Raw genomic sequence first — 63,508 nt, 5'->3', positions numbered from 1 at the left:
TTTCCAAAATCTGACAAAATTTTAGATTTCATTGAACGTAATCTATGACTGGTAAATTAATAAATCAGGGATTTCGTTAACACAAATTACCTTTACTAAATTATTTCATAGATAAAAAGATTTTCAAGGTTTAGAAGTTTTGATGGAACCTTTAGAAATTTATTACAAACGGGATTATCACATCGATGATTTTTATAGAGACCGTAAATTAAGATACGATCCATATGAGACTACTATAACACAGTGTTTAGTAGTTTCAGGATCCATGTAAACATACTGATCCTTTGAATAAATTCCTCCACTGGTTGGAGAACTACTGTATTTTTTCCACACTGCATTTATGAATTGAATGCTTCTTTTTTCTTCTTTTTGGCATGTGACTTCAACAAAGGTAACCATTTTTTTGACTGTCCATTTGGAGTTGATGTATAGACGTAACAAATGGATCTTTTGTTATGATAAAGAAGTGTCATTAACACCCTTATAAAATATCCATGTCAAATTGAGAGATTAGTTTACTACACGTACCGATGGTTATTACCGGGTTTGTACTAACGTACAACAAGACAGGTGCCACATGTGGAGCAGGATCTGCTTACCCTTCCGGAGCACCTGAGATCACCACCCAGCTTTTTGTGGAGTTCGTGTTGCTCAGTCTTTTGTTTCAATGCTGTGTTTTGTGTACTATTGTTTGTCTGTTGGTCTTTTTCTTTTTTAGCCATGGCATTGTCAGTTTATTTTCGACTTATGAGTTTGAATGTCCCTTTGATATCTTTCACCTCTCTTTTATAAATTTGCCAATGTTATAGGGCAAGAGAGCTGCAGGAACTTAATTATCTGGAGGTTACTCTTTTTTTGGTGTGGTTCTTGTTGCTCAATGTTTAGTTATCTGTGTAATGTTTTAGTTACTAGGTAAATTTTTTCTTCTTCTAACTATGATGTTGACCTGTTGTCAGTCCTTATCGGTATATATGATTTCCTTGAAAGTGTATGCATGAAATATCAAAGACTTTAAATGATTGCACAGTTGAATAGGACAACTACCAAGTTTAAGTTACATATCCTCTCACATAATACAAATTATTAAAGCACTTGGTTATTTAAATATTTTATTTATAAATAGCATTACTGGTAAATAATGTTCTGTAGTAGCAATTGCCATTGTGGCAAATTTAAAGAAACAAATCAATGCACATTTTTGGTCATTCAGTATGGTCAATATTCAAGACCAAAACTTTAGTTTATAACTGGTGAATACAGTATTGATGTATACATCATTAACAAAACAATTCAACATCACAGATGCTGACACAATAATAAAACATACAATATTTAAGCATAACAAGTGGGTTGTTTTTTTGGATAAAAAAGATGTATGTACATGTATAACAATATAATCTCAATAAGAGGTTTTCAGGAGTTGGCATAGGTAACATTCTGATGCATCCCCATGTATTGAGTATCAAAACAAAGATGTATTTTAGATCAAGAGTGAATCACTCACAACCATCAACATTCATTGTAAAAATTAATTATTAACCAATGGTGATTTTCAACTGAATCACATGGTTTGAACTGTGGATTCATGTTTATAATTCGTGGGATACCATTTTTTCCTGGGATACCAGTTTTCGTGGATTTCCTGAGTAAAGGTGAACTACAAGTTTCAATTGTCAACGAAGAAATTTTTTCTATACGTTTGTATTCAGATTTTGGCAAAACCCACGAAATCAAACATACACTTAAAAACAAAAAGTATAGGTACCCAGGAAAATAAATTAATCCACAGTGCTTAAATTAGACACCCTCAACACATCTAGTATGTAATAAAACATTATCAATTGGTCAAAATGAATTTTTATTGACTTAAGGAATTAATAATGATCTCTGCCAATGGGCTCTGTTAATATTGATTCCTTAAGTTTTTAAAAACACATACTGTTTTATATAAAAGACTATAGTTGTAAACTTCTATGTCATTTGGCCTTTGGTAGAGAGTTGTCTCATAGGTTATCATACCACATCTTCTTATTTTTATATCATTGTAAAATAGTAATAAACCTTTCTGCATTCACAAAAATTGAAAGAAAAGAAAAGTACATGAATCTACAGTCATAGTGATACACTAAATTAACGGTAAAAACATAAATATTAATACATACAAAGTCACAAGTCATACTTTTGATGATGTCCACAATAATTTTGCATATCAATAAAATATGATCAAATGATCATTTCTGTTACAATCAAATTGTACATAAATTCAACGTACTATCAAATTTAGGGATCATAGATTTATTCTTACGAGGAAGCTCCGAGCATGCTCGGAGGATGCTCAGAGCTTTTTCAGTAGGCTCTTCTCTGCAGTTTATGTGAAAATAATTATCATGATCCATTAAGATGTCAATCAAATCTACACCACTTCTATGATAAGGAAAGTTGAGCATTATAGAGGAAGCTCAATTAACACCTGTGTAAACAACTGATCTATTCAAATACATTTTGCATGACATTTTACAAATTATAGAAAAGATAAGAAATTCTTCAACAGTACTGTGTAATGCTTGGAAAGAAATCTCAAGTCTCCACAAAAAAGTGAAAGTCATTTAACAAAAAATATACAATTATTATATTTATTAATCATTTCTTTTTTTATAATAAAAAAGATTCTCAAATCTTATAATTAGATGATATGATTTAAATATAGTTTATATTATATAATATGCTACATAAAAGTTATCAAGACACAAACAACAGTCAGGGGGCGATACTAAACAAGTTATTTTTTTTAGTTACTTAATATATACTAATAGGTATTTTTTGTTTTTTTAAATTATTTGATATAAACTCAATAGTTATTTTAAATGTCAAAAGTGGACTAAATGTAGTTTTTAAGAATTTTTTCATCATTTCATTAAGTAAAATTAAGTATTTATCCAACTTGAGATGAGTATAGAGAGATTACTTTAAAAATAATGAAAAAATATTACTTTTATAAATTATTTTATACATCTTCGAAAAACTAAGCATACTTACAATTATTTAAGGAACATATGTAATTGTTTTTGATAAAGATTTCAAATTATAAATAACTTCAAGTCTTAATTAAATCACAAAGTTCCATCCATTTATATTTGTTCATCTCTAAGATTTTAAAGGAAAATGTTATTTTAATAGCCCCAAGAGACCAATCTATGACCAAGAAGTGTGGCATCAGAAAGGCAATTTATAGTGTTTCAGGAGGATTTAAATAGTTTTATACTGCATGGGGAAAATAACCAGATGTGAAAATTTGTTAAAGCTTGTAAAACCTGTATGAATGGACACCTATAGAAATAATATTAACAGAAGTTACTTATTCATGATATATAAGTAATATTTGAAACAACCTTGTTTTCAATATAACTTGTATAAGTAATTTTGAAAATTACTTGTTTAAGTAATGCCCCTAACTATTAAAACAATGATAATTTTTTTTTTTTTTTATAAAATAGCAAAGTTAGTTTTTTATAAAAAAAATTATGGCTACTCTAAGAAAAGTTGAGGAGGTAATACCACCATTGTTTTCCCTCTAGTACGTCTCACTTTAATTGTCATTTTTTTTTTAATTGTGTGGATTTGGTTTTATTTAAATAAAGAAATACTTGGCATAATTATATAAGTGAAGTTTTATCCTGACCTGTACTTGAATGAAAATCTAATATAAAATTGTTTCCCCCTATCAGTCTTTGTTTAATTGGTATTTTTCAAAAAATATGTGCAGAATTTATCTATGTTTTAAATAAAGAAATACTTGACATGAGTAAAGTTTTTTCTTGTCCTGTACTATAGTAATAAAACAACATAATTTTTCAGTGCATATAAGAAAGAAGACATCACCAGAATTAACCAACCAAATTCTATCCCCCTTTTTTTTTCTCTGTTTACAAGCTTTAGTAGCCATGTCCCCTAAACTTGCAAAAATATTTTATATAAAAAACTTTGCTATTTTATAAAAAAAAAATACCATTGTTTAGTTAAGGGCATTACTTAAACTAGTAATTTTCAAAATTACCTATACAAGTTATATTGAAAACAAGGTTGTTTCAAATATTACTTATATATCATGAATAAGTAACTTCTGTTAATATTATTTCTATAGGTGTCCATTCATACAGGTTTTACAAGCTTTAACAAATTTTCACATCTGGTTATTTTCCCCATGCAGTATAAAACTATTTAAACCCTCCTGAAACACTAATTGCCTTTCTGATGCCACACTTCTTGGTCATAGATTGGTCTCTTGGGGCTATTAAAATAAAATTTTCCTTCAAAATCTTAGAGATGAACAAATATAAATGGATGGAACCTTGTGATTTAATTAAGACTTGAAGTTATTTATAATTTGAAATATTTATCAAAAACAATTACATATGTTCCTTAAATAATTGTAAGTATGCTTAGTTTTTCGAAGATGTATAAGATAATAAATAAAAGTAATATTTTTGTCATTATTTTGAAAGTAATCTCTCTATACTCATATCAAGTTGGATAAATACTTAATTTTACTTAATGAAATGATGAAAAAATTCTTAAAAACTACATTTAGTCCACTTTTGACATTTAAAATAACAATTGAGATTATATCAAATAATTTAAAAAAACAAAAAATACCTATTAATAAAAGTAACTAAAAAAAATAACTCGTTTAGTATCGCCCCCTGACTGTTGTTTGTGTCTTGATAACTTTTATGTAGCATATTATATAATATAAACCCTATTTAAATCATATCATCTAATTATAAAATTTGAGAATTTTTTTTATTATAAAAAAAGAAATGATTATTTTAAAAATATAATAATTGTATATTTTTTGTTAAATGACTTTCACTTTTTGTGGAGACTTGAGATTTCTTTCCAAGCATTACACAGTACTGTTGAAGAATTTCTAATCTATTCTATAGTTTTGTAAAATTTCAAGCAAAATGTATTTGAATAGATTAGATGTTTACACAGGTGTTAATTGAGCTTCCTCTATAATGCTCAACTTTCCTTATTATAGAAGTGGTGTAGATTTGATTGACATCTTAATGGATCATGATAATTATTTTCACATAAACTGCAGAGAAGAGCCTACTGAAAAAGCTCTGAGCATCCTCCGAGCATGCTTGGAGCTTCCTCGTAAGAATAAATCTATGATCCCTTATGCCATTAACAATAAATTCCCTAATATAAGGACAATAAACATTTCTACATAAAATTTAACATGCCATCAACATTAAATTCCCTAATATAAAGGACAATAAACATTACTAAATAAAAATTTAATATACATTGTGCAATCAAAGATTTCCCATCAACATCAAATTCTGTAAAGAACAATAATATTACTACATTAAACTCCCCAAAGGACATAAACATTACTACATAATCAAAGACAAGAACCAGTTTCCTAAATTGAAACCAGGACATGAGAATGTGTTGATATTAAATAGTTTTATTGAGCTTTCAAACTATAGTTTAGGACAAATACATACTTTGCAGATAAATTGTTTTTAAGTACAATGCATACATTTGTTTTAATGCTACGAAAGATACTTGTTATGGCAAGTACCTTAATTTTGAGATTCCATGTCTGTAAAAATGTTAAAATAACTACTTGTCAAAAACAAATCATTTGTATATATACTGTAAATAATACTTTGTATTAATTTCATAATGTATTTTATCTTTATATCAAATTTGAAATTTAAAGACAAAAAAAGTGGATTTACTTTTTCCTCTTTCAGTATCATAATACATACACTACAATACAATTTTTTATTATTAATGTCTCACCTTTAACAAACAATTACAAAACATATTGATTAAAACAAATTACAAATATGTAAAAGCCATTCATATAGAATTATGAGATTAAAGCATTATTGTTTAAATTTTGTGAAATTTTCTGTGAATTAAAGGAACATTAATATATGTGTAACAGAACAAAGAGTCTTTTTCTGAAGATGTATTTTTTCTCTGTTTAAAAGAAACCGAGAATGGATTGGAACTTATACAAATTTAACTGGTGATGGATGGTTTAGAAAATCTTTCTCCATACAGTTCAGTACAGGAGGTATTTTCCGACTCAACATCCTGTCCATGTCAAGCCCTCTTAGTGATATATAACCAAAACCTCCTGTCCATGGACAGCCCTCTGACATCTAACCACTGGTTCTGTAAAAATATTAAAAAATAATCTGGACTACTTTTCAAAGGTTTTGTGATTTCAATTCTTATGATTGACAAAAGGTTCTACCAACTCTGAGCACACTCTCACCATGTTCATGTGTAAATGACTTTATTCACTTAAAATGTAGTGCATATTGATTTTTTGTCTTCCCTGATTGAAACTTGTTGAAGTGCAAACAAACAAATCTTATAAAGTTCAATATAATAGTTACACCATAATTTTGAAGAATTAGCTACACAACCACACGTATACGTGAAATGAATTGATGACATTCTGAAAATCATTATAATTTCATTGGTCATCATTCTGCCAAAAAAAGAACTGTCTGTCTCACAGCAAGTAATTTTCTGTCACATAATTATAGACATTTGCAACTAACAAGAGTTGTTCCTAAAAACATGTCCTGGAATATCAACAATTATTTCTTGTTATAATAAAACACATAGATGAACTTAAAAAGCAATGTTTATACTCATTCACTAAAATAAATGAAATTTTAAAGCCTGTGGCTTTGGAAGTCCTCTTTGTAGTTCTCAGTTTGCCATAGCATACCAATTTATATTTATAACAGTTCAATAGTTGTGCCTTTATTTCTTGTTCATGCAATAAATCATAAACCTTAATTAACGATAAAATGTAAAAGACTAAAAATTCAAATATAGAAGATCCAGGCACAAATATGAAGGTCTAGATAGGGTCCTTCAACTCTGTATTCTTTAATTTTTCAGCCATTTTCTCTATTCTATATAAGTTTTGCCTATTATTCTGCTTTCTTTATATTTTAGCACCCCTTTATTCTCTATTCTTTTTGGCCAATTTTTCTCTATTCTTTATTTTTTGGCCAATTTTTCAGTAGTATTGGTCCATTATTTTCTATTCTAAAAACCCAATCCAGACCCTCAAATATCTTACCACAAACAAGGTTATCCCTCTATACACAAACCATTTCCAAACAAAATTAATACTTCTAATATCAACTGATTAATACAAAACTTATATACATATACATATGAATGCATCTATGATAATCAATGTTTTTCTAATTTGCTTGACGGTTTTATATTGAGCAGAAATAAAAAAAAAGTTCAGAAATTTCTACATTTCATTGTTGGTCTGATTTAAAAAATGCAAAATTTTATTTTATTGATTTTGAAACAAATAAATTATTCAAATTTGTTTAAGATATTTCTTAATCAAACATTAGATATTTTGGGTTTTATGTAAATTTGATGTTAACTGCAAAAAAAGTAAGTTTATCTATCAGTAAAATATGGAAATATTAAAAAAATATTTACAAATTTTGCTCTGGATACTGTGAGAGGTTTAGCTAGCTTTAAAACCAGGTTTAATCCACCATTTTCTATGTAAGGAAATGTCTGTACCAAGCCAGGAATATGACAGTTGTTTTCTATTTGTTTGATGTGTTTGAGCTTTTGATTTTGCCATTTGATAAAGGACTCTCTGTTTTGAATTTTTGTAGTAGTTCTGTATTTTTGTTATTTTACTTTTCATCTTAAAAAAGCTTCTGTCCAAGTTTAGCAAAATTCCATAAAGGTTTGACAAAGTAATTGATGTCTGCAATAATTTAATCTTAGACTGTATCTTATTACAACTATTTTACAAATTTTGTTGTGGATACTGTTATTTTTTTATCATAAAAAAACTGGCGTCCAAGTTTAATAAAATTTCATAAAGGTTTGAAAAAAAAATATTGATGTAAACAAAAAATTGAACCACAGACTGAATCTAAATGTTTAACTGCTTACACTGGAATGCAGAATCCTGTCTCGAGTGCTGCCTCAACAAAAAACATGCTTATCCCTAACAAAACTAGAAGCAAAAGGAAAATAATTATGAACAAATTTCTTGCAAATATAATGATTTTTTTCTATGTCTTCAAGGCACAGAAAATAAAAATTTGTATATAGAATTGGTAAAGGAACATTTTTCCAATACTACACTAAAAAGACATACACATTAGCTCTGATTATGTGTTTGTGTTACGTGTTCGGTTCACTGAAGTCTGATTCGCTTAAGCTTGCTGAGCCATTCATTATTTCTTCCACATTAACTTCCCCATTTACAGGCTGGAGGACTAAACTATTTTTTAGTCTTTTTTCTATCTTGAATACATTCTCCTTTGTACCCTTGAATCTATCAATTCTGAAAATACAATAAAAAAAGGAGTAAATATATGAAAATATTTTAAGTATGAAAGTCATTACAATAGCTCACTATTAACCACACAATTACCAAAGTGACCTATTGTTTTCAGGGTGGTTATATGGGGTTAACCTTTATTTTGTGGGGAGATGAGGGCAATTGTCTGCCTTGTTCTGTGCTTCTTGAGTATACATATATTTATGTAAAACACCAACCTAACAACAGACAAAAATTTTCAGGACAAGCTACATTTATTCACTGTCTTAAAAAAGTCTAACCATGCATGGTCATGATTGTCAAGAACAGTAATGTAAAGAAAAATATGCAATCCACCATTTCCTACATAAGGAAATGCCTGTACCTAGTCAGGAATATGACAGTTTTTTTCCCATTCCTTTGATGTGTTTGAGCTTTTGACTTTGTCATTTGATAAGGGACTTTCCATTTTGAATTTTCCTTGGAGTTCGGTATTTTCGTTATTTTATCTTTTATGCAACATTAAAACTTGTCAGTTCTAAATAACTTTTTAATATCAAACTGTCATTAATTCACATTAATTAATAGGTTCTGATGTTGAATAACTCATCTTTGCATAATTAATAGATAATTGAATAATTAAGGATTTTGAGATTCCGTTATATTAGCATGATTAGGGACTCAAAGAGATAGGAAAAAGAAAAATGTTCATCTAGCAAAGTGAGAAAATTCCCTCTTAATAAAATTGTCCTCATTAAAATATATTTTTCCTTTCGAAAAAAACATAAATTAATAAAATTCACCAGTCCTGTGAGAAAAATACTTTTTGTTTTGCTGGTCCTAAAACATTATGCCTCTCTACTATTGTAGGTAGGACATAAAATATCTATCATTCAATTAAACACAATAGAAATTTTTTAATGTTTTAATGTTATCTGGGAATTACTGGTGAAAATTATAACAACACACTTTGTTACAAAAATAGATAATGAACTTGCAATGGTATTATAGATGCTGTTATGTGATAATATATATATCTATCTATTTCATGTACTAAAAGCTTGCATTATGTGACTAGGATATTTACAGGGCATTCTTTATAAACATACCAGGTAAAATTTTCATTCAGGTAAAATCAATTTAAGCGTCAATGAGTATTGTTCACCTGACTTTTGTAGAAATTGACATGTTAAGAATAAATGTGTCAAAGCTACAACAACAAATTATTCTAACCAAGTTTGGTTCAATATGTTCAAGCCATTAACTATTTGCAGAGGGGATCCATGATCAGAAGTAAAATAATTTGCAATTGTGATAGCCATCTCAGAATTCAAGACACTTTGGAAATATACTACCTTAGGATTATTCCTATCAAGACCAAGACCAAGGATGAAAAGTCAGTCATTAAAATCAGGCTAACCTGGCCTAGTTCAGAATTATTTAATTGAATTTTTTTGACAAATAAATGGGGAATGTGTCCATGGGACACAGATGATGCCCCCGCTTGCACATAACGTTATAAAGGGACATAACGCAAGAATGGTAAAAGTGACGCCACCCATATTTGTACATGATCTGAGTTTTGTGGTAATAAGCATTGTGTATAAGTTTCATAACATTTGGTTGAGGCAAACTTTAGTTAGAGAACTGAAAGGGCATAACTCTAGAACGGTAAAAGTGACACCACGAAAATCAAACTTGATCTGTGTTTATTGGGTAATAAGCATTATGCATAAGTTTCATTGGTTGAGGCAAACTAAAGTAAGAGAACTGAAACGAAAAATTCAGCAATTTTTCCATTTGTAAAGGGGCATAATTCTAGAATGGTAAAAATGACGCCACCAAAAGTCAAACTTGATCTGTGTTTTGTGGTATTTAAATAAGCATTGTGTATAAGTTTCATGACACTTGGTTTAGGCAAACTAAAGTTAGAGAATGGAAACGAAAAATTCAGCAATTTTTCCATTTGTAATGAGCATAACTCTAGAACAGTAAAAGTGACGCCACCAAAATTCAAATTTGATCTGTGTTTTGTGGTAATAAGCATTGTGTATAAGTTTCATAACATTTGCAGAGGCAAACTAAAGTTAGAGAACAGAAACGAAAAATTCAGCAATTTTTCCATTTGTAAAAGTGAATAACTCTAGAACAGTTAAAGTGACGCTACCAAAATTCAAATTTGATCTGTGGTTTGTGGTAATAAGCATTGTGTATAAGTTTCATAACATTTGGTTGAGGCAAACTAAAGTTAGAGAACGGAAACCATTTTTGGGACATACGGACGTACAAATGGACAAGGGTAAAACTTAATGCCCCCTCCGCTACGGCGGGTGTATAAAAAATGCATGCTGATTTTTACAGGTCACCAAAAGTTGGACTGCAGGTTTAAAGCTAGCCTTTTATTTTATATTTTTTATTTATATGAATGTATTTTGACTTTCCCTGTCATGCCTGTATCACATTAATCATTTCTTTGTTCTGAATTTGATCTTAAACTTGCTCCTGACTAATCTATATAATTCAAAGAAATATTTTTATGGCAAAAATGCAAGCAAATGTAATTTTATGAATAAGGGTCCAACTATTAGCATTAAAAAAGCATGGAATTAAGACATTGCAATCTCAGATTCTATAATCTATGGAATTTTTATTTTATATTTGTTAAAGTGTAGCCTCCACAAATCAAAACAAATAAGATTTTTTTTTGTAAATGAGGTTAAAAGTGTCACTTTTTATTCCTTGTGCTTAGGTGCACATTTGTTAAATTGATGCAAATCATCAAGTCATTTTTTTCTTCTAATAGACATCTTTAAATAGTTGGCTTGGAGTGTGTGTCATTTATGTCGAGTCTGCGACTTTTGTCGCAAAAGCGAGACATAGAGATCCTATGTTCCGTCGGCAGCAGCGGCGGCGTCCACAAATATTCACTCTGTGGTTAAAGTTTTCAAAATTTTAATAACTTTCTTAAACTATCCTGGATTTCTACCAAACTTGGACAGAAGCTTGTTTATGCTCATAAAATAGTATCCAGAAGTAAATTTTGTAAAAAAAAAAAAATCCTGTTTATCCGTATTTTACTTTATTATTATTATAAATGGACTTAGTTTTTCTGCCAGTTAACATTACATTCACTCTGTGGTTAAAGTTTTAAAAATTTTAATAACTTTCTTAAACTATCCTGGATTTGTACCAAACTTGGATAGAAGCTTGTTTATGATCAAAAGCTAGTATCTAGAAGGAAATTTTGTAAAAATTTATTTCCTGTTTTTCCGTATATTACTTATAAATGGACTTAGTTTTCTTCCAGTTAACATTACATACAGTCTGCAGTTAAAGTTTTTAAAACATTTATTAGATTCATAAACCATTTCATTAACTGTAAATCTATTATGTGCATTCCCCTATCACACTGAAAACATAGACAACAGCAAAAGTAGGTGAGACACTGGGTTCTGCAGAACCCTTAAGAATTTTTAGGATTCATTAACAGTTTTTTTTTTAATAAATTCATAATGAACATCCTTAAATTGATTGGTTTTAATCAGCCTAATGGTTTCAGAGAAGAAGATTTTTAAATGACAATAACTAATGTAAATGCAATAATTCACATTAGCACTCAGGGCCAGTTAAGCTAAACCTTTGGGCCAGGTGAGCTAAAAAAAACGATTTACATGTATTAATACAAGTTAAATAAAAAAAGTGCAAATAAGTCAATATACTCATAAATATATTAATATGCATAAACCAAATATGCAATAAAAAGCAAATAAATTAGTCAAATCATAAAAATCTAAGACAATTTGCACACAAGTTACCCAATTATTTGTTTATCATCACTAATGATCCACAATTCTGATAGGTCCTCATGCACCATCCATCTGTAATTGAAGTGTCATTATTAACTGATTAAAGCCTTACCTTACTGGAGCAGATACTAAGTAATGTTTACCACATGTGGAGCAGGATCTGCTAACCCTTCCAGAGCACTCTAAGATCATCCCTGGTTTTTGGTGAGGTTCGTGTTGCTCAGTCTTTAGTTTTCTATGTTGTGTTTTGTGTACTGTTGTTTGACTTTTCGTTGTTTTTTTTTGTTTTCTGCCATGGCATTGTCAGTTTGTTTTCAACTTATGAGTTTGAATATCCCTTTGGTATCTTTCACCAGTTTTTGGGCATGACAATTTTTTAAATTACAACAAGAATATGTATCTATAGGACACCATGCCATGATCACACATTCAAACTACCATGTTCAGTGAACTATAAAACCTGGTCCAAATCCTTATTTGGCATATATTTTTAAAAGTTCACATCATAATAAAAATATGTACTATATGTAATGTTACTTCATGGTAAACCTCCTCAAAAGTTTGAGAAGTAAAAAAAAAACAATGCAGGAGTTTTATCATACCAAAACTTACATCTGACATCTATATCATGCTAGAACAAAACACTTGCCACTGATAAAGCAGATGAAAATTAAGAGCACAAGAGTATATCCATGAGAAACAACATTTAGTTGAAACAAATAACAAAGGTATGAGATTATATTTGTCCAATCCTTATATTGTTAAACTGATTGATTCATATATGTATAATAACCAGCAGATAATATAACATGCACTTTCAAGATGATAACATGTTAATATCTTTAGAATAACTAATCGAAGAATTCAATTATAGAAAAATATTCAATGAGTGACCAAACAGCATCATCGATGTCTTAATCTTACCTGTCATAAATAATTCCATCTACACCTGACTGTCTCAGTTGATTTATCACATTAGAATCGTTGTTACCTTCTCCCCAACAAAACAAGACTTGTCCAGATTTCTTGATGTCTTTTATCAATTCAGGATGTTTCAGTATAAACTTTGAATCAATATCTATACCCTGCATAATCAAAGCACAAAAAATTAGAATTTATTTAAAAATAAGGAGATGTGGTTACATTGCTATTGAGACAACTATCAACAAGAAACGATAGAATGAAGATGTAATAAAAGAACAGAGTTCCAATGTTCCCCCGTTGCACATATTTTATCTATCCAAGGTACAAGGACAATAACTAAAAAAAGTACTTTTTTTTTGTTCTTTGATAATTTTTATCAATATCTTAGACAAGAGTGCACACGCTGAAATGTCTCGCCTTCTTTACTAATCATTGATATTATGTTGATAGTCCTAAATATAAAGCTTTATTACAACTGTCACATAAACTTAACATTAACCAAGTAAACTAAACATTGACCAATGAACCATGAAAATGAGGTCAAGGTCAGATGAACCATGCTAGGCAGGCATGTACAGCTAACAATTCTTCCATACAACAAATATGGTTGACTTATTGCTTATAGTTTAAAACAGACCAAAACACAAAAACTTAACACTGAGCAATGAACCTTGAAAATGAGGTCAAGGTAAAAAAAAACCTGCATGACTGGCAAATAGATCATAAAATATTTCCATACACCAAATATAGTTGAACTATTGCATATAGCAGTGTTCCAGCTAGCATGAAATGGAGGGGCGCCGCGCCCCGCCCCCGAAATTTTGCGCCCCTCTGCCTTTTTTAAGCGCCCCTGCGCCCCTCTGTGCCCTTTTGAAAAAAGTTTAGACAACGATCTTTTTTCCTCATATTGTCGCCATTTTGTTGAGTTCTCTATACACACACTTCATTAAGACAACAGATTAAAATTGTTAACACTTGTTACCTGTATATAATCACCTATTTGATTAGAGTCAATTACTTAATCAGGTGAAATTTACGACCCTGTCTAATCCCTTTGCCCTGAAGCACCAAACATCCAAGTTAAATGAATTGATTTTTTAACACCTGACGATGCAAAATAGAATTTATAAAATAAAAGTGAACGATGTTCATTTCTATTGTAATTGTTATTTATAAAATAACGTTCATTAAAAAAGAATCATTCCAATAGTATATTGTAAATCGTCAACACGCAAAATGCCGACGAAAAAAAGAAAAATTGACCAACTCGAAAATGACAAGAAGAAAATATCAAAGACATGCCAGTCTATTACATCTTTTTTTCAAGAATAATGACCATCAAAGGTTAAAAAATAATTTAATTCTTTACCTTTATGAAAAATCGAGAAGAAGAAAGGTTTTCTATCAGATATGGCAATTGTTCTTCTATTGTAAATTCCGCCAATTACGGAGCACTCGAAAGTCCTATTTTTATATCATTTTTCTTAAATTGAAATCCGTTTTGACTAACTTTAATATTGATATTATGAGATACGCTCAACATGAAATATACGGATATGCATGTTGAATTGATAATAAACTTTCAAAGTCGAATTAATTTATTATTGTGCCGATGACGGAGCTCTCGAAAGTCCGATTTTTGTATCAATTTTCTTATTGAAATCCGTTTTGACAAACTTATTGATATTATTAGATACGCTCAACATGAAATTTACGGAGATGCTTGTTGAATTGATAATAAACTTTCAAAGTTGAATTAACAAACTTATTTGTTGAATCAATCTATTTCTCAAGATCGAAATAAAGACAATTGTCTCATTGGCACTCTTATTTAAATTCACAACCAAACCTACACAATTTTCAATGTATGTAATAGTATAGAGTATTTAACTTAGCTACATGCTTGCTAAAAATATGTCATTATGTGGTAATATTAAGTATTTGATTTTTTTCAGGAGAACGCGCTAAAGTGCCCTTTTTTAAAAACGCGCCCCTCTATTTTCAAATCCTAGCTGGAACACTGTATAGTATTAGAAAAAAAGACCAAAACTCAAAAACTTAACTTTGACCACTGAACCATGAAAATGAGGTCAAGGTCAGATGACACCTGCCAGCTAGACATGTACACCTTACAATCATTCCATACACAAAATATAGTAGACCTATTGCATACAGTATAAGAAAAACAGACCAAAACACAAAAACTTAACTATAACCACTGAACCATGAAAATGAGGTCAAGGTCAGATGACACCTGCCAGTTGGACATGCACACCTTATAGTCCTTCCATACACCGAATATACTAGACCTATTGCTTATAGTATCTGAGATATGGACTTGACCACCAAAACTTAACCTTGTTCACTGATCCATGAAATGAGGTCGAGGTCAAGGGAAAACTGTCTGACGGGCATGAGGACCTTGCAAGGTACGCACATACCAAATATAGTTATCCTATTACTTATAATAAGAGAGAATTTAACATTACAAAAAATCTTAACTTTTTTTTCAAGTAGTCACTGAACCATGAAAATCAGGTCAAGGACATTGGACATGTGACTGACGGAAACTTCGTAACATGAAGCATCCAGTCCTTCCACCTTCTAAAATATAAAGCTTTTAAGAAGTTAGCTTACACCGCCGCCGCCTCACTATCCCTATGTCAAGCTTTCTGCGACAAAAGTCGCAGGCTCGACAAAAAATGAAGACTTCAGAGCAAATGCAATGTGATTTCCATTATAATTAATATTTTCATGAGGCATAACTTGTTAAAATATTTGATCAGCACTTATTTTCGAAAGTGTCAAAGACATTGCTGATATAAACCTATCAGTGTTCTCCCCAGGATTTTTGGATAGCACCAGGGTAACGCGTGTGAACAGCTTGGTGAAATGATTCATACAATCAGTTGTGTCACGTGGCGTCGCTATATTTCTAGTTACTGCAGTTTTTATGTCTCTTGTTTTGTTTTAATACTGTGGTACTGTGTTATGTCAGAATATTATTGGTTAAAAAGATCAATAAACAGTTTGTATACTTTTAATATTTTTTAAAAATAAATAAAACATGATTCATTACATAATATTCATCCAGGAACATATATATTGTTAGATATACTGTTCCCAGATTCATCTAAATTTAAAGTAATTAAATCTTTTATAAAATCCATGATCAATAAAAATAAAATATCATCCAAACAGGAACATATATATTGTTAGATATACTGTTCCCAGATTCAAAAGAGAACAAAAATGTTCAATTTAAAAAACTTTCTAGTTTCTAGTAAGAAAGTTGTTGTATGTGAAAGGATTCCTATCATAAGGAGATATAAAATTAACAAGAACAAAATTGTGTTATAATTTGAACCAGTTTCTATCTTAAATTTTAATAAAAAGAAATTTTTCATAAATTTTAAAACATTTTGCCATAGATTTCATGTACATGTAAATATTAACCTTTCTTGTCTTTGGTGATAATCAGACATAGATACAGACTTAATACTGCACTGAAATCTAAATCTTTATTTGTCATGATCCATTTAAAAAGAATTCCTAAATCTATAAATTTATCTTAGGTCTATAGATCTATAAGTAACCATATTCAATGTCAACAGTTTGGCTAGTTTGGCTATTCTGTAAATTCCGCCTCTGTCAGGCGCACCACCAACCGGTGTAACTTGGGACTTGCTATATACAGGGGCTCAATCACACCTTAACTACATGATTTATTTTGGGATTTCAATGTGAACTTTATATTTTATAACAAAGTCTCCTTATTTTCCCACCTAAATGACAGGAAATAGATATAAATAGATTTAACATGTGCTTATGGATTAAAATTGCAAGATCACTTCTGTTATTCATTAATGATCATATGGATATAGATATCCAGTTTGAAGGTACAGTCATGCATTTTATTTATAAAATAGAATAGATTGTAGTTAATTGTAAATAATCTTGAATATTCTACGTGAACTAACTGGGTCATGTGATCCTTCCCCTTTGAATTACTTGTTGACAGTTTGAAACCGGAATATCATGCAATAATTATGTCATAATTAAAGATAATTTTGGCCATGGTTTAATCAGAGACATATAAAACTATAATATAAGTATTGAGCTAACTTTATAATGTACAAAATATGTACCGTCGTTTGTACAACTATCGGGTCAACACGGTTTGTGTACAAAGTATTTGCCGACTTGTCAGGTGGTGAGTGAAGCCTTAAAATAGTTATCTTTGATCATAAAGTTATGATCTCTAAATTAAAACACAAAAGAATCATGTAAAAAGTGTTAATTACATCGATTAAATCCAATCAACAAAGGTTAACCTCATAAAGGTAAATCGATCATGTGGTGTAAACAATCCGTGTTAAACTGGTTTGAACTGGTCAAATTTCACCTGGAATTTTATTCCGCATGGAAAAGATTTAACAAGGTGTTTAAAACTTTACCGATTTACGATTTTTTTACTGAAAATTTTAGCACCACGGAGAAAAATTATACATCGCGGTAAGAACGATACCACCACGGTAAAAAATTATACATCGCGGGCCTGCGGTCCTTTAAGGGCCTAGGGAGAACACTGCCTATGATAAAGGTTTCATAAAATTCTGGCAATTCTGACAATGCAGTTTTCCAATATGATCAATATTTCCAAGGAGCATAACTCTTTTAAAAATAATTGATCAGCACTGATTTTTGAACTCGTCAAAGACATTGATGATATAAACCTATTAATATAAATTTCATAATAATCTGGCAAGAATTATACACATTAGCATAATTAGAGCGCTCATAAGGCAATTTTCCATATAATTAATGTTTCCAAGGGGCATAACTCTTTTAAAAATAATTGATCGGCACTGATTTTCGATCTTGTCCAAGACATTGCTTATATAAACCTATGATATAAGTTTCATAAAAATCTGACAAGGATTGTACACGTGAGAGCGCTAATAAGACCAGATGGATGGAAGAACATAAACTAAAAGTCATCTTTTTACAGAACCAACCATTTTGTTGGCAATACAAAATAGATTATTCCATTCTACAAAAACATGTATGAAGCTATAGTATTATTAATACTGGACACATAACTCACCATTACTAATACAGGACACATAACTCACCATTACTAATACTTGACACATAACTCATCATTACTAATACATGTAATACTTGACACATAACTCACCATTACTAAAAATTGACACTTAACCCACCATTACTAATACTTGACACATAACTCACCATTACTAATACTTGACACATAACTCACCAATAAATCTGCAAAGTTTACAAAGTTGATGCTCATTGAAGCTTTGCTGGCCCTAGGATCGGAGTAATCATTTGGGAGTAAAGATTCTCCTGATGTCAAAAATAAAACTGGATATTTATTCTGTTTTAATCTCAACCTAAACACAAAATAATAATAAAATGAATCAATGAAAATTTTACCATCTTCTTTTTCTTGAAACATTATCAATCATGTTTAATCCACATTCCTGAAAATTAAAACTTTGAATTAGAGATTGAAGACTGCACACATTCTTGTACTAAGCATACCCCAAATCATAATTCAAAGTATGGAGAACAGAAAGCAGGTGTCTGACAGATTTGAAAATCTCCCACACTTTATAACTAATCACTGCCAAGCTGCTGCTTAAATATGAATTCAATTTATTCAGTAGCACCAAAGAAATGTTTGTCAGAAAATTTGAAGTTCAATTAACATATTGAAAAATTATCAATTATCAGGGGAATGATGTCTTGACAGATCTGAAAAGTGTTAAACATTTGGACAGACAGACAAGGTGAATTCTATAGTGGAGGTATAAAACCTGATTTTTGAATACGCTTGTTATTCAGTGTGCACCACATTTTTGATGTTATTTCTTCATAGACAGAAAAACTATTACACTCATTCCTTAAATAAATATGATTGAAAACAAGTTATTTAAATAAACACGTTCATACATTTCTATTCTCCTTAGGACTAATCATTAAAACATACATGGCACCTAGTTGAAATTTTGTTAATCACCAAAAGAGGCAATCTTAGAATTTCACTGATATTTTCACTATACATTGTACACCCATCCTTAGTTGAGATTTCAAAGTGCCTTCACTGGGTCCCGTGTGTTTTAATGGAAGAGCCCTCCTGTCTGTAGTGACTATAAATCTTGTCTCTAGTCTGAAATACTTACAAAACACATGTGTCTGGATCAAAACTTGAGAAAACAATCCTTCGAGACTTAGCATTTTGAAACACACATCTCAAGATTGTGTCCACATATTTGTTTCTGTCAAAGAAGTTGATCTCCTCAAAAGTTCCATCCTAAAAAATAAAAATATTAAACCTTAAAATACAACATATTTCTTGATCGATTGATTGCTTAACATCCAATTGCAATTATTTCTTGCACATTCAGACCTATTAAAAGTTATAACAATTAATACAATAGACATGACAGATAGGTTCTACAAATTGAGACAGCAGGGATGAAAAGCAGGAAATTCCAACTGTCACTGGAAAACAATGTATGTTGGATAGGGGCAGAAATTTTGCATTGCAACAGCCAACTACGACCCCAAGACATAGAGTTGTTTCAGTGTTCTTTAACATGCACAGAGGAACCTGATGATCAGTAGTTGTTGTTTGTTGATGTGGTTCATAAGTGTTTCTCGTTTTTTATATAGATTAGACTGTTGGTTTTCCTGTTTGAATGGTTTTACACAAGTCATTTTTGGGGCCCTTTATAGCTTGCTGTTCGGTGTGAGCCAAGGCTCCGTGTCGAAGACTGTACTTTAACCTATAATGGTTTACTTTTACAAATTGTGACTTGGATGGAGAGTTGTCTCATTGGCACTCATACCACATCTTCTTATATCTATATAGAGAACATTAAAAGAACACCAATACATTAATGATACCTGACAACTTCTTAGAAGTATTTAGGAAATTCTCCATTCACCTGACTGACCTTCCATCTATTCCACTTGATATTTTTGACATGCTATCTTATACTGCTTGACCTATCAATTACCCTATAAAAGCTGTTATGTACCATTGGATACTTTTATCACATGGCTTATATTACTGTCACATGACTTTTGTTTAAGATATCTTACCAGCTGTTCCATTGGGTATTTTACTTCAACATTGAATCCTACATGCTCGTCTACAGCATCGAAACACCGTTCCAATGTAGGGAACGGCTGTAAATCAAATGGATCAAGTTGGTCTTCATATTTAGGATCTGCAATGAGACAAGAAATTACCATAAGTATTTTGTACTAATATGACTTAAGTTACAAAGCAATGATTCTAAATGTAAGATAAGTTTTGGTTGCAACAAAATATCCTCATTATAGTTGTCATCATATAAAACTGAACCTCATATTCAGAATAATATTTTGTGATCTTAGGTACTTGGTGTTAGTTATAAATGTAACATTGAATTTCTCAGTTTAAATTCTGGGGAACTTCTCGGGCCTATTATAGATTTTCGTTCTGGATGCAACAATTAATTATTAGGAATGTTCCGGTTCTGAAAAGGATGAGAGAGCAGTTAATTTACTCTCCCTAAACCAAAGCAAATGAATATTAAAACCCATGCAAAAAAACAAACAAACAAAATAGGTTTTGATTAAAATTAATAACATATATGAAGTCTTTAATGATAAAAAAAAACCTACAGAAAACAATTCAAGGAGCATTGAGGATAAGTATTACATGTCCAATTAATTAATTCCTTCTTTTTTTCCAACCCAAAATAATGTTACAATTTGCAGACTTATTTTATTTAACTTTTAAGGGATAAATTAATTGTTCTTTCATTCAATGCTGTTGATGCATTTATTTTTGTGTATATCAATTTTAATGGATTGAGGAAAAATCGTGTATTTATGGATATTTGATATTATGGGTTTTGTTAAAAGTCTGCATATAACCTATAGAAAATTGATACTTCCTTGAACATTTATATATTTGGTTTACCTTTAACCACAAAATCCACTAAAATCAGTACCCAATGAACAATAATGAATCCAAAGTATATCGTTGTAAGAACAATTAAATCCAATTTTTCAATAGTATTTATTTTCCATCAATATTTTGGCTACTGATGCCTTTTTACTTCATACAAGAAAGCTCGAGCTGAAATGTCTCGCCTACTTCACTGACCATTGATTTATGCTGAAAATCTTAATAATGGTTTACACACATAAAGTATCACATAAACTTAACATTTTTAAAGAACCATGACATTGAGGACAAGGTCAGATAAATCCTGTCAGACAGACCTATACACCTTACAGTTATTCCATACACCACATATAGTTGACCTATTGCTTATGGTAATTGAAAAACAGACCAAAGCACAAAAACTTAACATTGACCAATGAACCATGAAAATGAGGTCAAGGTCAGGTGATACCTGCAAAACAGACATGTACACTTTACAATTATTCCATACACAAAATATAGCTGACCTATTGCTATAAGTATTTGAAAAACAGACTAAAACATAGAAACTTAACATTGACCAATGAACAATGAAAATGAGGTCAAGGTCAGATGATACCTGTCAGACTGACATGTACCCCTAACAATCATTCCATACACCACATATAGTTGACCTACTTCTTATAGTATCTGAGAAATGGACTTTACCACATAACTTTAACCTTGATCACTGATCCATGAAATGAGGTCGAGGTCAGGTGAATCCTACCTGAGGTACATGTAGACGTTGCAAGGAACCCATACATCAAATACAGTTATTGTATTACTCATATTAAGTGAGTATTTCAAGCAGTCACTGAACCATGAAAATGAGGTCAAAGACCATGGGCATATGACAGACGAAAACTTTGTAACATAAGGTATCTGCATACAAGGTATGAAGCATTCAGGTCTTCTACCTTCTGAAATATAAAGAGTTAAAAAAATAGTTTACACCGTCACCACCAAATTGCAATCCCTATGTGTCACATACTGGGACGAAAAAAGTCGCAGGTGATATAAAAATGCATCTTCATTCTCAAAAAAATAACTGACTTTTCATACATATATTAAAAAAAAAATGATAACATTTGATGACCAAATATTTTTGTGAACAGATGTGATAATCCTCCTATACCTTAATTTCAAGTGTTTTTGGCCAAAGGTAATTGTTGAGATTAAGAGTGACAAAAGTTGATGGGATTTAAACAGTGTTAGCAAAGTGGTTGATTGTATCATGCATCTAGGGATTTGACAAGTTTGCATGCATGATAAGACTTGGAAAGGATTGTCCAGGAGTAAGGATTGACAAAGATAAATTGATTGCAAGCATGAACAGATTTATAAGGTGTACACATATGCAAATAAAAGGGCAAAAAAAAAAACAATTGGAAATTATCACTTGGAAAGTGTTGACCAAGATAATTTTTTGGCCAGCATGAAAAAGATTTATAAGGTGACACTATATGAAAATTAATAACACCTGGATGGGGTCATCATTTAAAACCTGAAACCAAATCCCTAAAGAGATATATCAATAAGCTTGAAATTAAGCTAAAGCAACCAGTTATTAGCAAGACAATTTCACTACAGAAAATGTTTTACTGTGGATTCATTTATTTTCGTGGGTACCAATTTTCGTGGACTGAAGAAAACTTGCATTTTCGTGGATATTTAATTTTGTGGTTTCGGCAAAGTCTGCATATTTCCTTTAGGAAATTTGTAATTCGTTGAACATTTAAATTCGTGGTTCCCCTGTACCCACCAAATCCACGAAAATTGGTATCAAACGAATATTAATGAATCCACAGTAAAACCAGCAAGAATCTCTCAAGAAAACACAGTTGAGTCTCCAAAGGAGGATGAGTGTTGTCATTGTCTCCAAATAATATAAGCAGAAATGAAGAGTCTATGTTTTGGTACAAGGAACCTCCATAATCAAACAGATTAAAATTTGAAATCGCAGGTGCATAATTTAATATCCTGCATGATAAAGCATCTGTGAAAGTTTGGTTGAATTTGTCGAGCTGTTTTCATAGAGCTGTGGATCAACAGAGCATGACATGGGCAAAGCCAGACGACAGAAGTGAACCCTATGTGTCGTCCAACCTGCACACTGTCATGTGACACATTTTCTCTATGTGTCGTCCCATCTGGACACAGTTAGGCAACACTTTATCCTTATGTATCTTCCCACCTGGACACTGTCAGGCAACACACTTACACTATGGGTTGTCCCACCTGGACACTGTCAGGCAACACATTTAATCAGAAAATATATGGTTAATTGAAAACAGGTGGTTGAATGTTGCAATCTTAAGACTAGAATAAGCTTGATTAAGGTAGGCTCCATCAAAAGAATGCCCATTACAGTCAATTCTAATAATTTCTTGTCTAAAGAGTCAATCCAACCAAGAAAAATAACATGCGAACATCTTACTATAAGAAAATCCTGATCTGTAAAACATGAAGCATGTATACCTGACCAATTTTCTGGTCTACCTGGGATATTCTAGCAGGTAACAGTGCTTACAATGTGGACTCTTTACACTGGAAAATACACTTGACCCTGGTATTATGAAAGCTATTAAAACCTTGACCCAGGTAAGCTGTGTCTAATCAGATAACATTAAAGATAAGCTATGCCCAAACTGGCTTTACTAAAGACATTAAAACATATAGGCAGTCAGGCTACACTATCATATGCCCAGTCAGCTCTTTTATATCTTGTGACAAAACCACAAGATATGAACAAAATATATATTGCTTCAGTATTTACTAATGTCCCTGTTTAGCTTTCCTTCTCTTAAGAAAATAAAAAAAAAAAAAAAAAAAAACTAAAGAAAAAAGAAGATAATAACATATATACATGATATAAAAAAAATAGATTTAAAAGATTCAATATTCAGAGGCTTTTTTTTTTAAATACAGAAACAATTAATTTTGTTATACTGTGGATTCATTACTATTCGTTGGATACCAATTTTCGTGGGATTCGTGGGTACAGGTGAACTACAAATTTAAATGTTCAATGAATTGCACGAAAAATTGATACCCACGAAAATAAATGAATCCACAGTATTTCTAAACATAAATCTAAAGATGGTTGAATTTATATTAACCTTGAATATATAAACATGATTGTTTTTGTGCGAACTTATTTACAAATATACATTTAAGCAAACAAGAGATGTGGCCATGGTCAAACTGGCTTTCATGAACAGAGTTCGAGGATGAAAGAGGAATGTGTGATCTCGGTTTCTATACACAGACATTTCAAATGTAATATGTGTCAACATCCAAATCAGCCTGTCGACAAATGTGCACCACTCACCAGAGTCATGGTCTTCCCTCTTATGTTCTGCTGACGACAACTAAAAAAGAGAACTGGGAATAGCATCTTCACATAAAAATCCCCCCTTTTTTCACTCATCTTAGATAAAATTGGAAGGATTTTGATCATTGCATTAAATCGTGAGATTAACCCAATTAACTATTATTTATGCATATAACATTACACAAGTAATTTATATTGTATATCAAAGACCTTGCCAAATTAGCTGTCCAAGTCGTGAATTTCACTTTAATACAAAGTGACAAAATCCTTCACAAGACATTGTACCAAATTTACTTGTTCGGTCAACATATACCTTCAATCTGTAATCCAATGAACAGCAATTTGTTATGAACATGGCATATTGTCAAAACGCACTGCTGTCATTTTTTCAAATAGTTCTATTGGATACTGTCAAATTAGTATTATTTATTTAAGTAAAAATGAACAAATGATATATTCTTTTAAATGAACAACAACTGCTACACTTAGTCTTTTTGTCAAAATTAAGATTTTCTTCCCTTTTAAAACTGAATCATTGCTTATGGATAAATAGGAGGGCACATGCTGAAATGTCTCACCAGCTTTACTTATCATGACTGAATTTTATGTTGAAAGTCTTTAAGATCTTACTACAGGTATCACATAAACTTAACACTATCAATGAATCCTCATGAAAACAAGGTCAAGGTCAGGTGAACCCTGCCTGACAGACATCTACACCTTACCATCATCCCATACATCAAATACAGTTGATCTATTGCCTATTGCTTCAAGTATTTGAGAAAGGGACCTTATCACTAAAATGAGGTCAATATCATTGAACCTTGCCTGATGTACATGTGTGCACCTTACACCAAATATAGTTGATTTATTGCTTATAGTATCTGAGAAACAGACCTTGCCACAAAAACCTTATGTTGATCACTTATACATGAAATGAGGCCCAGGTCAAGTGAACTTTGTCTGACGGACATGTTAACCTTGCAATTATTCTGCATGCCAAATATAGTTATTCTATCACTCATTATAACTGAAAAATAATGTTTTTCAAATTGACAAGAAACTCTTGACAGGAAAAATAATGGAAATGACTGAAGATAACACACAAGAGACTATAATAGCTACAACTGTAAAATTTCAGAAAATAAAATTGGAATCAGATCACTTTTACAAAATAAAGGATCATTTGACAACTTACATGACTTAGTTTATTGTACCTTGTGGCATCCTCTTCCAGCATTTCCGTCATTCTGATTGACTGGCCCACTGTTGCCATATACAATTATAACCTTAAGCTTGGAAACTTACACCCAACAAGATTTAATATTTTTCTGTCCTTATTTGAAACTAATTTTCTGCTAATAATGGTTTCCTTTTAATTAAAGTAATCAAAAATATCTATATGACTATTAATAACTCTATGTGTTTTGTCAAAAATATAATTTTTTTCTTTAGAAAATTCAATTTATAAATAAATACATGTACTTTATCATAACCAAATATTTCCATGTAGGATGTGCTAGCTTCTATTCCAAAGAAGTCTATTAAAGCAACATGTTATGCTTTAGAGATTTTGACTTCAGTCTGGGATAAAAAGTGGATTTTGAGACCAAGAATAGAAGAGTTCTTGATTTTTCTGTAAAGTGAAAATACGAACCTGCATTGAATGTAGGTCAGCTAAAGACAAATCTTTTACAGATATCTTAAAGTTTTCCAGTTCATCTCTCTTTTTCTGAAAAAAAAATCAATAAAAACAAAATAAATCAATAGGTTCATAAGTACAAGTTGAGGCTTTGTTTCTTGCATAAGGCAAAAGTTCATCTGGCATTAAATATATATCATTTGTGTTTCTTCTATAATGCCACTTGATGGCTCAAAAAGTTGATATTGATAAAATTAGATTTGATTTGATTTATACAGTGGTCCTTTATTATTACTGTCTTTTAAGTCTTTATATCATGGATTTTAAGATTGGCAGGAATTTCCTAACCTCAATTGTTCAGTGGTGACCTTTGCAGGTCACACCTTGCAGCTAGATCAAAATGACCCTTAGCATAGAATTAAGTGGTGCTGTGTGTATTGTGAAGGTTGTAGCTAGTACTTCACTTTGATTGATAAGACGTGTGTTTCATACAAATTGTTTTGATGTAATGACTAGTTGCACACAAGGCAATGTTAGGTGTACAAAGGCGTTACGTAAACAATAGGTAACATTATTGACATTAGTTACATAGTTAATAGCAGCAAATCCTTGACACTATGATAACTGCAAAATATGTTTAAAGGGGGAAAATCTTATGAGTTGGTAAAAGCATATCGATTCTATTAATCTTTGTCTGAAGAAGAATTTCACAAATACAACAGGAACAAAAATCAAGATCTGCTGGTTTGCTTTTCAATTACAAAATACATATACTGTGGATTAATTATTATTCGTTTGGATACCAATTTTCGTGGATTTCGTGGGTTCAGGTAAGCCATGAATTTAAATATTTAGCGGATTACAAATTTTTCATCAGGTTGTATGCAGACTTGGGCAAAACCACGAAATTAAATGTCCATGAAAATACAAGTTTTCATCAATCCACGAAAATTGATACCCAAGAAAGAGGGGCCTGATGGGGGTCTCATCACGAGTTGATTTTTTTGTCAATCACGATTCACAGAAAATAAATTTCCATGATCTGGATCACGAAAAAATTAAAAAAAAAAAATCTGTAGAAAAACAGATCACGATAGCGAAAATGCGCCGATCACGAAGAACGAAAATAACCCATCAGGCCCCTCAAGAAAATAAATGAGTTCACAGTAGATGATGCATTCCTTTTAGCACTGTGTATATAATAAATATCCTACCTTTCTATATGTAATAAGAACATGGAAGTCATGATAAATAACTGGTATCAGGTCTTTACTTAACATAACGTCAAACTCAACAAAGTCAGCACCCTATAATATAAATCAAAACATAAATCTACATGCGTTTAAGGTTAGCTGTTATCATGACTCTGACCCAAACCATTTTGTGAAGTCTTTATCACTAAAATCAATGTGGGTTAGTAGTAAGGGTTTTTGCCAAATAAAAGGAAAAATCATTTTTTACGCCAACATAAAATTTCCAATTAAGAAAATATATAAAAAAATGTTGAAGCAAACAAACAAACAAAAAATAAGTGTGTTAGGCTAGTAAAAATAGATTTTTGTTGCAATTTGAATTTGCAAATAATTCATTCATTTTTTAGTAAAGATGTGGGTAACAGGTTTTTTGTGATGACTAAGACAGGAAACCTTTTCTCCAAAAAAGAATGTAAAGACTTTATATCTTATACAACTAAAATTAAGTTCATTTTCAATCTTTTTTTTTTCTTCTTTTAATAGAACTGAGACCTTGAAGACTTATGGATTATTAACATCGGCAGTGGAGCTGCAGACATTTTTTAGTTTAAATAAACTGCTTCGCCGAGTGCAGCTGGATACGACCGCAGAAGTCCAGCCCTGAACCATTGGGACAAAAATGGACACAATATTCAAGCTTGATACAGGTCTGAATTTGGATTGTAATTTAATATTTGACACATTATAGGTTTCTGACACAGTATAAATGTAGTCAAAGAACTTGAAATTGGTTGTATGATTTGAATTTATATTCAATTGAAGATTTCTTACTATTGTGCAATACACTGTGCTGTTGCGCAATACTTAGTAAATCTGTTTTCAGACTATATACAAAGAATTAGCCCCAATTTTGAGGAAAAAAAATTGGCCCCCCTCCTAAACGGTTGAAACCATCACCCCCATGAACAATCCCAACCTTACTTTTGTGGTATTGAACCTTTTGGTTAAAATTCATAGAGATCCATACACTTAAACTAAAGTTATTGTCCAGAAACCAAATGTCTTGGATGACGCTGACGCTGCCGACGTGATACTTATATACGACCGCAAAAAATTTTGCGGTTGTATAAAAAGTTGTAATTATTATAGGGAAATTTCCTTGCAAATATCGAACTACAGAAAATGTACATGCAGGTCTAGAATATACTAACATAGTAAACTTACATGACTGCCTGCTGATTGTAAGGATGTTATAGTATTTTCTCTGATGGCATCTGATCTGTAATAGCAAACAGGTAATTTAAGATTTTCAATATAGTCTCATAAAAAGTAAAATTTTGGTATTCAAATTAATGAAGGGATGTTTAATTTAAAGGGACAATCTATCAACTATATTTAGGATAAGAACATGTTTTAAAATATAAATATAATACCCACTTTTTACTAGACTGAACATCATGCCTGATTTTTAATGTGCTACTTAACAAGGTAACAGTCCACAGGTAATTTTAGGTCATTAAAACCATTTCAGTGTTAAACTTCTGCCCTCCACAAATATTATTCAACATTTTACAAAATCAGGTACAAAACTTCTTGTTGTTGATGTTGTAAAACGTCAATACCCGTTTGTGACTTCTGATTGGAGTTTGACAGTGAGAAAAACATGAAAAATGATTCACATTTTTTAAATCCTAACAAATAAATGTTGAATGTGTCCATGGGACACAGATGATGCCCCGCTTGAATATAACGTTATAAAGGGATATAACTCAAAGTGACGCTTCCCAAATTTGTACTTGATCTGAGTTATGTGGTAATAAGCATTGTGCATAAGTTTCATAACATTTGGTTGAGGCAAACTAAAGTTAGAGAACAGAAACAAATATTTCAGGAATTTTTCCATTTGTAAAGGGGCATAACTCTAGAACGGTAAAAGTGACACCACCAAAATTCAAACTTGACCTGTGTTTTTTGGTAATAAAATAAGCACTGTGAATAAGTTTCATAACATTTGGTTGAGGCATAATAAAGTTAGAGAAAGGAAACGAAAAAATCAGCAATTTTTCCATTTTTAAAGGGGCATAACTCTATAATAGTAAAGTGATGCAACCAAAATTCAAACTTGACCTGTTTTGTGGTAATAAGCATTGTGTATAAGTTTCATAACATTTGGTTGAGGCAAACTAAAGTTAGAGAAAGGAAACGAAAAATTCAGCAATTTTTCCATTTGTAAAGGGGCATAACTCTATAATAGTAAAGTGATGCCACCAAAATTCAAACTTGACCTGTTTTTTGGTAATAAGCATTGTGTATAAGTTTCATAATATTTGGTTGAGGCAAACTAAAGTTAGAGAAAGGAAATGAAAAATTCAGCAATTTTTCCATTTGTAAAGGGCATAACTCTACAATAGTAAAGTGATGCCACCAAAATTCAAACTTGATCTGTGTTTTGTGGTAATAAGCATTGTGTATAAGTTTCATAACATTTGGTTAAGGCAAACTAAAGTCAGAGAACGGAAACCAATTTTGGGACATACAGAAGGACAAGGGTAAAACTTAATGCCCCCTCCGCTACGGCGGAGGCATAAAAAGTAAATAGCGTGAGAATATCTCAGGAACCTGCTGACAGGAAAAAGACTCTCACTATAACAGGACAGCTGAATTATGGTCATCCATCACTAAGAGGAGCCAGGCTTGATATTGGAATTGTTACAAATGATAATTAATGAAAATATAGATTATTCTATAATGAAATTAATAAACAAACAATGTATCAGTCTATTCACTTTTCCTCCCTATGAGATGGAAGAATGAAATAATTTCGATCACAATGCACTCGGTTTTGTCTTGCAGAAGTTCCTTCATGATAATTTTCATTCATGGAGATCCCTGGAGGTGTGCAAGATTTAAGTGTTCAATTGTGTGATCTTAATCCAAGCACAATTTTCCAATTGATAAATACATCTTATTCATGTCAGAATTTATCGTAATAAAATTACTTTTTATGCTTATATGATGAGCCCATTCCCTTGTGTCCTATATCTAGCGCAGCTCTTTCAAACTTCCAGTAATTTTGGTAAGATACCTCCATTGTCATAGGCAGACCAACCAGTGGTTTAATAAATAAGTAATCCACTACAAATGATTAAACATGCAAAAAAGATTATACAAAATATAAATATATGTGGATGCATTATTTTTTGTATGGTACTAGTTTTCATGGATTTTTTTTTATAGATATAGGTGAACCACTTATTGAAGGTCACATGAAACAGGTTTCTTGTAGCTATATTAAGGAAATTATTGAACCAATACATGAATATATACTAAATTAAGTCCTCTATGCAAGTTTTTTTACATTTACATGTATTAATGAATATATCATGTATATAATCCCAAAACATTTTCATGCAGTGATTGTTGATCTAAACTTTAGACTGCTGATTAATTTTTGGGTATTGCTGCTGAAGTTTACCAATTGTGACCTTGATAAACAATCAACACAGAAACAAGGAGCAAACATTTTGACTGCTAATTAACTTTGAGTATTGCTGCTGAAGTTTACCAATTGTGACCTTGATAAATAGTCAACACAGAATCAAAGAGCACATGAAAAGTAAGTGAAATAATAGAGCTATGTTTATCTTTTTTATATTGTCCATGCGTTTGTTAATTTAAAATTTGTTATAAAATTTATAAAATGATTTTTTTTATCTTTTCTTTTCATCCCGAATTTTCCCTTGTACCTATGTTGTGCAGTTGCTGAAGTTCTGACAAGAGGTCTTTCAGTTAAAGTCATTGCATATGAAAAGCTGTCAGTGAATTAGAGTAATGGAAGACAATAACTCAATCATTTTGTCAACAGCTGTACATTTTTGAAGATTTGGATAAGATAAAGGATTTTCTTTCAAAGAGAAAGTCTATGTACATGTGTTTTAGAGTAAAACTTAGCTATTTAATGAATGGCTATTATTTATTTTGAAATTATTGAACCATAAAATTAATTTTTGACTCTTCACATTGAATAATTCGCGAAGCAGATTATGTAAAATGTGAAGAGTCAAAAATTAATTTTATGGTTCAATAAATTCAAAATAAATAATTGCCATTCATTATAAATAAATTTCTATCAAAAATAAGGCTCAAAGAGCTTTTTATATTATTTATATTAACAATAACCATGTACACACATGTTGGCGTATGAATACACAACGGCAGAGTGGGTGTGTCGCCATAAAAATTGACAACATTGAAAATAAAGGTAATACTTTTAACCAATCAGAAGACAGTAAATACACCAAATTTATTTATTCACATATATAAAACATATTCAACTTTTTTTTTTAAATTAAAGTATCACATGACTTTAAACGAACAACAAAATACACATTTTTTGTATGTAAAATTAGTTAAAACAATGAAATATACATATAAACGAAATATTTCATTTTTTCCTAAATCAGCCAAAAACAAAATTAATCCACAGTGGTCATAAAAATTACTGTCAGAACATAAGTATCACAATACTGTATATATACATTAATAGAGAAACATTTAATTTCATAGTGGTTAAATTTCTTAGATCTTCTTAGGTGTATTAAATGGAGATAAGGACAGAAATGCCTAAATTTAGCCCATAAAATTGGACTTTGTAATACAACATGTGGTAAGATTGTCCAAAATAGATCACAAGACAAGGATGTAAACACCAGTATCAACAATGAGTAAAACCCATAAGGTATATATATATATAGTAAGCTGAAAAGCGTTGGAGATAACATACCCTTTAAAAAATACATTAAGCAAAAAACAGTTATGGCATATAGCAACCAATGACCAACAACTGGACTACACCCTCCTGGATTGGTTTGCCACTGGACGTTAAGCAACCATCAATCAATCAATCAATCCTGGCTTGGGACAGGTACATGAGAAAGTGGAAGGGTTAATAGTAAAAAACAGTTATAAGGACTTGACTCATCAAATCGGTAGTAGGGACTAAACAACTAGAGGACTCAAGAATCCTCACAATTGAAATCTAATTAAAAGTCTAAAAAATTTCAACTAATAAATAAACCAAATTATCCTAGAATAAAATGTCAACCAATACCCATATTTAGTGTAAAGATAATTTAAGCCATCTGAGAATAAAATGCTCCGCAGGGCGCAGCTTGATACGACCGCAGAGGTCGAACCCTGAACAGTTGGGGCAAGTATGGACACAACATTCAAGCTTGATACAGCTTTGGATTTGGATTGTGATTAAATATTTGACACAGCATAGGTTTCTAACACAGATTGAATGTGGTCTAAGAACTTAAAATTTTTAAATTGGACATTCACCTATTATGGTCCAATATCCAAAATCTAAATACATGGTTAGATTCAGCATATCAAAGAACCCCAAGAATTCAATTTTTGATGAAATCAAACAAAGTTTAATTTTGGACCCTTTTGACCTCAATGTGGACAAAGTTGATAACGGGGCCCAAAAATCAAAAATCTAAATACATGGTTAGATTCAGCATATCAAAGAACCCCATATATTCAATTTTTGTTGAAATCAAACAAAGTTTAATTTTGGACCCCGATTTGGACCAACTTGAAAACTGGGCCCATAATCAAAAATCTAAATACATGTTTAGATTCAGCATATCAAAGAACCCTAAGAATTCAATTTTTGTTAAAATCAAACTAAGTTTAATTTTGGACCCTTTGGACCTTAATGTAGACCAATTTGAAAACGGAACCAAAATTTAAGAATCTAAATACACAGTTAGATTCGGCATATCAAAGAACCCCAATAATTCAATTTTTGATGAAATCAAACAAAGTTTAATTTTGGACCCTTTGGACCTCAATGTGGACCAATTTAAAAACAGGGCCCAAAATCCAAAAACTAAATACACGGTTAGATTCAGCATATTAAAGAACCCCATGAAATCAAGAATAAAACCCCATTGAAATTGGTCAAGAAATAAGCAATTTATAGGAAGTATCTTCTTTTGCACAATCCTGTGCTATTAAATATTTCTTGCTATTGCGCAATACTGTACAATTGACAATTTCTTGCTATTGCGCAATATTGTGCTATTGGATATTTCTTGCTATTGCGCAATACTGTGCAATTGAAGATTTCTTGCTATTGCGCAATACTGTGCAATTGAAGATTTCTTGCTATTGTGCAATACTGTGCAATTGAAAATTTCTTGCTATTGCACAATACTTATTATATAATAATTTACACATCCTGTTTGGTGTGTATCTCCTACCATATCATTATTATTTGCTTTTAAATATAAATCAGAAATAACCAACTTAAAATGGAAAATTTTAAAAGAAACAAAAAAGGAAAAAAAGAAAAAAAAGGAAAAAAAAAATAAATCCCCCCCCCCCAAATTTTTTGAACCCCCATTATGATTCATCACCCCCAAACTCAATCCCAGCCTTCCCTTTGTGGTATGGTACCTTGCAGTACAATTTCAGAGAGATCCATACACTTGAACACAAGTTATTGTCTGGAAACTAGAAAAAAATGTGTTTTTTGGCCCCTTTTTGGCCCCAAATTCCTAAACGTTTAGGGCAATTACCCCCAAACTCAAACCCAGATTTCCCTTTGTGATATGGAACCTTGTAGTACAATTTCAGAAAGATCCATACACTTACACACAAGTTATTGTCATGAAACTAGAAAAATGCTTGTTTTTTGCCCCTTTTTTGGCCCCTAATTCCTAAAATTTGGAGGCAATTACCCCCAAAATCAATCCCAGCATTCCTTTAGTGATATGGAACCTTGTGGTACAATGTCAGAGAGATCCATACACTAACACACAAGTTATGTCTGGAAGTTACAAAAATGCTTATTTTTGGCCCCTTTTTGGCCCCTAATTCCTTTACTGTTATTACCATAACCCCCAAAATCAATCCCAACCTTCCTTTTGTGGTATTGAACCTTGTGGTAAAATTTCATAAAGATCCATTCACTTAAACTAAAGTTAGAGTGCGAAAACCAATGTGTCTTCGGACGACGCCGGACGACGCCGACGACGACGCCGGACGACGACGACGCCAACGTCATACCAATATACGACCACAAAAGTTTTTTTGCGGTCGTATAAAAATATGACCTTGTTCAATATCATGAGACGAGCTTCATGATGAAGGACCACAAGTGTTAATAACTGGATAGCTATAAGTGTTTAGTTAATCATGTGTGTACAAAGTTATTGAAGTAAAATCAATGACTTTAATTATGTTAGTACTGATATAGACAATATTCAAAGATCTAACTTCAAAATCTAAAGTAAATTAATGAAAGGTTTTCCATATTCATGGCATTGGTGGTGTGTTGGTTTATATGTATATTATAGTACCTTTAATCTGGCCAATAGGTTTATGCTTAAGACCTGTTATTGGTAAGTTTTTAGTATCGTTGGAGTGTTTCATTTCCATGGGCAACAAGTAACTGTAACCAACATGCTTTGGTTCCTTGTCAGGGGTTTGAACATAGAAATCAAACTGAAATCCCTGAAATGAAAATGGATGTAAGAAATTATACCAGAGTTTCCGCTGGCTATCGCCTTTATCACATTTTGGGTAAAAATAGTATTATGGAGAAAAAAATCATTCTTGCTGAAAATTTATTGTGAAAGAATTTTAACACTTTGTGTTTTATTTCAGGCCTTTCCAACTTTTTGAGTAGTCAAATGGCTGCACATTTCACTTGAATGAGTTGCTTTTACAACTTTTATAAAATTAATTGTTTTGAAGTGGGTACTTTACAATTGTTTAAGTAAGGGCTCCTGTTTGAAACATAGTTTTACATTTGATCTTTTTAAAATGATGAGCCAGAAGAGAAAGTTGTTTTTTAAAGAAGAAAAAAAACCAACAAAATTATGAAAAATCTTTAATTTTATTCAGAGCCCTTCAACTAGACAGAAAGTATCTGTTAAATAAATCGAAAACAAATCTAAAACTGTCATGGTTTGGGATATAAATTTAATAATTAACAGTCAGAAATCCACAAAAAAAGGGCAGTAAAAAAAGTTTTATTGCCTTTGTAATATAATTTTACAGTATCCATAAATGTAAATCAAAACCATTATTCTAATTTAGTGTTCACTTATTAAAATGTTGATTGTGAAATAGAGATACTTATATCATTGTTATACTAGATCCCTGAAGTACATGAGATGGTGACACTGCCAATTGAAAATGAGTATAATTGCATAACCAGATAACGGAAAATAAGTTGGAAAAAATTGAAAGAGGCAAAAAACAAGAATGTGACCATAGTACATGGATGCCTCACTTGCACTATCAGTTTCTATGTTCAGTGGACCATGAAATTGGGGTTTAAACTCTAATTTGGCAATTTAGAAAGATCATATCATAGGGAACTTGTGTATTAAGTTTCAAGTTGATTGGACTTTAACTTCATCAAAAACTACCTTGACCAAAGACTTTAACCTGAAGCGGGACAGACGGACAAATGAAAGAATGGATGCACAGACCGAAAAACATAATTGTTTTGGCGAAATGGTGGCCAGAAAGAAAATTGATCTAGGGGAAACCCTGATTATACAAAATGATTTATTGAACTGAAGTCTTTTGTCTATTATAAAAGAAATTCAATGTACAATACAAATGTGATTTTAGATCAATAATATCTGCATTACTTTAATCAACAAATGGAGAATGTGTCCCCATGGACACAGATGATGCCCCTGCTTGCATACAACATTATAAAGGGACATAACTCAAAACAATAAAAGTGACGCTACCCAAATTTGTACTTGATCTTAGTTTTGTTGTAATAAGTATTGTGTATAGGTTTCATGTTTGGTTGGGGCAAACTTAAGTTATAGAACGGAAACTAAAAATTTTGCAATTTTTTGATTTATAAAGGGGCATAACTCAATAATGGTTAAAGTGACACTACCCAAATTCAACTTGATCTGTGTTTTATCAGTGGAAGGCAAAATTAAACATTGCATTGTATAAAGCATTGATTGTAGTTGATTCAACTATAATCATGGACAAATGAAGATAACTCAAAATTATTTGAACAATGACATCATTGATATTTTTAGAAAAAAAAATGAAAAATTTAGCAATTTTTCCATTTCTAAAGGGGCATAACTCTAGAACAGTAAAAGTGACGCCACCAAAATTCAAACTTGATCTGTGTATTGTGGTAATAAGCATTGTGTATAAGTTTCATAACATTTGGTTGAGGCAAACTTAAGTCAGAGAACGGAAATGAAAAATTTTGCAATTTTTCCATTTATAAAGGGGCATAACTCTAGAACGGTTAAATGTGACGCCACACTTGATCTGTGTTTTGTGGTTATAAGCATTGTGTATAAGTTTGATAACATTTGGTTGAGGCAAACTTAAGTTAGAGAACGGAAACCAATTTTGGGACGTACATACGTAAAAACAGACGGACAAGGGTAAAACATAATGCCCCCTCCGCTTCGGCGAGGGCATAAAAATAGTTACTGTTAATCTAAAATATTTGCAAAGTTTTTATTATTGCAAAAATCGCAAGTAGGTTTCCAAAAAATTAAAAACTCTTTTTTTTTATATCATTGATTATTTTGCTACAATGTAACACTATTTATACACAGGATTTTCTGAAATTGTATTAACTTATGTTGCATTTTTGTCCATAATTCAACAACTGCAATAATAAATTTCTTAATTTACATTTATACATTCTGACTTAATGTGCATTAAAACATTTAAACCCGCTGCAATTGTTTGCACCTGTCCTAAGTCAGGAATCTGATGTTCAGTAGTTGTCGTTTGTTGATGTGGTCCATAAGTGTTTCTTGTTTCTCGTTTTTTTATATAGATTAGACCGTTGTTTTTCCCGTTTGAATGGTTTTACACTTGTAATTTTTCGGGCCCTTTATAGCTTGCTGTTTGGTGTTAGCCAAGGCTCCGTGTTGATGACCGTACTTTGACCTATATTGGTTAATTTTATAAATTTTGACTTGGATGGAGAGTTGTCTCATTGGCACTCATACCACATCTTCTTATATCTATGTCGGGGATGTTCAAATGTTGCCTCAATAATGTATGTCTAATATCTTAATTCTTTACGCTTTAATTGCAAATAAAACCTTGTTCAAACCCTAGATATAACATACCAAGTATTCTGGGTCTATTGTTCTGGCTGAAAATATCATGAAGTCGTTGTGACAGTATATTTCTCCATGAGAATCTTGTGCACGAGGTTTTTCTTTTTCATTTTTCAAGGTCTGAAAAAAACACACAAAAAAAAAAACACTATGAGTATGATAAAAAAATAATACATGTTTATTCTATGTACTTTAATAGCTTGTTTATTTCTTTAAGAAAAAATCTAATCATTTTGCAGTAGATATTCATGTTATAAAGTTTCCTTCTTGAAAGAAAGAAAAGTTCATAGGGGTTCAAGTGGGGGCTAAGAGGAAATGCCCCCTAAAGTCAAAAATATCCTTTTTTGAATAAAAAACCTAAAAAAATGTCTATATCACTCAGCTGTGTAAAATTATCGAGGTCACACTCTCCCCAACATCAAATCCTGAAAGGAATGGCATGCACAAGCCAATTAGGTGATATGGTGTCATGAGATGTAACTTCTGAAGCTGATTTGACACCTGTAACCTGGTTTTGTATGCACATTAATGTAGCTTGTCTTTTGTATGCACACAAATGAAGCGAGTTTTTGTTTGTATGCACTTACATGTAAATGTAGCTGTTTTTGTATGCATATACATGAAGCCGGATTTTGTACACACATACATGTAAATGTAGCCTGTTTTTGTATGCACATCAATGAAGCTTGTTTATAGTAATGATAAATCGCAATCCTGAGAACTAATCCCAGTCCACAATTCTATGAGTTAGTGGTGTGATCAATAGTTACATGTAAATAAACATGATAAAGGTAAATACTATAAACACTGGGTTAACAGCCCTAAAATAGTGAACAAATATGCCAATATACTTACAGAAACAAACACTTTTGTAAAAGTCTGTGGAGGCATAGTGTGTGGCTGGTAATCATCTTCTTCATCTTCATCTATTGTCTACAAATAAAATTGGCACACTACATATCATCTTCATATTGTAACTCCTGATGTAAATGCAAAGTCGTCAAAAATGTCTGTGCATGTTATACATACAAATAAAGTTTTTTCCTCCGGATTCAAGGACCAAACAGAATTGTTTGTAATACATAAATGCATTCAATACACACAAGACAATAGGAGAAAACAATGTATGTTACACTTTTATCATGGTAATCATTAGTCATATGAAAAGTTGACACAAATATTATCGGAAAAAATATTCTGGTTTTGAAACTCTGCAAAAGCCCAATAAATTTTTTGGCGACTAAATATAAATTTTACAACACTTGTTATTTTATATATAAGTTTAACATACATCTCTAAATCGATGATCTAAAGGAGTACATTTAATACTGTAGGTCTGTGTTCTATGACGAGGCTTCCACATATATAGTGGGTTGCTGTGTAGTCGAATGTGGATTTCTGTCTTGTCAATCAGCCAGCCATTTGTCACATACCTCTTCTGTCCTGCAAGTTATAAAAAAAATAAGATAAAAGGTTTCCAAGGCATCAAGTGCTTCCTAATGAAAAATAGTGTGGATTCAATATAATTCATAAGATACCAATTTACATGTATTTGTTTGGTATAGGTAACCCAGGAATTTAACAAGTACAAATTTCCTACAGCTTGTATGCAGACTTTGGAAAAACCACGAAATCAAATATCCACAAAAAAACAATCTTTTCTTAATCCACGAAATTTGATCTTCTCCAAACATGAAATATATAAGCAAATTGGAAAATTCTTTACAAATACATGAACTATCAAAGATTTCTTTATTTGAACTGTTCATTTTCAAATTCTATGAAATATGTATACTGTTTTATATATTCTATGTAACTATGACCTACATAAATTTCCTTCATTCCGGTGATACTGATCAGTAGTTTAGAAGGGTCAAGTATCAGGTACTGCCTCTTAATGAGACAACTATGAAAGATGTTTTTGAAAATGTATCCCTCAGTTTAGCTCTCTAAAACAAAGCTTTGTGGTTTGTAGTTGCGGATAAAAAAAAAATTGTGACAGAAAAGTGTAAATGAAGGATAGACTTTTTCTTTATGTATAAAATGCATAGGAGTGAGCGTAAAGAGTACCTTCATGCTCCATGTCCTCCTTGAACATTTATTTTTGCGCTAGGAGCTACATGTACTGCAGAAATTACATTCATAATTACCGTATTCTCCAAAGATATCAATTGTATTTTCATACTTTGCAGGTTCATCCATATATGCTGAAATATAACGAATTCAAAGTCAGCATTTTTACGATAAAAAAAAGATATTGTATAACCTTTTTCAGGGATCTCAAGGACGTGAGGTCTTGTGTAATAAGACACTCAAAATCTGATTTGGAGGCATGCGTTACATGGTAAGAACAGTTGGAAAATGAAATTCTAATACACTTGTGTATGAAAAACACATTTGATAATACAGGGAGCACTCAAATTTGTGATAAGACCAATGCATATCGAGTGTAGAACTTGTTAAAATATTGAAAATTATTAGGGTATTAACACATGCAAAAATTCCCCAGATGCAGAAGTTTAAACGGGATCAAACTCAGAAAAAGCATGTAACTTTTCCAGGTTTTGATCATATTAAAAACAAGCATTCTGAGAGTATTGCATGGCAATACATAGTCCCCTACCGGGTAAAAATTCATTTTACTGGAACAAAATGCTAACTTATTCTATAACTTGTCATGGTGTAAACAAAAAGTAAATATCATGTCAATATCTTCAAGCATGACTAAAAACAGTGTGGAAAACTGATTATTTGAGTGAAAAAAACATAAGTTATGATTAATAGTTCTCTAAAATTAGATATGATGTAATACAGTGTATATCTATTTTCAAATTATAATCAAATATAATTAATAGTTCCAAATACTTTTTCTTTCATTTGTCACAAACTAATATAGATTTGTAACTTATCTATAAAATGTCAACAACTACACAATGTAATGTATTGAAATATATACATTAATAAAAATAGATTTTTATCTAATTAAAGGATTTCTCTTCATAATTTTTTTTTATATATATAGCATTCAGAAAATTAGTTTATACTAAATAACAAACAAACCTGCCAAAAAATTCTTCAAATAATTTAACAAAGAATGTCATTTAAAAAATGAGTTATCCCCCTTTGTACAGAAATATTGTTTAACATAGTACTCTAACATTAGATATAGTCCAGAGTTATGGTCCATAACTCTGGACTAAATCATCAGACTGGAACAAAATTCGAACTTGATCTATAACTTGTCATGATAAAACTATATATCAAATATCAAATCAATATCTTCCAGAACGAAGAAAAAAAGTGTGGAAAGCTGATGTGCCGGACTGACGGATGGACAGACGGACAGATGGACAGACGGACGGAGTGCAAACCTAAAGTCCCCTTCGACTCAGGTTATCAACTACTACGTACCTTACAAAAAAATAAAATTCAAACTTCTGACATCGATTTACTAAATCTTACTGACTGCACGAGCTTTAGAATGGCGGGAAATATGACGCAAAAGTAAAGACGGCTGACTAGTGTAAAACGTTGATTTTCGTATATTGATTGACACAATTCATAAAATATGTTTATAATTTTCATTAAAATTTCAAACATGAAAATCGAAAGGCAATATCTTTGTTATAATACAACGAGTGTCAACAAATTTGTAAATTTATAAAATTATTTACAAACAAAATCTAAAATAATGCTGGGACATAAGATATTGAAGTGCATATGAAAAGTTTGTTTTTTTAATATAAACTAGGATTAGAAACATGTTGTAATAAAAAATAAACAATTGTTTCCAAGAGATTGACGGGAAATATGTCAAAATAGTAAGCACGAGTGATCTGGCTGACCAAAATGTTTAACTTGTGAGTAATGATTGACAGGTATGAATAGATGTAGAAACTCCGGCAGGGAACATGGTGTCGAAAGGAAAATGATAAATTATTCAATTTGTTTATATATTTTAGAAATACGATATGTTGGCCTAATATTAAAATTGTGTATTTCTGTTAATAACATAAAGGAACAGGACGTTAAAAGAGGGAAATGTTATAACCATCAACGAAGACTCATATAATCTATGGGATTAATGTCTCAACATTTTGATGAAAACTTCGATTGAAAACCGTCCTGGTTGTTATCAATTTGAATAATATGAAATATTTACGGTTAGCAATACATTGTTAAAAATCGTCTTTCTTTTATTTTTATGCGGTCAGTTAATAAGTTCAAATAAAAGTTGATCCCATATTACATGTATTAAATTTTCAATAGTTCATTGTAATTTTCTTCTTTGAATATATACAATACAATATTTTACATGTATCTATCCTCCATAAATACTAAAATATCTGTACAGGTAAAATTTAATTCTAATCAAACTGGTACAGATCAAGGCTTCCAAAACGGTCATATATGCCGGACATTTGTATAATGTCCGGTAAAAGTCCGGCTGGGCAAAGCATGAAACGGTCTTCTACTTTTTAGTTTTCAAGGCTTTAAGAGACGGTCATTTTAAACATAATTCGAGATCTTTTTGACCCAACGTTTTGCCTTTAACAGCCACACATTTCCGGTCATAAAAGTGACATGATCATTAAGTACTATCAAAACAACCCCTACTTTAATGGTTTATTCCCGATTGTCCCACTTTTTAAAATTTTAGAGTTCTGATTGTCCCACATGAAAAGTTCTGATTGTCCCACATTATTTTATGAAGTAAAATGTTCTTAGATAAACAATGTAACTGTTGTTTGTTTTGCTAAATAAACAAGAATTAATTTATTGCACATTTAATATTAATTTTATAGAAGTATAAAAAAAATGTTTTTTAAATCATTAGATTAATGCACTTTTGATTAAAAAAAATTTATTTCTGATTTATGAAATATATCTACAATGTTACGTTATTTATAAAACAAATTTCAATACCGTAATTTTAATTACATTTTCTCTAAAGTTTTTGAATAAATAATGCATGCAATTTAAAAAAAAAGGTATAAACTCATTTACATTCTACACTTTACACGAACTTGTTGATGGAGAGATTTTTCCAGAAGTCTTTACAATTTTACTAGGGAAGTCAGAGGACATTAATACAACATTCTCTGCACTATTGAAGACTACTAACACCCAACGTCAGATTCACCTGAACCCAACAACTTCCTTTTTTTGATAACGAAGCTGTTGTCTAGAATTCTGCCAGATCAGCCTTTCTAAGAATCAATATCAAAGGTTGTTTTTCCAATATTCCCAGTGTCTTTGCCATAAAGTGCAGTCAACAGGACTCGTCACCAACTATAAAGAAGAACCAGACTTCCATAAAAAAAAGATGTGGTATGATTGCCAATGAGACAACTCTCCAAAAAAGACTAAATGACACAGAAATTAACAACTATAGGTCACAATACGGCCTTCAACAATGAGCAAAGCCCATACAGCAGAGTCAGCTTTAAAGGTCCCATATGAAAAATGTAAAAAAAGTCAAACTAGAAAAACTAACGTGCAAAATAATGAACGAAAAACAGATGTGTTACACAGTAACAAACGACAACCACTGAACTACAGGCTCCTGACTTGGGACAGACACATACAGAGCGTGGCGGGGTTATACTTATTTGAAGGCGTCAATCCTCCCACTAACCTGGGACAGTGATGTTACAGTACAACATAAGAATAAACTAAAAAAAATAAGTTGAAAAAGGCTTATCTCATCAGATGGGTACAGACAGAAATACATTTAACAAATCACAGAGTGGACATGGACGTGGACGGCTACTTATACATCCCCACAACAAAGACACTAAGTACAGATCTTAGAGTATTCGCAGTTACTGACAGCTAGTTGAAAGCCAATAAAAACTAATTAAAAAAATCATGCATCTAAGACTAAAATTTTATGATTTCGTATTATATTCCATGTTTGATGATACTTCAATTGTACCTACTACATGTATGTGCAAAATATAATATGTTAGTATTATTATTTGTTCATGTTTTTTTTTCATATTTTATAAGTTACAGTGATTAGTAACTTGTAATTAACTGACACAGACTATAAAAACAAATTAATCACTATCAAAACAATTCCCAATTGTCCCACATTTAAACTTCCCAATTGTCCCACACACATATTCCCGATTGTCCCACAAAATTTCATTACTTTTTTACCTGTAATTTCAAAAAGTGGGACAATCGGGAAGACACCACTTTAATACCTTCTCATTTTAATCAAGGCTAATTAGTTGTCGAACAGCTGAAATTTACCTGTTCAGGTGACATGTAAACTATTTTGAACCGGGCATTGATCGGTCTATTCAAAGTTATTTTCTTACATTTCAGCGGTTTGTATCTAATTAATTTAGTCAAAAAGATTTAAATTATCAGAAATACGTTTACAAATATGATTTGATCAAAAAATTAAAAAGGTGAAAATGAAAAATCGTCATAACCATGTTGTTTGAACTAGAGACATGTCTCTGTTAGAACTAGTACATGTGTGCGCATGTGCGCAGGTGTGAAATTTAATTATGTATCGTAATTTCTTCAAAAAATGCTTAAATTGTCATTGATACCTTTATCTCACGTTTATTTCGAATATTTTCTTCAAGAAATAAAGTAGAAAGAGCTACTTCCACTCATTCACGCTTTGCAAACGTACACGGAATTTACGTATCCGTCTCTGGTCCATGTTTTACCATTGTCAAGATAACATCCGATATATTAGATTAAAAACGAAAGTAAAGAATTTGACAACGTTATTTTGCACAAATAAAGAGTCTAAGGCAGATATAAGTACGCTGATGTTGCACACTTCGAATGATGCACTGCCAATTTAACAGTTTACATCAGAACTTCGAATTTGAATCAAAGAAAGTTTAATATCGTTTTTTTTTAATGTCAATATCATTGGGATGGCCAACTCGGCAACTGATTACCATAATTGCCTTTTGTTTGTTTAGTCTTAAGGGATTAAAATCGGGATAATATATAAAATGTCCGGCTCGCTAAAAATAATTTTGGAAGCCCTGGTACAGATTGATTTACGACCTTCCACTGCTATTGCACAGGTAATATCACAGCAGGTGTTAATTACACTCGGACAACTGTCCGACCAGTCCAACATCTAGACGGATTAAGGCATACATAGTAATAAGACTCTACCTGTACTGTAAATCCTGAAAACGCTTTGGACACAAAAAAATATACAAAGTTTTATTTTTCATTTTTTTTTCTTTAACATTTGTCATGTTTTTTTGTATTAAGTGTGCTAAATGTAATTACATGCATATTTATTTTAAATTTAAGAACATTACATTATGCACAACACAGCATAAACATAAAGTAAATATATAAGATAAGTACCTCTTGGAGAAAAAACTCTTTGTCTTATATTAGTTTCCCATTTACTGACATCTACAGTTGTCTCACAGTCCTCACTATCAGATTCTACAATTCTTGCAATAAAGTAACGGTATTTATAATCGTGCATCCCATTTGTCAATCTAACTTTTCTTTTCCATATATTCCTGCAATTGCACACAAGGTACATACATAAAAATGCATAAATCAAATAAATAAATATAAAAGAACAAGCCTTTTTCAGATAAATGCTGAAACCAGCAAATTTTACTGCCTTGAACATATTTGTGTATACTGATATTACTGTACCCTAGATAAAGCCTATGAGTATAGGCATCACTCGACTAACGAAAGTTACATTTGATATCACCTATTTGGCAGTGTGGTCTAGATTGCTGACACAGTGCAGGAACAGTTACCACGAATTTTCAAAACCAGAGATTCAAATCCATCTGAGTGAAGGACAAACATAAATTTGCAACTGCAAATTTGCGGATCTAACATTGTTTGGATAAATTTCAGACAAAGTATATACATGATAAATATTGAACTGATAATATCATACATCATGTACATGTATATTGCAATTGAAAATAAAAAAATAATGTCAAAATCATTTGAAAATACATGTATCTATAATACTGAAATTTTCAAATTACTACAATAAGTGAATCCTGCAGCTGACTGCCAATACATTTAGTATCAATGATTAAGAATGAGTTTTCATTTTTTCTCACATATCCATATAGAGAGTGGAAATGGCTGTACAGGAAGTGAATCCCTGTGTGCAACTCCACACTCATAATAGTGGGAAATCACTAAAAAACTGGAGGAGAAGCACTCCCAGCCATCATGAGAGTCTGTATTGGGGTCCTTCCCTTCTTTATTCTTTAACTTTTCAGACATTTTTTCTCTATTCTTTATTTAGTTTGACAACTTTTTTTCTCTATTTTTTTTGTTATTTTGCCCTTAATTCTGCATTTTTTTACCATTATTCACTTTTCTGTAAACCATATTCAGACCCTCATACATTACATGTACATGTACATCTCTTTTTTGTCATACTTACATTCCATTAGGGCTACTTTTATCGTTGCTATCAGTTTTCCTGGAAGTTCTAGGACTTGAAACTCTGGTTAATTTTACAGCACGATGTGGATTCCAGTTTCCCAGCATGTCACAATCTCCAATGATACATACTGTTTCTCCTGGGTGTGTGTCGGCTCGCACACAAAATGTTACCTCAAAAGTCACTGACATCTGCATGTTGACTATGGTAGTTTATTTCAAATAAAAGCAGGTAGGTTTACATGTATGTTTCTACAATTTTATCCATTCCTAAAATGAGCATCTGTTATTTAAATCCATACCAAAACAGAGATGATTGCATATTGTACATGTTGTACCTAAAATGATAAAACACTAATCTTCATGTTGTGACTACATGTATTAATTTGTTCTATAAATTCTCATTTCAAATTTTGGGTTAAACTAGGTGAAACTGTTCTAGTAGACTAAAAGTTATATATGTCTCCCCTTCATCTCATGGACTAAATCAAGTAAAAAAATACAGGCAAAACAAACACATTTATATGTGATTGTGACATGTTTTTTTTTTATAATATTTATCTTTTAAAAATATATCCATGTTTTCTTCATGTTCTTGTTTACATGATTATTTGTATCCTAACAAACAGTTACACGAATAAATATATATATATTCCTCAATTACAGTTACTGTAAATTCAGAAATTATTGAGGTTCTTATTAATGTGAATAATGCAACTCCTTGAGCAAAAATGTTGAGAATTGCAATAATTAAACTGACGTTTTTGTTCTTTCCTTTTATAAAAAAAGATTTCCTCATTTCAAACAAATAGAAAAATACAAAAAATATTCATTCATTGCAAAGAAACCTTAATTTTTTGGGAATTTGAAGACTCCATGGCCACTTACCTGCACAAGTTGTAATTACTGTTTTTTTTTTACACTTAATTTTTATAAGATACTATACCTTGAAAGCCAGCATATGTTTACCTGTATTTTGTTAAACAAAGGATGTAGGCATTAAAGGAATGAACCGGTTTATACTGGCTATTCCAACATTCTGATTATTATCATGTTTATAGGTAAATTATTAAGAAATTCATGTAATGGTTGGAGTTCCCAGAATTATTGTGTACATGTACATATAATGGAATTATGTTGGATTATGTAACCATGGTAACTGTTGTAACAACACATTACGAATTAACCAAGGTTAATCCAGGTAAAATTTGTGGAAATTGAAGAGACAGATACTTTATACATTTGCGTCCCCAAAAGGGGAGTACTGATTGTAATTCAATAATAAAAGTAAAGTGTGTATGATCATGATGATGTGTCTAAGGTTAATAACATGTGTGTTTGACAAATTGTGCATTTAGTTATCATGATTATTGTGACAATTACATTAAACTTAACAAAAGAAAAAAAATACAACTAGTTGAACATATAGCTTAATATCAATGATGAGTCAATTTTAGAAAAGTTCATACCTGCCAACCCTCCCACTCAAATGAAGAAATTTTGGAAATCTCCAGCTTGCCGGTCCCCTCCCGAGCGGGAGTATCGAATCTCCTGCTTTTGGATATTTTACCTTGAATTGACCATTCAACATTAATAACGTTTTTGTGTCACTGATGAGGGTATTTTTTACCTGTAAATCACAGTCCATGTAAAAATTAAATGGCTTCACATGACAGCTTGGGTGTCAAACATAATACTAATTAACGATCATTACCGACTTTTACCTCTAGCTTTGTATATTTGAAAACACTTCAAAGAAATTTCGGGTTACTTCCCCTGTTTAATCCTGTTTTAAGTTACCCTACTTAAAATAATGTGAATTGGTTAAAGAATATAAATTAAATACAAATTGAACAAAGAATCATAAAAGGATGGTAATTTAATGATTTTGAAGACCTTATGACAAAAATATAATTATATTTTGAAAATCATTTATTGCGAACCCAATGAAAGTTTTCCACAGTGCCATCTCTATCTGGTCAAGGTATTTAAACTTTTGTAAGGTCACCTGTCCTATTGAATAAATACAATAGCTATTGTTCTCTGTGCAGTTTATTCTCTGGGACCTTCTAAGAGAAATCTATCACTCATTGATTAATTTACCTGAGTAAAAAAAATCTTCTAAATAGACGAAAATACATGTTTTATACTCAAAACTGCATGTGATGTTGTATTTATTCAATATTAATAAGATATTTTCAATTTGTTGAATGTAAACAGTGATTCAAACATTAATAAAAGTTGATTTCTGACAAAACTATAGAATTTGTTTTTTTTGTGTGTTTGACAAATAAAAACTTGAAAATTATGATGTTCAAATTAAGACCTACTTAAATGTATTCTATAACTAAACAAAAACAAAAAAAATGCAAATTTCAATTGGAACATTACTTAAACTTTTGTTAGAAATCAAATTTTTATGATTAAATCAGTGTTTATATTGAAAAGATTGATAATATTATCAATTTTGAATAAATACATCATCACAGGCAGTTAATGAGTATAAAAAAAGTATTTTTGTTTATATATAAGAACATTTTTTCATGACTCAGGTAAATTAATCAATGAGTGATAGATTTCTCTTAGAAGAAATTTAAAGGTCCCAGTGAATAAACTACACAGATAACAATAGCTATTGTATTCATTTGATGGGACAAGAGAACTTACAAAAGTTTAAATACCTCGACCAGATAGAGATGGCACTGTGGAAAACTTTCATTGGGTTCTCAATAATAGATCTATACTTCTATTCAATGTTTAAATTGAAATTTATAAGAGATGTATTTCACTATTGTGATTAAAATGTGACTGTACATACATGTATTGCACCGTTCTTTACATTAAAGATGATCACTTGAAACAGACATATCTTTGAGGTATGCTGGCCTGAAGGGACATAATTGTCATAGATATTGAAAATTATAATAACAAACCAACACACCTTTATAGGATATAACCATGATTGAAGAAATAAATTATATCTATTTACTCTTATTTGTGTTTTGTAAATGAATAAATAAACAAGTCATATTTTTAACTTGAAAATGTCGTTCGTGCAAAATCTCCCCCTCAGCTGTCTTAGCTGAGGGGGAGATCTCCCTCTCTGAAAGTTTCAGAGGTTGGCAGGTATGAAAGTTAGTTCCCTGAAATTTTGGGGTTTTATTAGTCATGTTAGTAGGCCTGTATTTGACTAAGAGGGTGCAAACGTGTTAATAGGTTGGGAACAACCCCTCAAACGAGGGATAACCCCTCAATGTAATGACTATCCCTTTTATGAGGGGTACATTTCAAGTGATACAAAATATTTTTTGTAAAAACCTCTTTTTAGTACAAATGAGCAAATATTTATACTATTTGAAGAAACTTTTCCCAAAGAACTATACATCTATCTGGTATTATATGGTCAAAACATGTCCAAGAATTTTGTAATATTCCTGGACTTATAAGGGGAAGAAGTCCCCTCTTACAGTTGAAAAATAAATAAAAAAAAAAAAAAGAAAAAATCAGGAAAATTTCCTGAAATTTTCATTGCACTAATGAACTCAAAATCGTTAACTTTTTTTCTGTAACTTTTTTTAATTCCCGCATTTGCGCAGAAATCTTCTTCCTTCTTCCGGTCTCCTTTGTCATGAGACTTTGAAATATATATTTATCAGTCCAGTAAATTATAGGAAGGAACACAATAACAATTTTATTTGTAATTATTCTTTGATATGAAAAAACGTTACCTGATTATAGTGTTTCTTTGTTTACATTGAATATGACGTCATAACTAAAATAACGTCACAACTAAAATCCCTAACAACAGAACCAAAATCGGAGAGTTACGGTATTGCTGTTTCTTTTTTTAACAGATTAAGAACTTAAAATATGTTTGAATTAAATAGAAAAAAAATTATATAGACTTCGTCCTCTTTCACAGGTAATGCCTGCCTCATATTATCTTCCTTATTATTAGAAATAAGTGGAACCCTCTTTTAGAAAAGTTGTTCCAAATATAATAAATTTTCCCTTTTTAAGTTAAAAAATCTTAGTTTTTCTTTTTTCTTTTTTACAATGGTAAAACAACCCCTTGTCTCAGGGACAGTCCCTCATTTACGGGATATCCCTCATTTGGGGGGTTATTCCCAACTGGGGGGGGGGGGGGGGGGGGGGGGGGGTTCCGTGGGTTGGACCCCCCCTTTTTTTTACGATCAATGCATTTGAATGGGGACATATAGTTGGAACCCCCCCCCCCCCTTTATCCTGGGTTAGGAACCCCCTTTTATAAATAGCTGGATCCGCCCCTGGGGAGCGAACGCACCAGTTACTCTTTATCCTAAACCTTACCGTAACCTAAAAATATAGGGACCTCTTAAGTAAAGGAAGGCCCAAAAGAGAATTTCTCCAATATTGGTTAATATTTACTTGAAATATATGACGAAATAATCTTCCCTTATGATTTTGGCCCGTAGCCATTTGCATGTCGATAACTGGTTCCAGCAAAATCATTTACTGTTATGTTACGAGGAACACGATCTTGCTGTCGACGAGGAACCAGAAGTAGAAACAAGAACGGTAACTCAAAAATATAAAGAAGACATTTCGGCCACAAATCAAGTTCGGCCTTCATATCCAAAACTCCAAAAATAAATAATAGACAGTAGTTATCCAGTGACCTAAAGGCCGTAAATGATTTTTTTGCCTAAAATCGTCAATAAATGTCTCATCGTTACGCTCGGCAGCCTTGGCTCTGTTGTACATTTTCAGAGACATGTGTATGCTAGTCAAATGCGTTTTGTTAAAATATACCTTTTCACTCATTTGGTCTTTTGGAAAATGTTGTTTGTGCTGTATTTAGATCCCTCTACCAAGACATTTGTTTTTGCATGCACACGGATAAAAATTGCGGTTTTTATCCAACGCAATCATAGGTTTGAACGTTGTTTTCAAGTTTAGATTTGTTTATATTTTTTCGTTTGGACTTGTATTATATTTGCCTTCGGGTTTATATGATCCGTTGATCCTTTTTGGACTCTTTCAAAATTCAAGAGTCTATCCTAAATTGAGGTAAATTATATGGCCTTCCAAATACCGTTTCGATTCCTAACTTCACTGAAAAGATATTAATTGTCGAAATCCGGATATGGTGTACAAATTTTTGCACCTTATGTTGGTATACCATCTTTTCCGCAAGTTTATTGTTTTCTGTTTGGTAATAAATTAATAATAGATCTATTTTGTTACATCTTGTGATCCGTTTATTTGGCAATCGCCAATCGCAGTCTGCAGGGTTTAAGAACATCAGTTGTAGGAGTAGGTTTGAACGTTGTTTTCAATTTAGACTTGTTTAATTATAATTATATATATAATTATGTCCCAGATATTTACCATTTCGGATAATTACGTCCCATTTCCTCGGACCCCAGATCTGCCCCTGTTGTCAACAAACGTACTAGCTGCGGAACCTTCAAACGGACCGCCATGACCTCAAGACTAAACTGAACAGTGTGCTTAATTTAAAAGCTTAATCTATGTAAAACAGTACAAATTCAGTTTGTTAATACAAACTGTTCTGGTATGATGGGGAAACAACGACAAGGGATGTGCGTCTTAATATCAAATGCAAATGATGATAAGTCAAAGAGATATCCCGGATGTACTTTATGGGTAATACCACCATTGTTTCCCCTATAAGTCTTTATTAAATTGGCATTAAAAAAATGCATAATTTATCTTTATTTCAAATAAAGAAAATAAACATCACCGGAAATAAACCAAGCAAGTTTACATCCCCCTTTTCCCTGTTTACAAGCTTTAGTAACAATGCATGCATGTCACCTCTAGTTTCAACTTGAAATATTTTATTGGAACACCAAATAAAAAAAAAAAAACCCCGAATAGTGCTTTCAAACACCCATGGTTATGACCCACATTTTTTTTTCTGCAATGAAATGCAGGGTTAATTTCCTACAACTGTCAAATTCAAGGGAATATTTTTTTCGACCCTTCTTAACCTGAAACTGGATGTGATATCCTGTATTTTGGTGGTACTTCATATTTAAACGTAAAAAATACCAGTATATATATGTTCCGGACCATATGAATATTTGGACCATATGCGTATACCCAAATGGTCCGATTATACGCGTATGGTCGGACCATATGAGTATTATACTCGTTTTGTTATTAACGGGCCGGACCATATGAATATTTAGGTAAAATTATCGAAATATTCTTTATTAAGCTAAGGACAACCCATGCTTTGCAAATTTTAGGGGGGGGGGGGGGGGGGCGCACGTCCGCCACGCCCCCGCCTAAATCCGCCCCTGTGGTTGGACCATATGAGTATATACACAGATGGTCATGACTATACGCGTATGGTCCAAATACTCATATGATCCGAAAAATATGGAACATCTGTTTAACCTATCGCAACTTTCGCTGTTTAAAACTTCATATATGATCATTATATTTTATTTTGTATACTCATAAAATAATTTTGATAAGAATCAGTTAAAATTTACCTTTTTCGGGTCTTACACATATAACCTCGCCTACTAAAACTTTCTAGAAAAAGTGTCATCTAATTTTAGCTGTCCAACAATATTATTCTTACTTAAGCAACCTCTTTGAAATTTGAGATGTCAGCTAGTAGTGTATTAAAAATATTTTTTTGTATAACCCAACGTTATAGCTGTACAATGGAGCCTATGTGAATACAATCCAAAAATACATATCAATAACCGAATTTGCGAAAAAAATGAAAAAAAATAAATTTGCATCTTATATATAATTATATCAGTCGGGGAGGAAGTAAAAAATCAAATATACTCTGACATCGTTAGGTTGATTCTCTAGGCACTTTATATACGATTTGCGCAACGGTACTTATATAAGATGGTAATATACGAAGATCATGTTATAAAATCATGTTGACAAATATTTCGGCTATTCAAATAGCCTTCGTCAGTGTCAATAATTTTAACAATACTAGTTGTTTATGTAAAATAGCTCAGTAATACAGGTTAAGTATGGACTATCGATTTAATCCAAAATCTTAAACCTCATCAAACAAAACAAAACTCAATACTCTAAAAACGTGACTGCGTATCTATACATCCCAAATTGTCAAAATGCAGCTGTTTGTATAAATATATATACATTGTATAATAATAGAAGAGCCCCTCTATCAACCTGCTAGTACTTCCTGTTGATGCCGTTAGGATGAAATACATTTAGTTCCTTTATCCGGAGTCTTTCCCGAACCTGTCGATGGGCATCACTCAATACGATTTACTACCAAATACGGCATGTTTCAAAAATTAGTTTAACATTAATATTTATTCTTTCATTTAAAAACATTTCCAGGGGGGTTGTTCTTGTGGGTGAATTAAACTCGTCTCCTTAACTTAGCGTCTTTTCAGATTTCGCCGCTGCACCATTTGCCTCAACTCACGAGAGAGTTGATACACCAAGACATCGTATCGGTCAATCAATTCGTGATAGTGACTGTAAAAGTTATGTAGTGTCGATTTCAGTCGTTCTTCCTCATAACTCTGTTTAGGATTTTTTTTATGTAAGAAATACACCCCTGTTAATGAAGTACTTATATTGTGAGCATGCACGATCGTAACGTATTAACTTAGATGTACTCGCCAAACGATAGAACAAAGGATATGTTAATGAAGTACTTATATTGTGAGCATGTACGATCGTAACGTATTAACTTAGATGTACACGCCAAACGATAGAACAAAGGACATGTTAATGAAGTACTTATATTATGAGCATGCACGATCGTAACGTATTAACTTAGATGTACACGCCAAACGATAGAACAAAGGATATGTTAATGAAGTACTTATATTGTGAGCATGTACGATCGTAACGTATTAACTTAGATGTACACGCCAAACGATAGAAGAAAGGATATGTTAATGAAGTACTTATATTGTGAGCATGCACGATCGTAACGTACGTATTAACTTAGATGTACACGCCAAAGGATAGAACAAAGGATATGTTAATGAAGTACTTATATTGTGAGCATGCACGATCGTAACGTATTAAATTAGATGTACACGCCAATCGATAGAACAAAGGATATGTTAATGAAGTACTTATATTTTGAGCATGCACGATCGTAACGTATTAAATAAGATGTACACGCCAAACGATAGAACAAAGGATATGTTAATGAAGTACTTATATTGTGAGCATGCACGATCGTAACGTATTAACTTAGATGTACACGCCAAACGATAGAAGAAAGGATATGTTAATGAAGTACTTATATTGTGAGCATGCACGATCGTAACGTATTAACTTAGATGTACACGCCAAACGATAGAACAAAGGATATGTTAATGAAGTACTTATATTGTGAGCATGTACGATCGTAACGTATTAACTTAGATGTACACGCCAAACGATAGAACAAAGGATATGCGGATGAAGTACTTATATTGTGAGCATGTACTTTAACGTATTAACTTAGATGTACACGCCAAACGATAGAACAAAGGATATGTTAATGAAGTACTTATATTGTGAGCATGCACGATCGTAACGTATTAAATAAGATGTACACGCCAAACGATAGAACAAAGGATATTTTAATGAAGTACTTATATTGTGAGCATGCCCGATCGTAACGTATTAACTTAGATGTACACGCCAAACGATAGAACAAAGGATATGTTAATGAAGTACTTATATTGTGAGCATGCACGATCGTAACGTATTAACTTAGATGTACACGCCAAACGATAGAACAAAGGATATGTTAATGAAGTACTTATATTGTGAGCATGCACGATCGTAACGTATTAAATAAGATGTACACGCCAAACGATAGAACAAAGGATATTTTAATGAAGTACTTATATTGTGAGCATGCCCGATCGTAACGTATTAACTTAGATGTACACGCCAAACGATAGAACAAAGGATATGTTAATGAAGTACTTATATTGTGAGCATGCACGATCGTAACGTATTAACTTAGATGTACACGCCAAACGATAGAACAAAGGATATGTTAATGAAGTACTTATATTTTGAGCATGCACGATCGTAACGTATTAACTTAAATGTACACGCCAAACGATAGAACAAAAGATATGTTACTGCTAAGAACGGAAAATTTATAATCATCACGTTTGTCAGAATTTCTAGTCGTCCATTTACGACAATATCGAGGAGAAGATCAACATCTGAAGCAGATCTTTTAATAGAGGTCTTAGGACGATGGAAATATGTTTTAGAATGGTGTGAGTGGGAATTGGATGACAACAATGCCGACATGTTTGCCAACAGATCTTTATTAAACGAGGACCTTTATCAGAAGGTCTTCTAATCACCAACCTTCTGTTGTTTGAATCATTTTCTATTTTAGTTTCAGAGGAAAAACAAAACCTTCCTAAGCTAAATTTGCCTGCAGTCATTTTCTTTTGTTATAATTTAAAAGTATTACAGTAACCTAATCATGCATAGAAAACAGGTTAGCAGTACGGGCTTTTTTAGCCTCTTGTTTGATATAACTGTAACAAGGACAGTAAATTAAATTAATTGTATGGAGACATTCAAGTGGGCTTACAATCTTAAGTTGGATATTTGTATTGAGTATAATCAATAAGGATAAAGATTCACAGTCAAATTATATTAACATGATGTTGATAGATAACATCTAACTAAACAGAGCTTTTTCTATAAAAATTGGAATCGTTGATGTAAATTTCTTGTTTTTTGGGTTATAATAATTCTTATTTTGTGAAGAACCACACTGATTTTATCAGAAAATACACTGACGATGATATTATCAAAATGCTGGACTTTTTAATCGACAATATATTTGTTGAGTTTGGAGGATTGATATTTCAACAGACAGTCGATATTCCAATGGGTACTGGTTGTGCACCCCTTCTGGCCGACTTGTTTTTGTACTCATGATCACATAAATCAGAATTCATTCAGAACCTTCTAAAAGACAAACAGAAAAAGCACCTTGCAAAATTCTTTAATTTTACATTCAGATATATTGATGATGTCCTATCACTGAATAACCCATATTTCAGTCAGTACTTGCATCTCATATATCCCAGTGAACTTGAAATTAAGGATACTTCAGATACTAGAAGGACTGCTTCATACCTTGATATTTTCCTCGATATTGACACAGATGGACGATTTCACACTAAAATCTATGACAAACGGGATGATTTTTGCTGTTTACATGTTGTAACGACTATACTATTATTTATTTGTGCGTTTCTCTGTGCTGAGTGTTCTTGCGTTTGTTTGTGCTGTATTTCTGTCACGTAGTGGTGTCATTTTAGTGATATTTTTTAACATTGCCATATATTAAGCGGGAGGTTTGGCTTGCCATAAAACCAGGTTCAACCCATAATTTTTTCTTAAAATGTCCTATACCAAGTTAGGAATATGACAGTTGTTATCAAATAGTTCGTTTCAATGTATGTTGGCGTTTGTTTTTGTTGCACTTCAGTGTTTCTGTTGTTCCGTTGTTTTCCTCTTATAGTTGATGTGTTTCCCTCGGTTTTAGTTTGTAACCCGGATTTGTTTTCTCTCAATCGATTTTATGACTTTTGAACAGCAGTATGCTACTGTTGCTTTTATTTATAAGAGTCTGAAATTTTAGAGGAAAAAAAATGCAACATATCCAATGAACAATTGAAGCAAAAAGTATTTGGCAGAAAATAATACATTTCTTTCCCGTTTATCAAATTGGCGACTAATTATGTTAATGAAAAAGAAGGTAAGACACTATCCAAGTTCAATTGAATATAGCATTCGCATCAAAGCTCATACAAATGCCATATTGGATCCATATGAAAGATAATCAATTGAATATTTCAGAAAATTTAATTTGAAGAAAATTTTTCTTTTTTCGTCACGTGGTATCTTTCCAAAAGTCACGTGAAGGCAGGAAAAATGTGAAAAAGTACATAATTCTTGCGATAAAAGTCATGTAGAGACATTTTTTGCGATAATAGGATATAGTTTGGTGTAAAAGCAATAACCAAAGTCTGTTAGAAAGAAAAAAGATGCCATCGTGGTATAGAAAGAGGAAATACGTGCTATATATGCCTCAGAATGTAGATGCCCGTAACAAAAAAAATAACGGAGTTTTTTTCGTTCAAATCTAATCCCAGACACACATTTCTGGCTAAATCATGTTTATTCAAACAGAAAACAAAATTTTACAAGGGAAGATTTTAATGAATTACCAATAATAACTTGGTGTTGTGGCCCATACTGGCAGTAACAATGGAAAAAGAGGGCGGGGTGCAATAAGGCACATCAGTTCTTTTAAAAAAAACATTAAGCGTTGTTCATCTGACATTTGCGTATATTGAGGACACTTTTTGAACATGAAAGTAAAGTTAGTTTAAGTTCTATTTAATAAAGAAAATAGTTTTTTTTTACCTTCGCCTATGAGATTAGAAGACACAATCTTTCTGCTGTGGGTTGGTTCAGCTTCCCACTGCACCACTGTGATACTGGGAGAAATTTTAAATTTTAGTAGTAAAGTCTACCATTTACAAAGTGAGAGAAAAATCCAGCCTGTTTTCGTTTAGAAATTATGTGTTGAGATGATATGTAATTGTTGCCAATTCCATCATTTTAAGCAAAAATAGGAGGATATCGATCATACCTTAGTCTGCCATTACTTTCTTGATATATATCTGTTCCTTCATTTAAAATGATTTTCAACATTACCATGAACAACCACTTCAGAAACAACGTTTTCTTACATCTATTTCAACTTCGCTAAAAACTTTCATGATATTTGGGGGTGGGGGGAGGGGGGGGTGTCTATATTTTAAACAATTCTGGAAGAAATAACCACCAATTTTGTGTGCATTTCAAGTTAATGTTGGTACACTTACGAATCCCTTATGTAGCTTGTGTACAAGTTTCAATCATAATTTTAATAGTATTCTTCTAAAATACACGACACTGTTAATAAAAAAATCATATTGCCACCAAAACCAATTGTATACTTTACCATATTCGATGGAAATATTATGTAAAATTTATCAAATAAATCAAAAAATTTTCACAGGAAGTCTTGTCAGTAAGAGGCGCTTCGATATTAAACAGTACTTGATAGAAGTTAAATGCACAATGAATCACAAAGATGTTATTTGAGTCCTTAACCCTGATTTATGTAAGAAAATGACAAAGATGGCAAGACTAGCTACGCGAGGGTACCGATAGTACGGGAAGGAATTAATACATCAATCATATTCTAAATAATGTACATAATTTGCAGTTATTTTTTCCATATAGGAACGCATCGTTGTTATGTTTTACAGTTGTTTAAGTTTCACTCTTGAAATGACTTTACAGGATTTCATTTACTATTATAACATTTGATTATATTTGATCATTATTATTTTGGTGTTATTGTTGGTGAAAATGACACTTTATTAATTTCGTGCTTCCGAATTGTTTTTTTCACGTAAATGTTACATTTTCCTTAATAAATTTGTTGGGGAAATAAGCTTCTTACAGTCGAAAGCAAACATTATTGCATGTAAATGCCATTTAAAAGAAATGATAATATGGTTATTTGTAGAAATATCATTTCAAACTGCAATTATAAACTGATATCGCCTGTTTTACTTTATATAACTAATATGTTATATGAAATGTCACATGTGAAAACAGTTAAAAGCGTCAAGTGTTTTTTCCTTTTTCGATAAGATTACTTGATTAATATATACTTTGACAAGTATTAAACGTGCAAATGTTAAAAGAAGTTTTATAACTGACAACATTATATTGCTTCTATTTTGATGTAAATTATTGTTGATTTTTACTGCAGAGGTCTTTCTATTTTCTGTTCAATATGAAGATAATAAAATAGGGAGGGGTCCGAGGGGGGTATATTGTAACAAGTTCTACTGACCACAACATAACAACAAGTTCAGTGTTTAATGAGGAAGAAATTAAGAATGAATACTTTTAGTCAAGTAAAAATTATTTCACCTGTGTTACCAATCCTTTCTAGATCATTGGTTATTGAGTGTTATAAAAAAGTGGCATATGAATATATGTTGCTTTTTACAGATTATATTTTCATTTTTTGTTGATTCTATGATGTTTGATTTTCTTGCAACATTTCATTTTTACAAACATTTGGGTAAAACTTTCCACAAATGCATAGATTCCCATCACCAACATAATACTTAAACCGCTAACTGGCTAAGTACAAATATAGTCTACCAAGAAGACAAACATTTAGCAGTGGTTTCAAGCCCAAGGACAAATATAGAAAATTTTAAGACTTTGTTTCGCATACGATTATGTGATTAGTAGTGAAGGATTTTAGTTACTGAAGTTTAGTGAAATCTTCTCAGTATTTTAAGCTCCAGGGTGTCAGATATGTGTGTGTCATCTCACCTGGATTTTTTATAATATTGGAATATTATGTGTTTATTTTATCATTGGAAATATTAAATCTTTTCATTTACCTGTGTGTTATCGTTTGTTAAGCTTCTATTGGATAATAGTTTTTTGTGCACTGCGCATGCGTGCCATATACTGCCCTCCCTTCTGCAAACAGTCTTAACAATCTACTCTTACTGTTAGGATGGTTTGCAGAAGTTTTAAGAGTTCCTGTAGATATAGGAACAAAAGAAAACGGGAAAAACTTAAAACCCGTAAACAAAATAACAAGTATAAATCAAGAAAGATTCGAGGAGAATCTTGCAAAAAGTTTGTGTTGAACTTGTCAAGTAGACTACTGACAAATGAGGAATACCTCCTCTTGGGAAAAGGGATGAAGTTTATTCCTACTCCTTAAGTTTCAGGTACTTACATACGTAAACAAATCATGAAGGATTTTCTTGAACTAGCTAGAAAATTGAGATGTAGGTTTCACTACTCTACAAACACAATTAAAGAAATCCACCCTTTATACTTACAAACAGGGCATATTCCACCTAACGGAAACAATGCCCTTGAATGTTACATAATTGATACAAAACTTGAAATTTCTAGATTAAAGGTTAAACAGTTCAAACACAACCTAACGCTAGCAGAGCGGTAAGCTTTCAATTATCTTATAAAAGATGACAGCATCTATATATATAAGGCAGATAAAAACAACACCACTGTGGTCGTAAACACATTAGATTATATTAATGCAGGAACTAATCACTTAAACAGTGATCTCTACAAGAAAATAAATCATACAAACACAGAGATTATCACTAGATCTATTTCAAAGATTGCAAATAAACAGTTTGCAAATAAAGAAATTGATGAGCACACGTATAACTTCTTAAGTGACTGCAAGGATTCTAAACATGGATACATGTACCTTCTTCCTGAAATACATAAAATTGGGCAAGATTCATTAGAAGCTATCAAAATAGATGGGTTTAATAAAGGAGAATTAGCTGTGACTTTCAGGCCTATAAACAATAAATGCAATTCTCCAACTAGAAGAATTGAAAAGTTTTTAGATTTAATATTAAAACCTTTATTGAGGAAACTAGAGTTTTACATTCAAGACACAAAAGATTTTATCAATAGGATAGAGTCAAAGACCTGTGTACATAACTGCACACAATTGTCTATGATGTAACTCCAATGTATACAAACATGAACATTGACAATTTACTAGAAACAACCAAGAATTTCTTAGATCAAATAGATCGAAGTATGAGTTTAAAGTACCAAACAAATTAGATCTAATATCTTTTCCAAAAATTATATTGGAAAACAATGAGTTCCAATTTAATGGGACCTTATATAAGCAAGTTATAGGGGCGCCTCAAGGTGGAATATTAACACCCACTGCCACCGATCTGCATCTGTCAAAAATACTTACACAAATCTTAGACAGATTTCAATTTAGAAATAGCATTAGTATGATTTGTCAATATAGGGACGATGGCTTCATGATTAAAGAGTGCAACAAATCACAAATTGATGAGTTCTTTGCAATTATAAACAATATTGACCCTCTACTTAAGTTTACGTATAATTTCTCCAATACAGAAGTGAAGATTCAATGAATTAACAATAATAACTTGGTGTTGTGACCCATACTGGCAGTAACAATGGAAAAAGAGGACGGGGTGCAATTAGGCACATCAGTTCTTTTAAAACAAACATTAAGCGTTGTTCATCTGACATTTGCGTATATTGAGGACTCTTTTTGAACATGAAAGTAAAGTTAGTTTAAGTTCAATTTAATAAAGAAAATAGTTTTATTTACCTTCGCCTATGAGATTAGAAGACACAATCTTTCTGCTGTGGGTTGGTTCAGCTTCCCACTGCACCACTGTGATACTGGGAGAAATTTCAAATTTTAGTAGTAAAGTCTACAATTTACAAACTGAGAGAAAAAAATCCAGCCTGTTTTCGTTTAGAAATTAAGTGTTGAGATGATATGTAATTGTTGCCAATTCCATCAAATTTAAGCAAAAATAGGAGGATATCGATCACACCTTAGTCTGCCATTACTTTCTTGATATATATCTGTTCCTTCATTTAAAATGATTTTCAACATAACCATGAACAACCACTTCAGAAACAACGTTTTCTTACATCTATTTCAAAACCGCTAGGAACTTTCATGATATTTGGGGGTGGGGTAGGGGGGGGGGGGTGTCTCTTTTTTAAACAATTCTGGAAGAAATAATCACCAATTTTGTGTGCATTTCAAGTTAATGTTGGTACACTTACGAATCCCTTATATAGCTTGTGTACAAGTTTTAATCATAATTTTAATAGTTTTCTTCTAAAATACACGACACTGCTAATAAAAAAATCATATTGCCACCAAAACCAATAGTATACTTTACCATATTCGATGGAAATATTATGTAAAATTTATCAAAAAAAATCAAAAAGTTTTCACAGGAAGTCTTGTCAGTAAGAGGCGCTTCGATATTAAAAAGTACTTGATAGAAGTTAAATGCACAATGAATCACAAAGATGTTATTTGAGTCCTTAATCACTGATTTATGTAAGAAAATGACAAAGATGGCAAGACTAGCTACGCGAGGGTACCGATAGTATGGGAAGGAATTAATACATCAATCATATTCTAAATAATGTACATAATTTGCAGTTATTTTTTCCATATAGGAACGCATCGTTGTTATGTTTTACAGTTGTTTAATTTCACTTTTGAATTGACTTTACAGGATTTCATTCACTATTATAACATTTGATTATATTTGATCATTATTATTTTGGTGTTATTGTTGGTGAAAATGACACTTTATCAATTTCGTGCTTCCAAATTGTTTTTTTCACATAAATGATACATTTTCCTTAATAAATTTGTTGGGGAAATAAGCTTCGTACAGTCGAAAGCATGCATCATTGCATGTAAATGCCATTTAAAAGAAATGATAATATGGTTATTTGTAGAAATATCATTTCAAACTGCAATTATAAACTGATATCGCATGTTTTACTTTATATAACTAATATGTTATATGAAATGTCACATGTGAAAACAGTTAAAAGCGTTAAGTGTTTTTTTCCTTTTTCGTTAAGATTACTTGATTAATATATACTTTGACAAGTATTAAACGTGCAAATGTTAAAAGAATTTTTATAACTGCCAACATTATATTGCTTCTATTTTGATGTAAATTATTGTTGATTTTTTACTGCAGAGGTCTTTCCATTTTCTGTTCAATATGAAGATAATAAAATGGGGAGGGGTCCGAGAGGTGTAGATTGTAACAAGTTTTACTGACCACAACAGAACAACAAGTTCAGTGTTTAATGAGGAAGAAATTAAGAATGAATACTTTTAGTCAAGTCAAAAATAATTTCACCTGTGTTACCAATCCTTTCTAGATCATTGGTTATTGAGTGTTATAAAAAAGTGGCATATGAGTATATGTTGCTTTGTACAGATTATATTTTCATTTTTTGTTGATTCTATGATGTTTGATTTTCTTGCAACATTTCAGTGTAAGGATCGTATAATTATCGTGTCTTCTTTTGCAGAATCTTTTGCAGAATAAGCACACATTGAAATTATTTTATGATTGTTACCACAGCTTTTGTCGGGGTTCGTGTTACTCAGTCAGTTTTCTATGTTGTGTTTAAAATACTGTTGTTTCTGTTTTTTGTTTTTTGTTTCGTTTTTTCTCATGGCGTTGTCAGTTTGTTTTCGACTTATGAGTTTGAATGTCCATTTGGTATCTAAATCTAATCCCAGACACACATTTCTGGCTAAATCATGTTTATTCAAACAGAAAACAAAATTTTACAAGGGAAGATTCAATGAATTACCAATAATAACTTGGTGTTGTGACCCATACTGGCAGTAACAATGGAAAAAGAGGGCGGGGTACAATTAGGCACATCAGTCTCTTAAAACAAACATTAAGCGTTGTTCATCTGACATTTGCATATATTGAGGACTCTTTTTGAACATGAAAGTAATTTAGTTTAAGTTCCATTTAATAAAGAACATAGTTTTTTTTTACCTTCGCCTATGAGATTAGAAGACGCAATCTTTCTGCTGTGGGTTGGTTCAGCTTCCCACTGCACCACTGTGATACTGGGAGAAATTTTAAATTTTAGTAGTAAAGTCTACCATTAACAAAGTGAGAGAAAAAAATCCAGCCTGTTTTCGTTTAGAAATTAAGTGTTGAGATGATATGTAATTGTTGCTTATTC

At 31.6% G+C, this 63,508-nt stretch overlaps 1 protein-coding gene across 2 annotated transcripts; it reads right to left on the bottom strand.

Annotated features, from left to right (window-relative positions):
- Positions 1-5,188: 5,188 nt before the first annotated feature.
- On the bottom strand, positions 5,189-50,359 carry LOC127729903 (glycerophosphocholine phosphodiesterase GPCPD1-like). Of its 2 annotated transcripts, XM_052237836.1 has the most exons (20): positions 50,246-50,359; positions 45,840-46,176; positions 44,774-44,937; positions 39,565-39,621; positions 38,706-38,857; positions 38,270-38,347; positions 37,424-37,534; positions 34,640-34,793; positions 30,266-30,401; positions 28,491-28,545; positions 27,288-27,380; positions 26,089-26,163; positions 24,429-24,468; positions 20,221-20,348; positions 19,296-19,426; positions 18,368-18,503; positions 13,084-13,244; positions 12,169-12,231; positions 8,189-8,377; positions 5,189-6,198 (listed from the first exon to the last, which is right to left on the bottom strand). In XM_052237836.1, the coding sequence occupies exons 2-19, from the start codon at positions 46,034-46,036 to the stop codon at positions 8,215-8,217; spliced, it is 2,094 nt and encodes a 697-aa protein (XP_052093796.1). In that variant the 5' UTR covers positions 46,037-46,176; positions 50,246-50,359; the 3' UTR covers positions 5,189-6,198; positions 8,189-8,214. The 2 variants fall into 2 exon arrangements, with proteins under 2 accessions (XP_052093796.1, XP_052093797.1); XM_052237837.1 differs by lacking the exon at positions 12,169-12,231.
- Between the last annotated feature and the right edge of the window lie 13,149 nt (positions 50,360-63,508).

The sequence above is a fragment of the Mytilus californianus genome, unplaced genomic scaffold (genome assembly GCF_021869535.1).
Source record: "Mytilus californianus isolate M0D057914Y unplaced genomic scaffold, xbMytCali1.0.p SCAF_2, whole genome shotgun sequence".
NCBI lineage: Eukaryota > Metazoa > Mollusca > Bivalvia > Mytilida > Mytilidae > Mytilus > Mytilus californianus.
Note: the sequence above shows the minus strand (reverse complement) of the source record. Positions and strands in the feature narration are given on the sequence as shown.

Bases quoted from the DNA above. Each gene is read 5' to 3' on its own strand.
- LOC127729903 (XM_052237836.1), bottom strand. From the start codon at position 46,036: ATGCAGATGTCAGTGACTTTTGAGGTAACATTTTGTGTGCGAGCCGAC. The intron at 34,794-37,423 runs GTATGTTATATC...TTTTCATTTCAG, and splicing joins CAATAGACCCAGAATACTTG to GGATTTCAGTTTGATTTCTA. The intron at 8,378-12,168 runs GTAACTTGTGTG...TTGTATTTTCAG, and splicing joins GATGATAAACAAATAATTGG to AATTGATAGATTCAAGGGTA.